Source organism: Cyanistes caeruleus, chromosome 2 (assembly GCF_971803275.1).
Source record: "Cyanistes caeruleus chromosome 2, bCyaCae1.hap1.1, whole genome shotgun sequence".
Lineage (NCBI taxonomy): Eukaryota > Metazoa > Chordata > Aves > Passeriformes > Paridae > Cyanistes > Cyanistes caeruleus.
The window spans coordinates 62,882,835-62,951,770 of NC_141702.1; the positions used below are offsets into that span (position 1 = coordinate 62,882,835).

The window sequence follows — 68,936 nt, forward strand, 5'->3', positions numbered from 1 at the left end:
CCTTTAGACTCTCAGATGTTTTTGAGTCCTGTTTAAATACCTAGATATTTTACTGACTTGGTTCCACATCGCAGTAAGTATACTCAGAACCCCAATTCAGAAAAATAACTGCTTCTAAACTAACAATGTTAACACCCACTCTATTACCCTCCCTAGACCATATTTCAAAATATAATTCTGTGCACTCCATTGAATAAATGTAATTCCCTGTTATTGAATCTAACTAGCTAAATATATTTTGTTTAAGAGTTATCTTATAGATAAACTCAGTAACCGCCTGCCTTGGACAATCAACAGAAAACTGTGGCTATGGTTTTAGCTCACTAACTAATCGGCATTACCTCTAACAGTTTCCTAGACACAGCGTTGTCCAATTTGACAGAGCTCGTTTGTTTTCAATTCTTGAGGAAAAAAAGTGTTGATATAAAAAAATTTCTTGAAAAGACAAAATAAAAATTCAGTTTGCGTGTACCTCTGCATACTGAAACTTCTAAGAAGACTTCTTGCCTTAAAGAAAAATGCCACATTTTAAGGATTATTTTAAAATACTGCATTTTAAAATGGATAGAAACAATATAGGAAATACATAGCACCACATAAAAATGATCAATTCTGACTGGTAATATTAAGCTCAGTTTTGGTTGACTCACTCTCAAGAAAGATAAAGCAGAGACTGATGAATTTCAGAGTAGAAATCAAGGTAAAGTGGGATTTATATTGAATGAGAGATTTACCCAGACAGAACAAGAGTAACAGGAGACTTGATGGAGGTATACAAAATTGCTACTAGTATAGTAATAAACTGATCAATCTCTCCTTTTATTAAACTTGTCCCATCATATAACAACATAGGATTGCAAATTAAAAGGCAATAAATTCTGATTAGAAAGAGAAGTATTTACTTACGAGAGACATAGCCCTGCACAAGGTCATTAAGTGAAATACTATGGATAGAGTTGAAAAAGAAGGCTAATGTTACAACCATTAATACCTTTTGTGGACATGAAAGTCATCATAAATTTGTATTAAACCTTATGTCATGAGCTTTATAGAAAATGCAATTTTTCCTTACATAGTTCTACTTGTCTACTGCCTTGGTTCTCTGACAAGGATTTTACCTCTCCGTAGCATCTACTGTCAGCTACTGCCAGCTTATTCTTTATAGATTTTAATTTTGTTTCACTGCCTACTGGTTGTAATTATCTCAGATGTATGAAAATAACATTTTATCAACTGCTTTTTATCCTTTTCCATTTGGCAAACACTGGTTTCTTGTGTGTGTTTTGAGCCAAACTGAAATCAACACATCTGTTTCAGTTTAATATCTACAGTTTATATAACAAGACCTATGCAGTAATATGCTGTCTTTACAGTGGTGTTTCCTAACCAGTGAAACCAGGCCAAAACACCTATGGCACTTTAGAATTTTCCTGATTATAGGAAATCAAGGCCTTTATGATATATCTCTGCTCAAAGATACCTTTAGTCATGCCAAACAACCTTTTTGTTCCTGCCAGCATTATCAATTGCTCAGGAAATAGTGTGCTTAGTTAATTATTGCTTTGGAGTCAGCAGATGGGGTACAAATAATCTCAGTTCAAGAGTTGCAGAAGTAATGGGAATTGTTTTCTTTTACAAATTCCCAGTGGTGAAGTATGCAATTTAAATAAGAAGGATTGGGTACTGCTTTTGGCACGCTGTGATATCATGAATAGTTGCCACTGAAACCAAGAATCCTTCAAGTGACATCCATTTGCAAACCTGCCTGAGGACACATGTGTTGAATTTGCTTTGAAGAGATGCAACAAAGCACAAAATTCCAGTCTGTTTTCAAATAATCAGCCCATAGTGATAAGAGTATTTGGATCCAAATACAAATTGTTATCAGTATTTAGATGTTTCATCACTGGCTTGAAGTTAAAGTAATACCACAATAAATAAACACAAAGCAAAACTTCAGATTATAGTACCCTTATGTCAGAAGCCCAGGGGTATCCACAGGTTTTGTCCTGGTGAAGCCTGCCACTATCACCAGCCTGATCTTGTTCAGACCTTGTGGGACAGTACCTACTGATGTCCAGCCTGCCTCTGTGAAGGTTACTTTTGACTCCTGACTTGTCCTCCCCCTTGAAGGGAACATGTTCTTGCTGCTCCCTTACATGTCTTTCTAAAAATTTAAACATAGGGTTTATTACAGCAGTGATTTTTACTTGAGTGAAAATTTCTCTAGCCTTCACTTCTGTGTTTTTACTTTGAGGCCAAACATCCACCTGACATCTTCCAGTGTGGTTTTAATCTTTGCACCAGTTTGTGCTGTTCTGAGTAGTGGTACCCACCAACAGAAAGCATTTATGACAATGGTGAGTTGAAAAATAGTCCCCGCAGTAAATTTCCAAAGACAATCCAAAAGTACAGATCTTTTTCTACAACCAACCCAAAATTACTCTTTCTGAAAACCCTTTTCAATTGGTTCCTGAGACCGTGACAGGCAGCACAGAAAACAAAGTGAGAACGCTTTAACTTTAAATAGGTTCTTCGCTCAAACTCTATATTCGCCCTTCCATGCAGCTCCAGAGGAGTTTAAATTGTTTTTGTATTAACTGGATAAAAATATAGCTTCTACTTTTTCTGCTGAACCTGTCTCGCTGTTGTGAAAAAAACTTCAAAACAAATAGTTTGGAAAGAAAATACAGAAGAAAAAGGTTTTATTCTACAGCTTAGCAACCAGAAATCTCAGTCAAACAGTTCTGGCTTTTGGACTATTCTTCAATAATAGTTTATGATGTCTATCAAGTAACTGTTTAACACAAAATATTCAAAAAATATTTGAAAATAAGACCGGTTTCCTTCTTATGTCTCTTAGAACAAAAAAAAAACATTCTAATGATACATTCAATGGATCAAAAACCAGTTGTTTAGTGGTTTCACCTCTTATTGGATTTCTTTGTCAGAGAAGTGTTAATCTCTCATTGTGGTCATACCACAAAGATGGTACAGCTATAACTTAAGGAGATACAAAGCAATGGTAAGGTATCTACATTCACTTCATGATAATTATATCCTCTGGGCCTGCTCAAGGCAAAAGGTTACCTCACTATAGCTAAAGGTCTTCAGATTCATCGGGCTCAGATCAAACTCTCAGTTGTCCACTTATGTGATCAAGAATAATTCAGATTTTAGTTGTGGAATTGTAAAGAGAAAACTTAAGACCACTACCTTTCTAAATTCCTAGAGCTGGATTGCTACACTTAGCTGTCAGAGGTCATTATTCACTCAGAAATTTTATGCTGTGTTCAGTCTGCATAACTTCAGCTGTACCTTTCCCAGTCCTATATTAGGAGTTGCAAGTTCAAAGGACTCTGAGTCAACAGCATGTTGCCTCCTATTTCACCACAACACTTTGAAAAACTTACCCTTTCAATTCAATATAAAGATGGCATTTTTCCACAATCAATTTCCAAAGTAATGGATTTCCAGAATTAATGCTATGAACTATAGCAAATTTTTGAGCTATTTAATATTGTCTCTGTACAGTACAGAAACCTACATCTCCCTGTTTTACCAAGTTTCTCATTCTCTACCGAGGCAGCAAGTACTGTTCTCATGTTTTAGAATTGTGAGAGGTAAAATTGGACAATAAATCCTCACATGCTGATATCTTATGTTTTAGCAGAGGAACAATTTATATTGAATAATAAGCAAAACAATTTTCAGTTGGATGACTGACAAAAGAAATCATTGTTCATTCTTGCACAATGAACCATGAAAACCAAGTCGAGGTAAGAATGAAAATAGAGTTGGTAATTTCATGCTGCAGGCAAAGCACTGGGGACTTGGAAACTATCTGAGCTCATTGTCACTAGATTTCATTGAAACTCAAGAGGTTGCTCTCATGGGGAGTTTATCTGTACGTTTTTTCTTTATTTGAGTCCACACAGTTTCAACTTTACCCTTTTCAGTCTCACTGAGAGCTTCAGATCCAAATTATTTCAAAATCTCAGAGCAAACTTCACTTGAAATCATTCTTCTTATGGAACTCACCTAGAATTAGGAGTTTTTTCCACCCAAGATCATGGAGAAAATCATACAGAAAACTGATCTTAAAAGGTACAATGTGTTAAAATGAGGCATGTCTCAACAATCATATATTAATCTAGTTTTACTTTTATAGAAGATAAATGTGGGAATTGGGCAAATAGCAAGAAGTCTTTTCTATTTCATACAGTTAGTACTCCTGACAAAGCAATTGTCATTTTAAACAGGATATGATTGAGAAGCTCTTACCACTTGCATAATGTCCTAGAGGTTGCTCATGGGAAATATGAAATTGTGATCGATTCTGTTTGAGGTTCTACATAAATCATTGATGCTTAAGGTCTTAGATACAGCTAGTTAAATAATGGCGAGGAAAAAGTGTCAATTTGCTAATCAGGAAGACTTGTAAAAGTACATTACTTGTTAGATCTACTAAAAAGGACAAGAAGAACAAAGTGCAAGTTGTGCTTATTCCATTATTAAATATAAACACCTGCTGACAGATAGCTTGAATGCTGTGTACCATGTTGGGCCCCTTGTCCAAATACAAGAACTGGAAAATTTCAAGGAAGAACAACATGGGAGATTAAATGTGTGGAATAGTTTTTTATGCAGAACAGATAATCAGACTGAGGTTTTCAGCTTGAAAAAAACCTATGCCCAAGGAAGGATGTGACAGAAGTCTATGAAATCAATAGCATAAAAGAGTGAATAGGAACAGATTGTATTTTGGTTTTCTCTCAATGCAAGAACTCTTGCTAGAAAAAAACAAGCCATATAAACAACACAAACAATTCCATGTAATCCCAGTTCAACTACCTACATTAATATTCTGCAGTACCGCTGTTTCTTTTCAAAAGTACACAATTATCTGAAAATCTATCCAGTCAGTTCAGCTACACAAATATTGTCAGGTCCTTTCTGAACCTTAGGACAGCTTGAATTAGGTGAACGCCCACACCATGGAAGTGGGAAATGCATACAATTCATTTGGAATGGGGTTCAGCTTCAGTTCTCAGTTATGGCTTTAATTGCATGCATTTCCTACTTCCATGATGTTTCTGTAGTGCGGAAGTCAAAACTGTTTTCCAGACCACCTTAAAACTGGGGTTTTTCCAGCATTTCTTTTGGCAGACCTCCTACCTATTATGACCTTCTGGTAAAATTGGGTACTAAATTAGAAATAAGCATTTTAGGAAGTTTTTTGTGTCCACTTGGGATCTGAAATTGACCCTTTAGAAATCTACCCTTGTCCTGTGCTGCTCATCAGTGGGATGCAGTCCTGTTGACACTGTCTGATGACAATTAATATGCATCCCTGTATATTTGACCAAAGACTCTACTCTGTTACCAGTACCATGAAAAATATTATGCTGACAAGCTTTGCAGTAGAGCTTGATAGTCAAGCCACAGCATAGTTGAAAACACATAACAAAGATACAACTGGAGGTGATACAACTGCAACGGATATGTCTGTTTAGAATTAGGGAACATCAAATGATAAGCTGTGGTGGTACATTGAAAATTAATGAAAGGAGATAATCTTCTCCAGAAGTACAGTTAAATCACTTATTGACACAGCCATGGATGCCAAAATGGTTTTCCAAAAGTATTTAATAGAGTAATCAAAGGACAAGATATCGATACCCATTAAGAACAGAGAAAATTTCCATCACCAGGGAAATACATGAACTGCAGATGCTAGAAATTCATTAACTATTACTTCTATGATTTAATTTACTATAGTATTGTCATTCACTTATCCAAAATTGTTACCCATTTTTGGCCACCTTCAGACAGCATCTTAGGTGGTTCTTTGGTTCAACCCACTGTGGCTATACTTATGCTCTGCCCTGATACCTTCAACATTAAATTGAGCTGTCACATGCAGACATGTCCTCAGCTTCTATCTTTTCCAATCAGTAATTTGTTGACAGAAAGACCAACAAATGTGTAGCTATTTGCTTGTTGAAACCTGTTATGTCCCACAGTGTCCCACTACTATTTCCAAATTAGAGCACTTCCAGAACACAGCTGGAATTCTGTGCTTTGCAATAACTCTGAAATCTCTTTGCACACTTGGTCAGGCAGTCGATTCATTACAGACAACTAATCCCTCTGAGTAGACTGGTTTGCCTATCTAAGTTTTTGTGATGCTGTGGTTTGTCTTAGCCAATATGTTAACAAGAATATTATTAATAATTTCTATTGTTATTACTATTGTCTAAAGTTTGTGTGGTCCTCTGGCCTCCATGTATATGCTCTGTCATCTGCTCTTTTATTCATCCCATGACACTTCTATGAATGGTCTGGCTCCCTGCCTGTAATCTTGTAATATTTAATGTATTAGCCAAATAGCTTTGTTTCATCATTTTCTGACAACCCATGACCCAGTGCAGGGACAGCAGGTACCTATTTCTCTTTCCATGGTTTAAGGGAGTGCTACTGCAACATCACTATTTTACCTGGACACAGGGAATCACTCGGATCACATCTTGCTGCAAGCCCATGCCAAGCTGAAAAGCAGAGGTTCGTGTAATCAAGGTTTTGAAGTTTTGAACACTATGTTGAAAATAACTTGCAGGTTTGGGTTACATTTACAATACTATGTGAAATATGCATACAATACAAACGTTGCTGGGATACAAAGAGGAAAATGGAGAGCAGAGGTGGGTAAGCAAACCAATAATACTAACACAAAGAAATATCATTCCAAGCAAATTCAGAAATTCTTGTAAAAAATGTGGCATCCTGCTTCCATGATAAACTTAAAGGCTAGCCTCCATATTGGTTTTGACAAACAATCTTCTCTGGTATCTGCCTTCCATTAATTCCTGTCAGGAAGAAGGTTAGTGGAATGACTTGTTTCAGCACATTATATTCATCTCCTAAGCTTCAGTTGCTATATCTTATTCTATGCAGTTTGTCAAAATGTGATGATTCATTACACTAGGTCTATATGTCAATATCTGTATTTGAATAATACAGAGATAAACTTTCAGGACAGTGCAGCTGGCTTACTATTATACATATTTATTATTTGCATTAGTCTAGCTCATCATATTTATGGACAAAAATAGATACGAGTTATTGTGCAATACAGAATAAAATTAAGATCCCACCAACAACAGTTTCAGGGTACAGGAGTTACTGAAAGTGGCAGTTAGCTAAAAAGTCAAAGTTCACCAGTGGTCCACCAGTGGATATTTAGGATGGGAGAGAAGAAGGATTTTAAAAAGCACTTTGAAGGGAAACCGGAGCATGTCGAGTAGCGAGACTGCAAATGTCTTGCAACCAGAGAGGACAGGAGAGGGTCATTGCTCTTGAACTGTAAAGCATGTAATTGCTACAAAATCCTAAGACCTTAATTAGAAAAAAAAAAAAAAAAAAAAGAAAGATCTGTGGTTTTCATTCCACTCATTTCATATTTCAGCTTGGAGAACTTTTCCTTCACCAATAACAGCCTGGCCAAACCACTTTACCATGTCACTGTTAGTGACTTCTGTGGGGAAAGGCCATTTATGTCCTCTGTGGCAATGAGTTAACAATGATCCACCACCTGATGCAATCAGTCTGCTCTCCACACATGGCAAACCAAGCTTGAACTGTGAAATTGCATCCTATAAAACTGTAGATGTCCCTGCAGAATAACACTTCATTGAAAGTTTGCAGGCGTTTTTTGCTGACTTGGAGCATGTTTGTATATTTTCCCCTCTGTAACAGTTTTCATACAGTTATTTTTTTCCCCCTCAAAGCCCACTTTAGAAGATATGAATGGTAATTATGTAAAACATGTGAGGTTGGTGCTGAATCCCTCATTTTGGTAACTTCCTGTAGAAAGTCACTGTAGCAGAGATCCAATTGAATCTTGAAAATAAAACAGAGCGCCTCTCCCCAAAATCAGTTTCACTAAAGACATCCCACATGCAAATTAAATGAGTTCATTAATTTCTCTTAGTACTTCCATTTGCTAGAAAGAATTAAGCCCTAAAAGATGAATAAGTAGATCTAACAGGTCCTTGTGCTAAAAGGGGAAGGTCCAGCCACTTCACAGAACCACACAAATGTGGAATGGGTCAGGATGCAAGGTACCACTGGAGATCATCTGGTCCAACCTCCTTGCTCAAGCAGAGGCATCCTAGAGCACATGGATTGGATGTCCAATTGGCACAGGATGGTCCAGATGGTTCCTGGATATCTCCAGTGAGGGAGACTCCTCAACCTCTCAGGGCAATCTGTTCCAATGCTCGGTCACCCACACCATAAAGTTCTTCATATTCAGGTGGAACTCCTTGTGTTCCTCTTCCTGCCTATTTCTTCTCCTCTTATTGCTCAGCAGTGCTGATAAAAGCCTATCTCCATCCTCTTGACTCCCACCCTTCAGATATACATCTCCCATACATTCATCCATTCACTTCATCCATACATTTCCACCCCAGCACCAGCTCTGCTGTTTGTCAGACTCCTGATGTAAAGCAGCTCTCAAATGTGGCAAAAACAAATAATCTAAAAAATTATATTTTTTTTCTTCTTGGTTAATAAATTGAATTGTCCCAAAAGAGGGTCTAGTGAGCGTCAGAGACAAATCAGAATAAAGTGATGTCCTGGGTTGCAGTATATTCTATCACCATCCTCATGTACTGTTGAAACCAGGTGAGGCAGTGCTCCCTGCCTCCCCCCCCCCCCCCCGGGCTACCTTCTGTTAATGGGCCCATCAATGCCCTGCCCCATGACTCATAGATAACTTCCCCCTGTATTGTCCCCTGTTAATGGGCCCACCACTGCCTTGCTGCATGACTCAGAGATAACTTCCTCCTGGACTGTTTTCTGTTAATGGCTCATCAAGGCCTTATCTCATGACTCACCATCCCATTGTGAGATGCTCCTCCCCGAGGGAGGAGCCAAGCATTCCATACTAGATATAAGCTGAGAATTCGAACACCACAACAGCCCTTACCTACGGGACTTCCAGAAGACAGGAGCTACTGCTGGACTTTCAACTGAAGACCAGACCCCCTTTCTTCCAGAGGATCACGCTTCAACAAGACCACCTCATCTGGACGACTACCATCACCCTAACAGGGTTCCAGGCTGTATTCTGACTCTGTCAGTGTTTTTGATATTATTGCATTTATTCTTTTTATCATTTTCCTATTAAATTATAATTCTGACTTGCGATCTCTCACTGGTTTGATTTCAAACTAGTACATATTTTGGCGCCCAACGTGGGGCATTAACCTGAGAGAAAGTCAGAATTGCAATTTCATATTAACAGAAACCTATCCACCATGGTGGTTGGCTTATCTATATGAGTACTGTATCTTGCTCTCTATATTTTCCCTCACATGAGGAACTACTTGCCTGTTGTATTGCTCCTGTTGAGACCAGGGAATGGTATGAGAATTGCTTTATTGGTTTATTATGCTTATGGCATGATAACCTGTGAGGCAATGAATACCATTCGGAATATATATTCAATTTTGTTTGCTTGTCCTAGTCTGGGCTGCTACATCTGGGACCTTCTCAACAATCGCACCCTGCCCTTGGTGGGAAGAGTGGAGAGTGGTTTCTTCCAGCCTTTCAGGTCAGGCACAGCAGTTTTTAAAAATATTGAGTTCTCTCTGGATGCCAAGGACAGCCTAGTCTTGCTGTTTTGTTTTCTCTGCATGGCCTGCACCATGTACACCATGCTTAGAAACAAAGCACTGTTTGGTGTGGTACAGCGTCTTCTTGAGGAGGAAGAGAAAAGAACCAAGAGCAGAGCAACAGCATCCATGACCACACAGACTGCCACAGAGGAGAAAGGAACCAAGAGCAAAGCCACAGCGTCCGTGTCTACGCAGACTGCCACAGAGGAGAAAGAAACCAAGAGCAAAGCAACAGCATCCGTGTCCACTCAGACTGCCACAGAGGAGAAAGGAACCAAGAGCAAAACAACAGCGTCCATGTCTACGCAGACTACCACAGAGGAGAAAGGAACCAAAAGGGCCATGAGCACCTCCACACAAACAGTCATCGAACCAGAGCAGCCTAAACCGGTAGAAGTTGCCCCCATTCAGAAAAAGAAATCAAAAAGCAAATCAGTCCGCATAGTGACTGATGAGGGTGAGGCAGGACCTTCACACGCAGCGGAGGAGACAGAACCAGAGATTATCACTCGCTCTCTATCCCTAGGTGAGCTGCGTGACCTGCGGAGGGAATTCACCCGCCAGACGAACGAGTCCATCCTAACCTGGCTGCTCCGCATCTGGGACGCTGCAGCAAACGACACCATCCTGGATGGAAGTGAGGCCAGGCAACTGGGATCGCTGTCCCGGGATGTGGTCATTGACCAGGGGATTGGGAGAACCCAAGAAACTCTCAGCCTCTGGAGGCGACTGCTGACAAGTGTAAGGAACAGATACCTCTGCAAAGAAGACCTCCAGATGCACCAGAGAAAATGGAGCACAATGGAACAGGGTATCCGATGCCTGAGGGAGTTGGCTGTGCTGGAGATCATTTTTGCAGAAGATGAGAGATTTCCTAAGAGCCCAGATGGTGTCCAGTGCACGTCACAGATGTGGCTGAGATTTGCACGGCTTGGACCAGAGATGTACTCCCGTTACCTGGCAACACTGCAATGGAGGGAAAGTGAGGACAGGGTGGGTGTCCTGGCCAATAAACTAAGAATCTACGAGGACACTGTCACTGCCCCGTTTCGCACCCATGTCTCATCTGTGGAAACAAGGCTGGCTGAGCAAGTCCGGAGCTTGATTGAAGAGGGCCATCAGAAACTAAAAAAAAGAACTTAAGGAAGAAATTTACCACGTCTCCCCAGAACCAACAAGAGTCTCTGCTATTAAGAGTAGGCATTCCCCAGCCAGGGAGAAAGGATACACTCCACGAGGTAACCTCTGGTTTTTTCTCCAGGAGCATGGAGAAGACATGAGGAAGTGGGATGGAAAACCCACCTCCTCCTTAGCAGCCCGGGTACGTAAACTAAAAAGAGGGACAACTACCACAAGGAGCTCATCTAGAGCCAGCGCCGCTCCGGTCTCTCGTGGCCAGAACATCAGAAGGTATAAAAATGATGATATGAGTGATCCTCTTGAAGGGACATCAAGAGCATATTCACCGGAGGAGAGCAACGTGCACCATGACCAGGATTAGAGGGTCCCTGCCTCTAGCCAGGTAGAGGAGAGGGACAACCGGATCTATTAGACAGTGTGGATCCGATGGCCTGGCACATCTGACCCACAAAGATATACGGCTTTGGTTGATACCGGCGCTCAATGCACTCTAATGCCATCAAGGTATGTGGGAGCGGAACCCATTTCTATTTCTGGGGTGACAGAGGGATCCCAGGAGCTCACGGTACTAGAAGCTGAAGTGAGTCTAACTGGGAATGAGTGGCAGAAACACCCCATCGTGACTGGTCCAGAGGCCCCATGCATCCTCGGCATAGATTACCTCAGGAACGGGTACTTCAAAGACCCAAAAGGTTATCGCTGGGCTTTTGGGATAGCTGCTCTAGAGACAGAAAGCATCAGACAACTGAGTACCTTGCCTGGTCTCTCAGACAACCCTTCTGCTGTGGGACTACTGAGAGTTGAAGAACAACAGGTACCAATTGCCAGAGCAACAGTGCACCGTCGGCAATACCGCACCGACAGAGACTCTGTGGTCCCCATCCATACGATGATTCGTGAGCTGGAGAGCCAAAGGGTGGTCAGCAAGGCTCGTTCACCCTTTAACAGCCCCATATGGCCAGTGCGTAAGTCCAGTGAAGAATGAAGACTGACGGTAGATTACCGTGGACTGAATGAAGTCACGCCACCACTGAGTGCAGCCGTACCAGACATGCTGGAGCTTCAGTATGAGCTGGAATCCAAGGCAGCAAAGTGGTACGCGACCATTGATATTGCAAATGCGTTTTTCTCCATTCCTCTGGCAGCAGAGTGCAAGCCTCAGTTTGCCTTCACCTGGAGGGGTGTGCAGTATACCTGGAACCGATTGCCCCAGGGGTGGAAGCACAGTCCTACTATCTGCCATAGACTGATCCAGACTGTGCTAGAAAAGGGTGAAGCTCCAGAACACCTGCAGTACATTGATGACATCATTGTGTGGGGGAACACGGCAGCAGAAGTATTTGAGAAGGGACAGAAGATCATCCAGATTCTCCTGAAGGCTGGTTTTGCCATCAAGAAGAGCAAAGTCAAGGGACCTGCCCGGGAGATCCAGTTCCTGAGAGTAAAGTAGCAAGATGGACGGCGTCAGATTCCCACTGAAGTCATCAATAAGATCACTGCGATGTCTCCACCGACCAACAAGAAAGAAACACAAGCTTTCCTAGGTGCCATAGGCTTTTGGAGAATGCACATTCCTGAATATAGCCAGATTGTGAGCCCTCTCTACCTGGTTACCCGCAAGAAGAACAATTTCCATTGGGGCCCTGAACAACAACAAGCTTTCGCCCAGATCAAGCAGGAAATCGCTCATGCGGTAGCCCTTGGTCCAGTCAGAACGGAGCCAGAAGTGAAAAACGTGCTCTACTCTGCAGCCGAGAACAATGGTCTGTCCTGGAGCCTTTGGCAGAAGGTGCCTGGTGAGACTCGGGGTCGACCACTGAGATTCTGGAGCCGAAGCTACAGAGGATCCGAGGCCAACTACACCCCAACAGAGAAGGAAATTTTGGCCGCCTATGAAGGAGTCCAAGCTGCCTCAGAGGTCACTGGTACTGAAGCGCAGCTGCTTCTGGCACCCCGACTGCCGGTGCTGGAGTAGATGTTCAAGAGAAAGATTCCTTCCACGCATCATGCCACCGATGCTACTTGGAGCAAATGGATTGCCCTCATTACACAGCGTGCCCGTATTAGAAACCTGAACCGCCCTGGGATTCTGGAAATTATAACAAACTAGCCTGAAAGTGAGACTTTTAGATTATCTTCTGAAGAAGAGGAGCAAGTGACACGTGCTGAGGAAGCCCCACCATATAATGAGCTACCGGAGAGTGAAAGACGATATGCCCTCTTCACCGATGGTTCCTGCCGAATTGTAAGCACTAACCGGAAATGGAAAGCTGCTGTATGGAGCCCCACACGACGAGTTGCACAAGCTACCGAGGGAGAGGGTGGATCGAGTCAGGTCGCAGAACTTAAAGCTGTCCAGCTGGCTTTAGATATTGCTGAAAGAGAGAAGTGGCCGAGGCTCTATCTCTACACTGACTCCTGGATGGTAGCTAATGCTCTGTGGGGATGGCTGGATCGATGGAGAAAAGCCAACTGGCAGCGCAGAGAGAAACCCATCTGGGCCGCTGAGATTTGGCAGGACATCGCCGCTCGGGTGGAGAAGCTGATCGTGAAGGTTCGACACGTAGATGCTCATGTACCCAAAAGTCGGGCTAATGAAGAGCACCGTAACAATGAGCAGGTGGATCAAGCTGCCAAAGTGAAAATATCACAGGTAGATCTGGACTGGCAGCACAAGGGAGAATTATTTTTAGCTCGTTGGGCCCATGATGCCTCTGGTCATCAGGGACGAGATGCAACGTACCGATGAGCTCGTGAGCGAGGAGTGGACCTTACTATAGACAGCATCTCACAGGTTATCCACAACTGCGAGACCTGCGCTGCAATCAAACAGACCAAGCGGGTGAAGCCTCTGTGGTACGGTGGAAGATGGTCCAAGTACAGGTATGGGGAAGCCTGGCAAATTGACTACATCACCCTTCCCCAAACCCGCCAAGGCAAGCGCTACGTGTTGACCATGGTGAAAGCAACCACTAGATGGCTGGAGACATACCCTGTGCCTCATGCTACTGCCCGGAACACCATCTTGGGCCTGGAAAAGCAAGTCCTTTAGAGACATGGCACCCCTGAGAGAATCGAGTCAGACAACGAGACGCATTTCAAGAACAGCCTCGTAAGTACTTGGACCAGAGAACATGGAATTGAATGGATCTATCATATCCCTTATCATGCACCAGCTGCTGGGAAAGTTGAACGGTGCAATAGACTACTCAAGACTACCCTAAAAACACTTAGTAGAAGAACCTTCAAAAATTAGGAAGTGAACTTAGCAAAGGCCACCTGGATGGTTAACACCAGAAGATCCATCAATCGAGCTGGTCCTGCCCAGTCTGAACCCTTGCACACGGTAGATAGAGATAAAGTCCCTGTAGTACACATGAGAGGTATATTAAGAAAGACTGTTTAGATTAATCCCACCTCAAGCAAGAGCAAACCTATCCGTGAGATTGTCTTCGCTCAAGGACCTGGTTGCACTTAGTGAGTAATGCAGAAAGATGAGGAAACCCGATGTGTGCCACAAGGAGACCTCATTTTAAGTAAGAACTGTGTGTAAAGTTCCATTGTATATATATATATATATATGTGTGTGTGTGTGTGTGGAGTTTAAGGAAGGTACTGATTTGGAATTATGTAGATGGTAATAGAATAAGGGGTGGATTATGTCCTGAGTTGCAGTATATTCTATCACCATCCTCATGTACTGTTGAAACCAGGTGAGGCAGTGCTCCCTGCCTCCCCCCCCCCCCCCGGGCTACCTTCTGTTAATGGGCCCATCAATGCCCTGCCCCATGACTCATAGATAACTTCCCCCTGTATTGTCCCCTGTTAATGGGCCCACCACTGCCTTGCTGCATGACTCAGAGATAACTTCCTCCTGGACTCTTTTCTGTTAATGGCTCATCAAGGCCTTATCTCATGACTCACCATCCCATTGTGAGATGCTCCTCCCCGAGGGAGGAGCCAAGCATTCCATACTAGATATAAGCTGAGAATTCGAACACCACAACAGCCCTTACCTACGGGACTTCCAGAAGACAGGAGCTACTGCTGGACTTTCAACTGAAGACCAGACCCCCTTTCTTCCAGAAGATCACGCTTCAACAAGACCACCTCATCTGGACGACTACCATCACCCTAACAGGGTTCCAGGCTGTATTCTGACTCTGTCAGTGTTTTTGATATTATTGCATTTATTCTTTTTATCATTTTCCTATTAAATTATAATTCTGACTTGCGATCTCTCACTGGTTTGATTTCAAACTAGTACAAGTGAGAAGTCCGGGAGTGGAAAAGATGAGACCTCCCCATTCCAGCAGAGTTGATTTGAAAGAAGGGGGTGAGTGACTTGAGTAGGAGAGCCTTTTTGGAGGACCTTTCCAGTGGGTTGTGAATTTTTTGAGCAGTTCATCTCATGCAATTTTACCTCAAGAGCAGCACATGCAGCATTCTTCCTGTCAAGGTACAGACAGTACTGTCTTCTTCAACTCAAATTTCTCTGCCTTTAACTTCTGCTTGGGAAAAAAAAAACAACAAAAAACCATAATTTTGTCATTTTTGATACTAAAGTTTGCCCGCTTTCAATAATACATCATGTTTTTAAAAGAAGAGATCATCAGGCCTACCAGGATACCTAGGAAAATTACACTCTTTTGGGTATGTTTTATGTTACTCTTGATAGATGTTGAACTTGAAGCTTTCATCTGGAATTATTATACAGAACAGTCCTGATCTTGTGGTTATTCCCTATTGTCCCTTCAGCTTTTAGCAATCCCAAATCAAAATGGAATACGATTAGCTCATCCTACTCTTCCAAACTTTTACAGAAGTAATGAGGATTCCAGCACTGAAGCATGTGGTTTTGAAGGCATTATGCAAAGCAGAAGCAGGAGCAGAAATAATGACAGTCAGAAATGTTGTAAACTGCTCTAACATTATGCCCATTTCTTTATTTTTGAGCCATAATCTGAGGCTTGGCTTATGTCTGCAGGGAAGCTTCAATTTCTGACAGCTTGCAGTGAGACTGAGAAATACGGTGAAGAAAGCCACTCATCCAGTGGCAAAGAATTCACACACACAAAAGTGGTGTTGAAGCTAATGAAGCTGCTATAGTTTTCAGCAAGAGGTTACATCTTGGGGGTCTCAGTCTGTAAGATCTCCATGACATACCCCTCTGGCACCTATCACAAAGATTTTGCCAGCAGATACCACAGTTCTGTGCAGCACTGGATCTCATCTCTGAAACAGCCTGGGCTGCAGGGAAAGACCTCTGTTCTTTGTATGTACTCCAATATCACCTATACAGATTTTGTCTATGCATTTGCAGAGGATGGGGAGCTAATAATGCTGTTTCAAATGTCCAAATAACCTGATTTGTTATCTTTGTTCTTATTGTCTCATTCCCCAAAGTAATTCAGTTACCAGAGAAGCAAAATTAAAATACTTACAAACACAGTTCTTCTCACAGTTGGAACAGATTCTACCTGTGTTAAAACTGAGATGGAATCAATGCTCTGACTGCCTAAAGGGGATGTTAAAAATCCTGTCCCTAATTCTAATTTTCTATTCTTATGCAAACCATCAGAGTACATCTCTGGGGTAAAAGGTAAAGCCATCTACTCTTCTCTGGAGGCTTGCTCATATTGTCTTGCTTATTAGCCCCCTTGGAGTGAGCTGACTATAATACCTATCCAACTTTGCACCAACTTTATTTAAATCTGAAAATTTCGCTGTAGCGACAGTGAAGAATAAACACGGAGCCCCAGAAATATTTACTCTACATAAATTTTGGAACTTAAAATGTCAGTAAATATCCAGGTATGAGGAAATACTCCCTGTAATGTTTGCCATAAACTAATTCTTTGAAATACAGGGGAGCAAGAGGAGAATTTCCTGGATTTTCTGGACTTAAGTCATAAACAAAACAGACTGCACGTATTTGGCAGGAAGCCTCCTTTATGAGGGTAAAATTAATCCCCTCACAGAGCATCAACATCAGCCTGAGCAACACTGATGTACCAGTTAAATCCTATTTCAAGAGTTTTGTTAGGACTTCAGAGGGTTTTGTTTTGGCCTCTTTGAGTTGGAGAGATTTTCATTCTCAGTGATTTCTTTTTTTGCTAAGGTTAATTAGATCCAAGCTCTGGTTTGTTTTGTTTTTCTGAGTTGAAAGGTAATTTTCACTTCTTTTCATCTCATTGTAATGTTAAGGTATTCATCTGAAATTTGAATTGTAAAGAAAACCATTAAAAATCATGGGACTTGTAACAGTTTTATGTATTTTGGCAATACTGAGAACAGATTGCTGCCAATAAACGGTTTGAGATAAATAGGAATTAATTGGAGTCATGTGGGTTTAAGCTGGTGTTGAGGGGAAAGAAAGGACAGATATTAAACACAATTCAGACAGATATTCTTTATAAAAAGGTGCTTCAAATGTGGAATTTGCCATATGTTCCATGTATGTCAACATGTTTCATCATGATCTACAGCACAAATAGCTAATGATGTGGACCAACAAATGAAAGATAGATTCTGCATGCTTGAGGAGGTCAGTGGCATTACAGTGAGCAAATTTGGTGAGAATAAAGCAGAAATTATGTTTATACAGTGTCACTACCTGAATGGGCTGACTGCTATACTACTCTACTATACTAACCAAGTAAAGTCACAATGCCTACCTACCACAGAGGTCAGAGTCTTGTTCAGACACTTGAGGTTTGAAAGGATTACTGTCCGACAGCTGAGGGTGAACAAGTGTCTTGGTGGCTTCTGTTTTTAGGTCCATACAGGCCTATAAAACCTACATAACCTCCAGCCACTGGACATACCTCTTATTGACACCAGCTAAAAAAGTTCTAAAAAATTATAATTGAAGCATAGATATACAATAAAGTTATTGCTGCCCAAGTTACCTCCCACCAGCTGAGCAGCAGTATGCATGGTCAACTCAAAGCAAGGAGCTAAGGAATTTATTACTTCACAGATGAGCAGACTCAGAGCAGGTGCCTAAATTCTACCAACAGTTAGCACAATTAAATTGACGCCTGACAAGTTGTTAAGCTACCATAGCAAATTCATATGTATGACCTTTGATTTTTACTAATGCTAGTGTAGAGAGCTGTGATTTTGTCAAAACACACTGATATGTTGGTATGACTGGGACCCAGCCTTAAAGAGAAAGACTTTCTTCCTAAAAGGCTTTCATCAAGTGGATGCACACTTGGGGCTTGTGAGTAAAATTTCATACTAAGACAAATTTCAGACTTTTCTAGAACTGGAAAAAAGGTCCCTATGTGGGGAAGAGATCACTGTTACTTAAACTAACATCTTATTTTATTAAAGTCAGGATTACAACCAGTTTGCAACTAAGCCTTCTTACCAAATGAATACCAGATTGCATTTGCAGGGCTTTATAAACAATGATTCATTCACATGCAGAAAGCATGCATTACTACCTCACCTACAGAAGCAGAGTTCATTCCCTAGGACAGTTAAATGAACAGCTTCCATCAACACATCGTTTTTAAAAGACAGGCAATGCAAGAAAACATCATTTGGAGATCAAGAGGAAAAACATGCAAGAGATATGCTACTGTATATTTCTTCATTGTCTTCTTGAATGTTTATTTTTAGATGTGATTGGTGTTGACTTGTCCTGGAACATTTTAACTGAATAAAGCTGCCTGGTCTCATAACAGAATTTCTTTTAGACAAGGACAACAATAATTAACAATTAGGACAGGAGATTTGACTCAACAACTTCTTCCCCACAGCAAAATCTATTACTAATAACATTAGGCAGCAATAATTTACAATCTTTTATTTATACCATAGTACCATAGTGTTCCAGCAGAGAAAACACTATTTCCAACACAAGTACCTTTCAAGTACTGGAAAGCCACATTTAAGGCAGTGTTCCAAAATGTTTTCATTCCACCTAAAACTCTGCATCTGATATTTTCCAAAGAGAAAACTGGTCCCATTTTTGGATAAGGGGGTGTGTGAATGGGTGGGTAGGTGTGGGTGTGTGGGTGTGTGTGTGTGTGGGTGGGTGGGTGTGTGTGTATGTGTGTAAAAGACAATTTAACCTTGTCTTCAAAGGAAAAAAATTTTAACAAAGTCTTCAGTTTTGCCTGCACCGGGTGCATTGCTAGAATATGCTAGGGTCTCTCTTTTTCTGGATGTATAGAAGGCAGCAACATAAAAGGTGATTAGCTAGTTAAGCTACACTGCTTAGAGTTTGTAGTTCAAACTTCCCACCCTGTATAAAAGACCCACTGTCATTTTCTTTGTGAAATTCTGGAAAGTGTATGCTAGGTTGAATTAATCAACATTGACTTTAACACTGCATAATGACAAAGCAATGGTGCCTTTAAAAGCCAGTGTGATTGTAAATGTAATAATGGCTTGGGAAAAGAAGAGTTCTGCACCGTGGACTAGTAATTGGTGAACCCACACAATAGTGATGGAGCTAGAATTGAAGATAAGGCAAACAGTTTTAAAGAAAGAAAAGGATAAATCTTTAAAACCATCTAACTCTCCACACAAAGCTAATCCTAAATCCTACTCAGCTGCTGCTTAACCTCTGAGATGCCTCATCCTGGAGACATGCTTTGCAGAAGTATCTAAACTAGTTCCTAATACCTAGGTGATAAGGAATTGTCTCAGGAGGGGAGCAATACGGCTATAAGCCTCGTCAGTGGAGGTCTCCTGCTAGTGCCTGGTGCTGATGACAGTATTCTAAGAGGGGAAACAGATTGACTCAAGTCTTCTTAAGGAAGAAACAAAGACAAGCCTGGACATCCTGCATCCTAGGGAAGTATTTGTATTCACTGGAGCATTAGACAAAGACAAAAGCTGTCCCATGCCTTACATTACAACAGTTTGGGCACACAGCTCTCAGCAAACCCATTCAGAAGAGCTGAGCACCACTTTTTCCAAAGGCACAGCAGGGAATGTAGCACACTCCTAAGCTTTTCCTCAGAGCTATACATAACAGCTATATTTCTGACCTCTAGCCTGTTTGAACCCTGCCCACAGCCAGGTCTAGAGGGACCAGGTCATTCATGGCATGAAGGCACAGCCTGGGCTGTAGCATCACAGGGAGGTCACAGTGTCTTCCACAAGATACCTAAGTCATTTTGTGAATCTAGCTTGAAGTCCACAAATTGGCTGAGGAAGAATGTGATGTAGAAATTAAATAAAAAGGTGTAAAATAGGAAAGGGAAACTGGGAAAAAGAAAGGCTGAATCAAGATCAAAGTATCAAAGTATCAAGGTCATTTTCCCATTTTAAAATTGTAGCTTGGACATGACTTGTGGCATGGAAGAGTTTACAGGCAGATAAGTTATATTATTTTTGCTGTGCTTTCTTAGATTAAAATTGGTACAATTGAAAAAGAAAGGAGGAATCACAGTAACAAGCTGAAGACCAAAAAAAAGTAACTCTTCATTTTGAATAGACAAAAATGAGTAAAAGGTAGGTGTCATTTTAAATAAAGGAGCATGGAACAGGCAATGTACAGGCAGAACACTCAGGTTTGCAAAACTCTAGGTGTTAACAAAGAACAGGAAAAGTCTTAGCCATAGAAAAACACAGTTCTGGGACAATTTATCTCATCCGTCCCACAGTCAGTGGCACTTTAAAATTCTCTATTTCAGTGAAACCTCACAACCTTCTTTTTCAGCAGGAAAGTGGCTTCTCCTCTACATGCAGCCACATAGCTTCTTAAAGTATTTCAAATACACCTCATTATGAACTTTTTCTTGGTGCATAGCCTCTCAGCAATATCTGTCCAATAGATATTGTATACCAGTTTGCTTCTCCCAGCTGGGGGGTGGTATGGAACCATGGATAGGCCACTTCCCCTCTCCATTTGTCATCTATAAAATGAAGATTATGACAGTCTTCCTGTTAAATAGACAAGGCAAGAGTAGCAATGTTATTATTCAAACTAATTATCACAGTGATTCCTTGACACACTGTTTGCTTTCTGAACCTTCCTTCAAATATTTAAACTCCTCTGGATTGCTCAGTTTGAAATCTTAAACAAACCATAGGAATAAATCTACTTGCACATACACTGTAAGAAGGACTTTCCGATTATCCTGAAGTTTTATTATTCCACCTCAAGGAGCAGCATCATTTCCTGCATTGGTGCATGGAAGTGATGGACTTCATTCAATGAGGGCACACATTTTTAACCTGGTTTTCTAGTCCAGTGAGATGATAGACAACAAAATAATGGAAATGGTTATAGATGTGATTGTATATGAGCATCCAAAACTGAGGGGAATGTATCACTTTGTCTCCTCTGGTATCATTAATGCAGAACAGCATTTTGCAGAGACAGGCCTAAGTGTATGATATTGTTTCCCAGAGGAAACTCAAAGCTTGTTAACTGAAATCCGGAGAAGTATGAAAAAAACCGTGTTAGATACTGACACATCAGCAATAGACTGGAGTAAATCTGTGTCAGTGACAGGTGCCTTACAGCTGTGGATGACAGTGCCATAGGGGCAGAGAGTGAGCTATTGTCACGTAAGCAATTTAGCAGAGCTAAACTGCAGAGCAGGACACAGGCTCAGATGAATCAGGGGACTGAAAAGTGCAAAGACTCTTCATATGAAATGGGAATAGGCGCCACACAAGCCAATGCTAGTAGGGGGTCTCTCTCTGGGGACAAGGTTTGAACTAGATAGATTAAATCAACTAAAAGCTATGACTACAATTTACATTCCCTATTTTGTATTGCACTGTGGTACTAGCAACAGTAGCACACAGAGACTTTAGACAAAAACAATCCTTTCTTTTGCTGAGGCTTGTCTACACAGAGAAATTCAGTAGCATCTTTATATCAGCATAAGTCCCCATGTGGACACTCTTCCTTCAGAATAATTCCAGGATAATTACAATTATGCTGTATAATTATGCTGCATAATTATAACAGTGAATTTCTCGGTGTAAACAAGCCCTTACTCTTTAGCTGAATCTACTTGAACCTTCAGAATTATGTTGCTGTCTTTGCTGTTTACAGCCTCCTCAAACTTGTCAGTTTTATGCTATGCATTCTCAACCCACTAGCTGCTGTTTATCCAAAGTAAACATATTTGATTGCTCTAATTTGTTCTCCTATCAGTCCCTCATACCCTTATCTGACATACAGAGCATCACAGTATTTGGTAGGTCTCTCTTAGCTTCAGAAGCAGGACTTTGAAGCATAGCACATGTGCCCAGATGCCTTTAAGTGGCTGTAAATCTGATTTGTAGGACCTATAGAAGGAATTTCCTTCTTATTGTTTAGGAAGAAGAACTCCAGCTTGCACAAACAAGTGACAGATAAATTCTCCTTACAATTTCTTAGGAGTCTAACCGTCTTCTTCATTCACCCAGCTCTGCTACAGCTAGGTGAGGAAACAGAGGCCACATCAAATGAGGTGTTTTAACCTTGTGAGCCACACTGAAGATAAAAGCATCCATCAGTGCTCCACATTAGCATTCTTGTCCTCATCAGCAAACATCAGCTTCAGTGAGAGAGAAAGATAGGCGATCTGGCTTGGGTGGCAGTGCAAAGTCACCAGCATTTTCTGTCTTGTTTTCTTAGAGGTCTGAGAAGCAAGGAATACTGTTAGCCAGGTCACCAGTCCAGCATTTAGGGAATGCTTCTCTACCACGCTGTTTGGAATTGTGGAATGACACTGAAGAACTCCTCACTTTTGCCTCTAAACAGTCTGCAAATTATTTACTGTACAGGACATTCACACCTAAAACAGATTGTCAATAATATCCCTAATACCAATAGTACGGACATTAATAATACCAGAGCTAATAAACTGTCATTTATCATTTGATTGGTCTTGTCATTTTAAAGCATTTCTGGAGCATTTATTGTGACCCTGGCACTCCAGTAGTTGCTCACCAACCAGGGAAACAGGTTCCCCCTGGACTCGAGTGCAAAAAGCTGGTAGGTGCACATCAAAGCTACTCCAGAATTTAAGCCAGGAAATATAGAAAATTATTCAGCTATGTTAATGGCAAAAGTTTAGGACCTTAATAAATGATAAGGAGTAGACTATAAAATTATTTGTATTTCATCTTCAAACTCTTGCTCAGTTTCATTTTGCATTCACAAATGTACTGCTGAATTACGTTTTTTTCCTCCCCTCCAGCCACTTTGTTTTCCATCCAAGTAGAAGAAAACTTATTTCTTCCCTTGATTACAAGGAGCATACTAAAGCTGCTCTTTGCTGGTGCAGTCAGAGGTTGAACTGTGTCAGTTGGGAAAGATCATGATAAGGCAAGTCACCAGGGAGTTCTGCTGTGTCCCTAATTAGCTGAGCTACCCAAATAATGTAGAAGGTCATCAGAAGCCAGTTTGGCTCTGTTTCTCAGATAGAGAGAGAGGCTGTGTTCATCTGAGTACTCTGATCTCATTTTAAAAAAAAAAAAACAAAAAAAAAACAGAAGGAAAGGAAAATTTTTATCCATTCTGATAATTTATCACAATGCAGTGCAGCTGTTTATATCAGAAGGAGGAAGTGGAAGGCCTTTGTTTCTCTTTGGCAAATTTTCCACGACACTCTCAGTAGAAGAGAACTATTTTATTCAGTGGGGTGCAACCCTGACATGGGAACACAACAGCAGCAAAAAAAGGTCAGCTTGGCAGCAGGTTAGTATTCTTGATTCAGTTATTTAACTTTAGTATTCCTCTAGCTTTTTCCAGTTGCAGGAATAAAACTTGGAAATTATAGAGACTCCTACTCTTCCTTTGCGCAAGTGTGAGCACAGGTCATATCGATGTTTTACCGTCTCAAGCATTTGAATTATATGTAAAAAATATTAGAATCCTGTTGTATTAAAATGCCTACTCCTGGAATTGACACGGCTGCAAAGACCATTTATATCACTATTGGTTAACTGAGCTATCGCTGTGCTTGGAGCTGTACAGGAGAAAAAAGGTAACACTGGATCAAGGACAGGGCAGGTGGATGATGCTCTGGTTCACAGGGTGCTTGGGCAGGTTCTGTCCCTCAGACAGGATTGCAGAGCACTCACTGCAGGCACAACACAGGGCACAAGCAGAAGTCACACAGGGGAACAAAAGAAAGATGGCTTTTTAGACATTGTAAAACAGAACAGAAACAAACAGAGGAAAAAAGTCCCTGTTTCCACCAAACATGCTTGTAGATTTCAATTGGTGAGAATATAGTTCAGGAAAAATCACACATATCTTTTATGTAAAAAAATACTGGAATTTTTCAAAGGTTCAGGTTAGGATAATACCACAAGTGTAGCCAGAAATTTTTGCCTTAACAAACATCTATGTACCACATTCAGAGGAGTTCACTAAGAATTGAACTCAGTAAAGGAGCTTTGTTCAATTAGTCTCAAGGGTCTGTTAACACAAAAATCCACACAAATTATATATATGAAAAGCTAGTTGTGATCATGGCACCAACTTCTTCATGAACTGAATTGTGTTGGGGAAATAAGATAATAAAAACTTGCCAAGTGGGACTAAATAATTAAATTTTAAATAAACTATAATTTGCAGTTGTGTTGTAACTCTAATAGTTGAAGGAAAACATTGAGAAGCAGGAAAGCACACGTTAATATAGGAATTTAAGGATAATAGCAGAAAGCACTAATACTGATTAGGATGATTATGATGATTATAACTTCCAGTATGTAACATCATAATGAAAATGATCCAGCCTAGTATGCTCTCAGAAGTTATATATTTAGTTAGGCACTAGGAAAAATCTTTTCATGCTCAGATGGTTTATGCAGTTACAGTAGAATTTATAAAGAAATAAGGAATGGAGTAAAGTAAGACGACAGGAATAATGATGCTCTATGCAGAGAAAAGGTTTCCTCATTCAAAAAGATCCTCCAACCCCATCAAATATGAACACGGGAAAGTAAAATATATACTGAGGAGAGCGGAAAATATATTGATATAAATCATTCAGAGGTAACACTGGGAAGCATGGTGACTTCAGTTGCAGTCAATATTGAGATTTATTGATCTGAGATATAAATATTGACCAAGGTGATGCCAAAGTCAATATTTAACTTCAGGGACCATAAATCTTAATAGCAACTGTAAAGAGTAGTCAGTATCATCTATGTTTGATATATATTTTTTATTGCCTTTTACAAGGATATAAAAGGTTTCTTTAAAGAGAAGCTGTTTCATTCATTTCAAAAAGTCTTTGCCTTGCCAGAGCAATCCAAATGTATATGCTTGTCTTTTCAAAGATCACCTAAGTATTGGTGTGGCCTAAAAATTGTGAGAATCATTTGCAGGATTAATAAATTGCCTATTAAACAAAAAACCCAAACAAAAAACAAACAAAAAAAACCCAATCCCAAATAGTTGTAGGCAGCATCTTTTGAGATTAAGTTACCTGTGAAATGCTATCAAACATCTTGCTAGATACAGCTATTTAACAACTTAGGGGAAAATCAGCTATAAATTATGTAAGCTATCTGCAATTCTCCTGAGGTTTCTTAATTTTTTACTGCTGCACCTCAGCACATCAACTGGATCCACAAAATGTTCATGTATGTAACAGTTCTTAATATATTTACACATATTATAGTATACATACTACTGTGTTCTCTTGTATGTTGTATTTTTCTGATTTTGGTATTAAAATTTCTATTAGATCTGTTTCTAATATGTGAAGCATTCTTTAACCCATTATCTAAGGCTCATAGTACTAAACAGATCTTTTTCTCATTTACTGTCTCATTCCTCTTTGCTTATGTTAAAGAGATGACACTGACAACCTATATAGCTAAGGTAAATGCAAGTTAAAAACTACCCATGAGGTACCAAATGGTGATTTAGTTAATAATGTCAGAACAATCCTAACTGTCTCAGTGTTCTCTCTGATGTCCAGAGAAGATTTCTCTCATTACATTAGAAGATATTGCTTTTCAAAAGCCACTGCATATTTGACATGCACTTTTCTGACACATGAAAAAACACGTATTAAAAGATTACTTGGATACTACTGCAGTGAGTGAGTCCAACTCTTCCTGATAAACCAGGTGGTTTAGACCAGTTTGTATGATCTAACACAGCACAAGGAAATGTTTTGACACAATTTTGTGCAATAAAGCTTTAATTCTGTGAAAAGAAGGCTTTATGACATTAAGGAGCAAGACAGTTAACCTCAAATGGTTTATTCATGTCAGCAGAGTCCAAAGATGTAATTAGTTGTAATGTCCTTACACTCAGTCAGGGGTTTAGAGAGGGAAGAGACACCACTGGCATTGCCCAGCTCCTGCTGCTCACTCCCCAGGGGACTGGGCTGTCTAATTTTACATCTCAGAGTCCTAACAGACAGTGGCCTTCCTTTCAAAAAGTGTCAGTACATTGCCAGGACAACTTACAGCGAGACTTTTCGTGCCTGAGAAACAGTGAACCTACACAGGTACATCCGAACCGATGCTGAGTTTGGTGCTTAGGCTGTAGCATTGCCACATTTTAGACACTTGTTAGCAGGCACTTGTTAGAGGTAATAGATATTTGGCAGTTTTAGTCTGATCACTTGCATGACTCATTAAAATTTTGACTGTCAGAAGAAAACAGAGTTGTCTGGAAAGGGATTCCCTTGTCAGGCTATTTCTCCTGACTTTCCCAGTCTTCAGAACTCTGCAATTAAGGGATTGCGTTTTATTGATATCATTTCTCTTGTTTTAGGAGGTGGCAAGGCTAGAAAATATGGTAATTAGGTAACACAGAAAAAAACCATACCCACTTCCCCCATTACCAGTGCTAGCGACTGAGCAAACACTGATACTGGAAGCACTCACAAAGTTTACACTTGCCTGAGGGAGTATCTTCCAAACCTTCCTATAAGGGTAAGTCAAGTATTTTGCTCATTTTAAGTATCTGCAATTGTAAACTGTGGTGATAATACTGGGAAAGAATGCAGTTTACAAAAGAGATGACTCTAGACATGATAACACTCCGAGATAACATTTTAAGAGAAGCAAACTGGGGGGGAGGGGGTCCTTTTATCTGTTACATCACAGCAATCTGGCTTTTGAAATGTTCTGTAGGTAGCTGTATTTGCAAACTGTAACTTGTGATGACTCCAGTGACAAAGGGAGGGAGAGTCATCCCAGTGTGTGTTGGGGAGGGGGGGAGGGAAATCATTCCATAGTTTGTTTCCACTCCGTGTAGTCATCATCTGGCGTTGGGCTTGGGTGTAATAACTCGGTGTCTCTTTGTTCCCCCATACGGGATGAAGGCTCTAATCAGTTTTGTCAGAACGTTTGCTCAGTTAATCTCCTAGCAATGTGTGATGAATAATCTGCTATTGACTGTCTCAGCAGTTGGTGGGTTCTCCACCCTCACCCCATGGTGAGACGCATCTCGTTTCTGCTGGCTGCTCATTTTCCTTGAAAAGAGGAGCACTGTCTCTCTTCCCAGCCCCCGGTAGGCACATCCCACCCCTTTTAGCCTCGCAGCCCTCTTCTCCCCTTCCCCTCTGGAATCTGGAAAATGCTGCCCGCCCACTCTGGGTTTTGTCCTTGGATAACTACCTTCCTGCCAGTCACCTTGAGGTCTCATACCACAGAGTGTTCCCTCTCTGCTGAGCTTAGGATCTTTATTTTCATACCAAGAAAAACAGATTTAGGGTGAACGGGAAAGTTTTGGCAACAACTGTCATCACATTATCAACACAGTGTTAGTGATGAATAGCTCTGGAGGAAAGAAAATACCACAGAAAGCTCTACTTCACTGGGACAAAAATACAAGGGAGGATCTGAGAGCTTCCTTCATCATTGACTCAGAAGAAGAAAAAATAAGGAAAAACTCTAATCAAAATACCAATTCTCAATTGCCTGCAACTGCGAATTGACTTGACAAGAAAAACCCAGGCCTCTATTCTGCATGTGACCGCACAAAACTGTGGGGTCTGCCTGTGCCAGCCCTTTGCAGAGCAAAGAACTGTAGGGAAGGTTTTTGCAGCAGCTGTGATTTTAACATGATTGATAAAAACAAGCATAACAGAACAGCTGTGTGAGGTGAAGGGTTTCGGCTCCTGTCTCAGGGCAATACTTCTGTAAGTTCCTAAATTAGGCCAGAAATAAAACCCAATATAAAAAAAGCAGTGTTGTAAGTTTTTGGGATAGCAATATACTTTTGGTTATAAAGGCTGACAGAGGTACATTGTGCACTGGGAAGAATACAGAAAACATTACATAGGACATGGGATTGAGGAAATATAAATTAAAAGCTTCATGACTGCCAGCTGTGGGGTCTTTTCATACCTATCTCAAATTCTCAACTGCACTAATTTTGAATAAATATAGATGTACTGATAATGTATTATTGCACTTGATACAGAACTTCCTTCATGGACAGGTAAATTTGCCTTAGACCAAGCTCCAGCTCTGACAGACAGATTTCACTGGAGTGACATACATGAAGGCACTATTCTTATAATTGTTACATACTTTGGACTCAGTGCCTCTCCTTTCAAGGATGCTCCGTTTTTCAAATTAATCATTCCCACCTAAATAGAAGTGGCTACAGCTCCTCTTTGTATGCTTCTGATTTATTGTCTGCATTGTCCCACAATGACACAGCCAGATAGTTTTAGATGATATAGATATAGATAAATATAGAAATAGATAATATAGATATAGATGATATAGATATAGGTACAGATATGGACATGTTTTTGTCTCAGGCAAGTTGTACCAAAAGCCACCTGCTTTCTGTGTGCTCTTGAACCGCTCTTGCTCCTGCAGGCAACCTAAACTAAGTCAGATGTAGTATTGTCTACGTTTCACAGCCATCCTTGCTGTTAGGTGGTCCCACCACTCCCACTTTGGTGATGGATCTCAGAGCCATCTAGGCTGCACAACCAGAAGCCAGGTATGGCATGACAGATCCAGCACTCAGGAGTTAGCCTGTCCCCAAAGGTGTCCTTTCACATTTACATGCAGGTCTTACCCCATGCCTTCCCCAAAGGCATAGCAACTGAATCATTTCAGAGCTCACAGGAAGCAAACAGATGGTCAGCAAGAATATGATACATGATTATATCTGTGCATAAAAGTATGCATATTTGAAAGCATGTTCAAGCCTCCTTGCAGTGAGTATGCAGAGTTTCACTGCTTTTTCTAGAGTTCTGGGAAGTTGTTTTCAGCTTGAACTTAGTGTCAAATAAATCTGGTTTATAGGTCACTTGTGATAGTTTGCAACCATGTTGCATAGCACTGTGAAGCAGATACCATCACATATTATATCATCAAGAATTCCTGATGTTAAAACAGGGAAAACATTTTAGATCTCTTGGTTTTGTGTTCTGAAGCTTCTCTTGCAACAGAGAAACTTGCTGAAATAAATTAAATAAATTAAATGCTGCACAAAGCACCTGACACAAGTGAATTATGCTAATAGAATGGGTGTGTGTAGTTCACCATAGATGTATATCTCATGGTCCCTGTTCACACCTCAGCATCTCATTCACACATTCTTGAGAGAAAAATCAATCAAAAGCGAGGTGCTAAATAGCATGCCTTTAGTTAACTAGATTTCAGAAGCTTCTAGGAGTTTCTATGAGTCCAAGAAACAGGGGAGATGCACATTGTATGGATTTTCCATTTAAACATGAAAAAGGTCCTGCCCTCCAAGTTTATATTCTCTTTCCTCAGACTTTGCCATGTATTTTTCAAATATCTCTCTTTCCCACTGTCTCCTTTCAATGAACACTATGCCTTCAAACTTCTTACTCACTGGGTGACTTGCCATTTCATCAGCTCCTCCACCACCAGCTCATCGTCTTCTCAGAGAAGTTTTGAAGAGCTCTGTACAATCTACTTGATGAATTTTCATGTCAAAAAGTATCACCTTGCTACCTAAACATGAACAGAAATGTTTTGGCATGGGAAAGTGTTGCAAGAGAATGGGGATAAGAGAAAAAGCAGCAAGCTCCTCCTTTCAGCAGAACACCTGTGACAATCTAACAGCCCCTGTCTCCAGAAGCATCCTGTCTTCACAGCCTAAGTCTTTTCCCTGTATTGCAGACCAGATATCACACTCAGGCTCACAGACCTCTCTCAGAGCTGCTCCCACCAGGCTGGGCCTGGCAAATAGATGCAGAGAAAAGGAAATTCTGGGGGGCTGCAAAGTCTATGCCTAAGACCCTACTCTTCACCTCAACTTCCCAATGCCTAAACCCGACCTTCCCTACTTCTTCACACTGTAGCTTGTTCACTAAAGCCTGGTGAAAAGAGCCAGAGTTTTTGCTGAAGTCTTTATGTGGGTAGTCAGGACTCATTTTCATGGACATGTGACAACCTTTTCCAAACAGACCATAATGTAACATTTTAGGATCTGACACCTGAATTTGAAAAGCAAATCTTCTGTACTTTTCTGACCAAACTCTTCCACCGTACTCTACATCAGAGACTTCAGTGGCAGTTCTGCATTTGTTCTCCCCCTGTACTTGGCACTGGTGAAGCCACACCCTGAATACTGTATCCAGCTCTGAACCACTCACTTCAAGGAGGACATTGAAGCGCTGGAGAGAGTCTTTTCCAGCCTAATTGATTCTGTGATTCATATCTCCTGCCAATTTTTGTAAGTCAACAACATTAATGACTAGTCATCGGTTACCCTTGTATCCCAAAGTAATACCCTCTTAAAGCAACCGTTTCACAGGAATCGTTCAATGCTGACTCCAGTGTTAACAACTGACCCTGATTTCAATCCCTGATTTCAAGTAGAAAACTTGCTCCTCCAGTCTTAAAAGTTCACTGTTCTATAGCATATAAGCTATATTGTCATATAGGAAAAAAATTAAAAAGCAGAAATGTTCTCCGTATTTTCTGCAGATTCTCTGGACTCATCTCCTCCCTTTTCTGTTTTCATTCTACAGGCTTCTCTAGACTTTTTATCTGAGGTAAGTGGTTTTCAGTTTATTCAAAGCACTTACCATATTTGCAAGAACTAGCACAGACCTCTCACATTTTTGGTCTAGGTGTGATAAGAACATTTGCTCTTTATACATTAGCCCCACTTAAAACCTGTCAAAGACACCAAGTGGTCCTGCAGTATATCATCTATTCTGCACTGCAAGTGAAGCTAGCTGATTTGCTTCATCAGCCCTTTAAGACCAGATTATTATAGAATATATTTAAGACTATTGCTGCCTCAAAACAGCCACAGTTCAGAGGGACTGGCAAGATGCACATGCTTGTGACGTGATCTGTGACATGATCTGTAGGAAAGCAGATTTGTACTCTTCCATCAGTGGAAGGTGCCCTGAACACAACAAAGGGTAGTGCTCTAATTGAGGCTACAGCCCCTCAAGCTACATCTGCACTGGTGGAATAAACAGGGTTGGGCTGGCTTTGGCACTGAGCCTCAACCATTTCCACTGTTAAATTTCTAGAATGATTTTGACTTGGAGCTGACTTGCACTAACCCAAGCAATCTGCAGGAAGACTTCTTGACCCAGCACAGACCAGGGATTCTCCCCACAAGAGCACCTGGCTGCAACCACCTTGCTTTCAAAGGGTAAAGGTGTTTAATTGTGTGGATGCGGGCAATCCAGTGCCAGGTGACTTCAACAGCAAAGAGACAGACATGTTTGATTTTCTAATAGACATGTAGCCTCACTGACTAACAACTTCCTGTGAAATTGAAAGTGGAAGCTTCTGAAAGGGCCCACTGCGTTCCCATGCCCTGGATTGCCCCTCTGCTAGCTCCGAAAAGCCAGATCCCAAATTCTCTGCTAAAGTCTTCAACAGTATAGAATGAAAAAGGGGATGAGAAGCTATAAAGCAGGCACAATTCTCCAGCCTCCAGATAATCATCCCCGGGTCCATATGCAGAAGGAAAAATGTATATGCCTGGGTTTTTTTAATAGATTATGCAGTCTACTCACTCACATTTATCACATGGGCTAATGTAAGATTTACTGTCCATAATTAATCAACCTTAGGCAAGAATATTTAGCACTTCTACTCCATTTTTCATTTTCAAAGTGCTTTTCAAACACTACCTAATTAAACATCAGGACCAATTATTTCTGTGGTACTTTACAGACACTTTTAAAAAATGAAATAAGTACATTTTAGCATGTACATGAGGAATCTTTTTAAGTCAAAACAGCTCTATTTTCAACCTGCTGAAGGAATGAAAGCAGTAATAGGACTGAGATTTCCAAACAGACCACAGCAGCAGCCAGTTATGTCTGCTCCTATGCACACAAAAGCCTGTAATCCAGCCTCCTTCTTAAAACTTCTATCTCACACTCTCATTTTGCTTGTGAGAGGACACTTTATTACTGAAGAACTGGAGAACTGGATGAGAAAGAATTACTTCTTTGCAAGGGACATATGCCACCACTGGGCTGGGGCTCTGATTCATGTGCCCAGCAGGAACTTCACCTGTAAGTCTCACCTCATTTCTTTCACAGGGGTAGCGGAACAAGCTGTATGTTCACACAACAGTGGTGTCTTCACCAGCAAGGTCAATCCAAGGCATGGTATTTACTCACTGAAAACTGCTCCAATATCCTTCCCTCATGACCAGAAATAGCATTGACAATGTTTTGACCACCTCTAAGGCAAAAACTGAGTGTGGTGGGCCATGCCTGTCATCCCAGCTTCTCCAGAGGTGGGTGGGTGCCCATGAGCCTGGGGCTTCAGTGTGCTCAGCCAGGTTTCCACATCACATTTGGCATCAGTCTGATGATCCCTGAACTCAGGCCAGCAGGTTGCCTAAGGAAGGGAGAACCCACCTGGTCCAGAAACAGAACATCTCAGTTTCTGGCAGCACAGTCCAGTTTACCCAGGGACATGTACTGAGACTGTGGTGGTTCAAATCCACAGGCCAGCTGACAGTAGATTTTGATTGTACACACAGCCCCTCCAGTGGTCTCTGCTACAGAGACAATGCAGAGGTAAGGCACAGACTGCAGTGAGCCAGGGCTGTTAGGGCTTCACAGCAAGTTCTTATTCGTGCCAGAATCCTTCTCACCTCAATAGTGAAGAAAGGATTAACACTGCATAAATCGGCAAACAAGGGCAGGAAGTGTGACATTTCCCTGACAAGATAAATAAAATCAAGAAGTAAAATATTCTTCATGAAACATTAAAAGTTTATGGATCTGCCAACATGGCCTGGTGCAGCTCTGGTCAGAGAGCACTACATAAGCCAGCTGCCTTATTGGAAGCAGCCTAGCCAGGCAAACGTGGCATTCTGTACCACGTCATTAAGCCCCGCTGCAAAGTCAGCTGTATTGACTCAGCACGTCACACTAATGTTGCTTCACTTCTTCTGGGGCCTGGACAGGTTTATGTAGCACAAATAAGTCAGTGCAGCACTTAGATGAGCTCTCCAGGTACACATCAAGGAGGGGGACAGCAAACTTTCAAGGATGGTGTGTACCAGATGGTATTTTTCTTTCCCAGATTAGAGGTTAAACATGCTGGTAAGAACGCTGTGGGATCCATGAGAGACTGCCTCTTACAGAAACAATATGCTACCATTTTCTATCATCATTAAATTGCATCTGTACAAGGCAGAAGCTCCTGCTGCTCTCAGAATGAGCCAGAAGGTGGGAGCCACCAACGTCTCTCTCCAGATGGCACAGCCCCAAAACCAGCTCTGTGCTAGCCCTACTGGTGTTTTTAGAAATTGACCTCCATGATGCTACTGGTTTCAGCACCCCACACTGTGAATAGGCTGGAAGAGTCCCAGGGGTGCTACAAAAAAGTTCTGCAAAACTGAAATTCATGGCTAAGGTTTTCCTGCCTTATCCTTAAGTGCTATGCTTGGGCACAGCTGCATTACGAACAAATTACAGAATTATATTCTGGCTTAGATGTGAGAAAACTTACCTTCAGTTCACAATTAAATAAGCCAAGTGTCTTTCATAAGAGTGCTAAAAATTGGGCTTCGGGTTAGGTTGTTGACCTACATGCCTCAGCTCCCTGGCTGTGAAATGGGAACAGTCTTTCCAGCAGGGACATTGCTGAATTTAATTCCTGCTTATAAAACACTACCATAGTGAAGTGATAATAAGATATTTAGATGTGTTAGCTTTACTAAACTATTTAAAATATCCAGAGTATAAAAATGGTCCCAGCCTTTCTTTTGCTTGTACAAGTGTAAATGGAAGCAACTGTATTGAACACAGCTCACTGTATATGAAACTTAATTGAAATCAGTCCTTACATCTTTCTGTGTAATTAAAATGGATAACGGGAACTTTTCTGATCCCACTCTCAGCTAAGTTACATCAGCTTTTTATCCCAGGACCCATTTATGGAGCTTTTTTGTTCTAAATGTTAGTCAGTTTCAAGGCTTACACAAAGACCATGGATGTTTTAATTTATTTATTTCAGTATTGTCCCTTGGGAAGAGCAACTTGGAGGATGCAGAAGCCTGAGTTTGAAAATAAGGCCATAAAATAATTTTTGAAACTGTATGAGAAGCCAAAGCAGAAGCTCTTTAATACTTAGTCATAATAATGCAAAACTAGGGAAAAATGAATTGCATCTACCTGTGTGCAGGAAATGTTTTTGATTTAAGTTTTGCTGTGTATCCCCAAATGCATTTTTACCCTCCTTACTAACCTAACTGTTCCAGGAACACTGCATGCTGTAGACACAGCTAAAGGCTACACTTCATTGATCACAGCTGATTCTGTTATGAAGCCCTTCCCTCTAAGGTGGAAGCTGCTCAGTTCAGCTCCACCTGGATGGGACATGATGACTGACAGTCTGTTCCCAGTCCACTGCAAACATCAGGTTAAGCATCAGTTAAGCCACCAGACTACATCAGGCTTCAGTGATGACTGAATCCCAGCTTTGAAAGCAGTATTATTTCAGACAGAAATAAAAAGAAAAAAATAAAATTGAAAGGACAAACAATTCTAACTTTTCCATTCCTAATACCTTCTTTTCCAAGAATATTTGGCAAAATAATTTTCCTGGATTTGTTTATAAATGAGCCTGAGGAAATGAAGGGGCTCATTTCATACCACCTTGTGAAAGCTGGATGAAGAGGGCCCCAGCACGAATGCTGCAGTATCAGCCCAGTGGCTATGCCTCTAATCACTCCAGAAATGTGCTTTCCCACAAGTAAACCTGTCAGCATCCCTCCACCTACGGGTCTATGTCAAAAAACATACAATAGTATGAGGAGATCAGGCTAGATCCATATGGCAACTGTTATGTCCTCATTGCAAGTGGTCAGAAAGGTCAAATTCCCCTTTTCTTCTGATTTGATGAGTTAGATGATACCTGAGGCACAAAACAAAACTGAACTGACCATTTTTCCTACATTCACTTCCATTGCAGGATGGGTTTTACAGGCAATATTCTCACAGGTAAGCCAGTCAGACGTAATCACTTTGTACAGTGTCACTTTCCAAACAAGCTTCAGATCTAATACTGTGTAATCCTGATCCTCACCTGATATCTCCCACTCACAGTGTGACTGAAAGAGGCTACCATAAGCAGATGTGAGAGCAAATGGAAAAAAGGTATCTGTGATGGTACCATTCCCTGTTAGATGCCTGATGAAGCACCGAAGGCAGTGGGCCAAGCAAAGACATGCTTTACTAACCAAGCCCCCCATTCTTACCCATGAATCATAGCACAGGTTTTTATTTCTGGTAATTTACAAGCTATGATAATATAGATGGCCACCAGTCAAATACACAATTCAAAAATGCAACACCCACATCAAGGAGACTAGGGTACATTTCATCTACCACAAATTGTGGACTAGTCAGTATTTGCTTTGAAGCTAGTTAATAGCTGTCCATTATTGCATGCCACATTTTGTTACTCCCCACCTAAAGAATTAATGATACTCTGATTGAGAAAGATAGGAAAATAAGTTGTTACTACAAGATCCAAAGGAACCTCGGTTTTTCATTTTTTATTTTTATTTTTATTTTAAACAACTCTCTGTTTATTTCTTTTCCAAAGACAAAGTCTCAGGAAAATTATACATACTAAACCACTAACACTTACAGAAATGCAGCCAACTTCCCAAATTCACACAAGTTTCTTGGTCTACAGCTTTGAATAGGTTCCTGTAGGCCAGTTGTTGGGAAGGGGTGGTGGGAAGGGGGAGAGAGGGGAAAAAAAGGGGGAGGTGGAAAGAAAAAATGGGGAAAAAAAAAAAGGAGAGATACATAAACTTAAAAAAAAAACCCTCTAGTAGAGGCTGCTGCAGCAGTATGGCATAGAAAAACTAATGGGGACAGCTGAACCAGTGCATAAGATTGTTCTGAAATTAAAAACAATGTGTATTTTGTTTAACACATTCTATGTTATTTAAAGAAAAGTAAGAAGAAGAATTCCAGCTGGGATGGAACCTACAGAGCCCCTTGAGCAATTTGAATAATTATAGACTTGTATAAATTGCAGTTAAACCATTTTTTCAAATGTGCTACAACCAATAACTAAACCAGCAACAGCTTTTCAGTGTAAGAGATCTGTTGCTGGCTTCAGATAAAGTAGAGTGAGCTGCAGATAGTTACTGGCCAGCCATATTCTATGTAGCAAAAAAACCCCAACTTTTCTTCCATAAAGCCTGTGATTTCTGAACTTCAAATATCAGCAAAAATAGCTGTATGCATTTGCTTGCCACAAGGACTCAGAAAACAGTAAAGGTATTTTTCTGGAGTAACAAAGTCAGATTTGGGGTTTCGCTGTTACATTCCATAATTTCCAGAATAAGAGATTCTCAGTAATAAACTAATCCTCATTCTTGACAGACCATAAAAACAGAGGCAGAAACAAAGTTTATTTTCATGTTTACAATGGCCAGAACACACTTCACATTCTTTTAAAATATTTGCCTCCCACCCTGTTCTTACTGAATTTGCACCAGTTGGTGATGGCAGGTACCAGCTACCATTCCAATGTTAGAGCCCTGCCCTATTTCACAGATGTAAGTAAGGGGCAGATTCATGTTGAGAGTAGCACGGGAATTACTCTGAAACTTGTTTTATCATTCTTACATGAACATAAGTCCTGTATAAATTCATGATTTTATGGATATCCTCAGTGCCATGAGACTTTTCTGTCCAGCTGGGCCCTACAGGGCTCAGTGCAGCTTGGTTTTACCACAGGGTCTGCCAAATATGCCCCTCAAGGAAATATGGGGAAAGAAGACATGAGGATTTGATGCACCTGAGGACAGGAAAGGGGCTTGCATTTGCCAAACGTGCTAAGAACACCAAATTGCTTAAATCTACTGAGTTTAAGGAGCCTGGGGCAAAAGAGTGGTGCTTCAGTCAAGCTCGTACAACATGTAATGGCTCCGTGTGGTACAAACACAGGCACGTTGTAGAAATCACATTGCCACAGCTGCAAGATGAGCCAGAAGCTCTCCTCCTCCAGTAGTCCCACTTACCCTTGCCACTCAGAAGGACAGCCATTCATTTTCTTTCTGCAACTCCTCTGCATACACAAACAGAAATATGGAGACATCGAAAGCACCTCACCAGCACGTTCAACCCTTTCTCCCTGCACATGGAGTTGATTCAGTGTTTGCTTGTGGCTGCCAGGATCATCACTGAAGTTTGGCTGCCCTCCCTGAAGTCCTGCTGCTTTGGACGCCTCCACCCGTAGCATTTAAGACAGTTGGGGCAAGAGAACAGATGCTTCTGCAAGGTCCTTTTATCTAGTGAAATGGAAGTGCTGCACGAGGAAATAGGTACCTGTGAGAGCACACTGAAATGGGCATGAAGGTAAATGCAATTATTTTGCATTTCACAGTGAAATCTCTTCCTCTTAGGGAATTTAAATAACAACAACAACAACAACAACAACAACAACAACAACAATAATAATAATAATAATAATAAATGGTTACAAACTAAAAAATAAAATTTAGCAACTGGGAAGCATGATGGAGGATCTAGTCCAACAGAAATAGAGTGTGCCAGTGCAGGAAAAATATGAACTCAGTGCATATGTTGATGGCTTTTACTGTCACCTCAAATTGGGTATTTTTTTAACCAACTCAGTGAAGAAGTCTGATGTGTTTTCAGCAGTGACCAGAACAGCAAAATCAACTGCATGGACTTCTTGACTGTGAAAGGTGGCTGCTGGAGAAGTCTTGTGAGACTACAGAAGAGCAGCATGGCCCCAATTCAGGGTCTAGGGAGAGGGAGCCTGGCCAATCATCCTGACATTCCTGAGCATTCCTATTAGGTGCACCAGACAGGATAAAGCAAAATAATACCGACAAAAATCATGTACCGTAGAGACCTTAGAAATCTCTTTGGGAAGGGAGAAAAAAGTAATAACTGAGACACAACTGATTATTAACTCCATTTTAGGCATCAAACCAATGCACATTTCTCAGCACAAAATGGACAGTAGAGGCAGAAAGGGAAATAGAAAATAAAGTTAGTGAAATAAGAAAAAGATGGACCACTACCGCATTTCTGTGTAAGTGAAATTGTGTTCTGTAAAAGGAGCATCATCATAGTGATGAATGAGACATTAAGATAGAGATTTGATAGTTTTCCAATGTTTTGTCCAGTACACTTTTAATTATTGACCTACTTTTATTTTTGTGAGCCTGTTCTTCTGTATCATTATAGATCACTTCTACTCATACCCAGTCAGTATCATCTACTGCTTACTTTCATCCTGATTTTTCCAGTGTCTCTAAAAACCCCTGAATAATGTGTCTGTCCTTGCTGTTCACAGTCTCAGTGTTTATTCATCGTGATTTGATATTTAATTGGACAAGCTAGATAAATATGATTATTTTAATCTTTTGTCATAAACCAATTCTTCTTGTCTTTTCATGATGTTCCACCTATGATTTATCTGCATGTTCACTGATGTTATGAGGTTTCCAGAAAATAATGCATGATGCTATGTATGCCCTTTTCCATGCCAAAATTTTTACAGGATATCTGAATAAAGCTCAACACCAAAGAACACTGCTTTTCAACAGCGCACTACTTCTCCTCCAAAAGTCAAAATTTCAACTATTTCACATGTTTCCATAGTATAAAAAATATTTCAATCCAATCTAATCATTTCTGAGACTTTTGAGCTTCACTGATGGCACCAACTGGTTTCCCAAGTGTTGGATTTGATATCTGCTATCCAGACACCACCAACCATCCTGCAGGGAGCTGCTGTATAAGGACAGCTTAGTGATGAGGGGTAAATCTTTGTAAAATCCCCAGAGTCTTGCTAGAAACTGAGCCACTTCCCCACTGAGCACATTGAGTTTTTGGGCAGACCCTTTTTTGAAAATCTTTCTCTGTATCATCTACCTAGAAATAATTCTATAACACCTGCTTGGCTTTAAATATGTGAGTAGAATAGTGACTTTGATGGGAAAACCCAGATGCTTATATTTGAGTATGCTTTAAAGTGGTTAGCTAAATAAAAGCCTAAGGACAAAGGAAGCAGTTTAGAAAGTGCATCAGCAATAGAAAGTCATTGCCTATAACCTGAAATGAACTCAAAACTTTTTAGCTTGGCATTTATTTACTTTAATATTCACACATAACTGCAAGTCCTGTAGTGAGAATTACTGCAATGATATGATATGCAAGAACAGTCTTGTGATATTTTCTGCACTTATAAAAGTGGAAATCTCACAAGGGAATTTGATCTTGAAAGATTTTTACTCTGATTTCTGAAAGAAAATACATTGTTGTGATTTTGGATTAGCTACAAAAGATTTTGATACCTCCTTCTGAGGTTCAGAAACCAGTGCTAATGCAATGATCACAGTTTAATTTTTAAGCATTTACTAAAAAAAAAAAAAGAAGACTTTCCTTGGCGGGAGAGGGAACAAATCCACTGATTCACCAGGATCCATTTGTTTACATCAAAAAGCCCAAATATTTTTCATGGTACCCTTAATTTCATAGCCACCACTGCCATTTCCCTAACAACCCCCCATCAGTTTCACACTGAGGATGTGTTATGAGACTGAGTGGGGACATGCAAATCATGCACACATCCCTGGAAAAATGCTTGGCAAATCTGGCTTTTCAGTTTTGCATTCACTTGCCAAAAAATATTCCCTCATCCCCCAAGCCCTCCCTCTGCCATGTCTAATTTAATTTCAAAAGTCAGAAGCTTAACAGGGACATAAGCTTCCTAAACATTCTGTCATCTAACAAGGAATGTGAATTCAAAGCTTATCATTACGATTTTCTTTAAGTGCATAAAAGACAGTGCAATCCTGTGGATGTTCTTGTCCACAAGTGCTAATACAACAGAGTTCACATGGCTGCTGGAGACTTTAGCCCCCCCTCCTCGCTCCTAAAAAAATAAATCAAAACACCAGATATAAGAGGTTTTTTTGTCAATCCTGCCTTGCCAACAAGACATGAGGCTTTTGTTGCTGATGCCAGAGGTTCTGAGTTGTATATTCTGCATTTCACTGTAACAAGAAGCTGAATGAGTCTGTAGAGAGCTCAGGGCAAATGAGACTTACTGACCTGCTATTTCTATAACTCTGTTATTTTATCTCTTCAAAGGGACTTTGCGTACACTGAATTTTCAGTTTCTAAGTAAAAATAAGTCGCTCATTTTCAAAGACTTCCCCTCTGCACCTTCCTTTTCTTCAAGTCCCTAGGACCTTGAGGACACACATTTTACGAGTGTGAATACATCTGTGTATGTTTGGGAGTGAAAAAGGGAAATCATAGAGATATCATTCATTTTAATCACTAATTTTGAAACAGCTGGTGAGCCTGGACTCTCTTGTTCAGGCACAATCATTTTGTGCCTTCTTTTTATCTCCGGTGAGGAATTACTGCTTAAAGTGAGACTTAAGTATTTGCCAATAACCCACAGTAAATACTTTTTTTTGTCTTTTTGTAGTCCTATGATGACTGGCCTTCTTTCCCCTTCAGTAATCACTGTCTAAAAAAAGAAAACCTCCAGGCGCACTTCACTTTTGTCCCTTCCCCCTGGCAGAATGCCCAGCCTCAGTATGATGCTTTTAAACCCTTCCCCCCACAGACACAAGGTTTCCAGCACATTATTATCCTGTACAGCAGAGGGGGGGAGGCACGGCTGTGGGATATGATACCATTCAGTCAGAGATACAGGGAGATAGAGCTCTTTAGAGCTTTAGTTTTGCATTCTGTGTGTGCGCACGGATCCCCACACACAGGAGAAACCTTTCGGTGTCAGGCATTTCAGAGTCGTCTTGGTGAAGAAGATCTGCCACAAGGAAAACACGATGAATATACAATGAGTTCAGATTGCCAGGCAGCCTAAAGTGCATGTGTGTGTGTGTGTCATGTGTGTGCTGGTTTAATGAAAATCCAGCAGTAGTTTCACCAGGCGGTGAATAGCAGCCAAAAAAGGAAACAATGAAGAGCCTCCCTATTGTTGTGCAATGGACAAGTTCTCAGATAATCACTCTAGATGTGATGCAACACTCTTCTAACAAGGAAGCTCCTGGGAATTGTGATAGTGCAGGACAATTCAGGATCCTATCCTGGATAAACAGTGCTATCATCCTCTTCAACAGCACTGCAGACAGGTGACCAGCAGATGAAGGCTGCATTATTCAAGGCATTTGAATGGAAAAATTAAACTCGGATTTACTGCAAAGAATCCTTTCAGTGCTGCAGCTTTATCAGTCATCCAGAGAATCAATATGTTTTTTCTGTATCACTTTTGCTGCTGCAGTAAGGCAAAGATCTTTTGTGATAAACTCTGGTTTATTTTTTTCATTCTTGTTCCCAAGTGAGCAGTCCACCCAGGTCATTCAAAGCTAAGTGTCTTGCTTGCTTCCTTGCAGTTCTAGTTTTCTGGGTATTAACTCAAAGAAATTGCCCAGAAAAGCTAAAAAATACTGTTCTCCTTGAGCTGATGGCAATACCATAAAACAATTGAGTCTCATATCTTTATTTTAACTTGCTCATAGCACAGTTTCAATAGAGAAAAAAAATATAGAGGCAAGTGTATCTAACCAGAACCAAGATAACCTGTGAAATGTCATTAGATGAGAAGATACCATTCTACTGTTTATCCAGGGAAATGCTGTGGCTGTGGTCAATGACACCAAATGTCAGTTTAAGCTGTCCCTCCTCCCTGCTCCCAGCTGCTCGTTCCTGTTTCCACCACCACAACCATTTGCAGGGTTCCACCAAATCAGGAAACGGATACAATTAAAAAAAGAACAAAAACCACCAAAACACACAAACCAGAAATCTAAAAATGAAACAATAGAGAACAGGGAGACTGAGGTCAGAACTGACACTACTTATTTTTTATCATCAAAGCATGGTCTTATGCTACATTTTCAGATTTTGTGATGCTGTTTAAGATACTGTCATGCTACACAATATGCTTCCTTCCATAAACATCTACAACTCTTTATTTTTGTGCCACCTTATTTGTTTTGTACCATAAGCTGCATCCAAGAAAAGACTGAAAGTTTGTTTTGTTTTGTTTTGCTTTCCTGGAAAGAAGGCAAGGAGTTTTTTAAAGTAGATTATTTGGGAGGGCTGGTTGAATGCAGCTACACCAATGCAAAGAGTATCTGCTAACAGTGGAGAAGGAAAGTAAGCAGGACACTGGGGCCAGGGTGGGAGGAAGAGCTGCCACCAGTGGAAGCTTCTTGAGCAGCTTTAGGCCCAACATGTGGTTTTGCACACACAAATTCAGCTGCAGGCATCATGCTCACCCAGAAGTTCAACACACACTACCATGTGACTGCTCAGGCAAGATAAGCCTGTATACAGGCAAATCTGCTGCTGAGTTCAATTCCTATCTATATTAAGACAAGATCAATAGCAAAACTAAGGCTTGAACCTCAGCAGAGCTGGGACACCGTTTGACAGAGAATATGGACAGTGCTTCCCAAACCATCCACCACAGCCTTGAGCTGAGCCAATTCACAAACCAAGTGAAAAACCTGACCACACCTTTTACATTTGGAGCCACCTGTATTCAGATGATTAGCTTGTGTGATGTGGGGATAGAAAGCTAAATGTTGACACTGCACTCAGTCAATCAAATCTTGCTGCTAAATAAAAAGGATGCCTTGAGCAAGACCCAGCCGACCCAGATTTCAAGACTGTGTAAATACTCTAATCCTGTTTATCTGCTATCTCTCAGGGAAAAGCAAATTCTCAGTGGATTCTCAAAGCCCTCTCCTGTATGTTAGCTGTGTTTGGCCATTGAAGCAATAGACAGGGAGTCAATCCTGTGGCTGGTTACCAACAGCTTGAGTTCCAAATATCAAGCCCTCGAAGCAAGCTGCTTGCTAAAGGGGAATGAGAGGAGGCTGTGGTAGGTGATTTTAATAATGAATGCATTTGTGGGACCAAAGTAACTAAACAGGAGAGTCTGCTCTCACACATCCTGGGCACAAAGATAAAAAACAAGTTCCCTGTGTTAGTAACCAAAGACCATCTCAAAAAGCATTTAACATGAGTTGGGGAAATCCCATTCCCTTTAAAGCAGACTACAAATGACGATTACAGGGACTCAAGGAGCACAAGCAGCATCCATGACCCTAACTGTAAATCTAGTGTTATTTATTTATTTAAATGTGAAGGGTTTCATTGTAATTACTAGTGCTATTGCAGATCTTAAGGAACTGTGTGGAGCAGCATTTACTTCAGAGAGAAAGGGAAGTACAACCAGCAACAAAAAGACCGATATATTATTAAAATGCAAAAGGCTGGGTCCTTTAGTAAGAAAATTGCATTTAGAATGTGAAATACAGGTCGTCTCTCATCTGCAATAAAATGTCCCTCTTGCAGCCTGCCTGTCGTAGAGTATCCACTCCCTTCCAGTGGGAAGCAGGGCAGGCTTAGTGCCCTTCAGGCAAGGAAGGAAGGGACACAGGAGGCCCAAAAATCCAGGCTAGCTCCTTTTAGTACAAAATCCTGAGCCTTGTCTCTCTCCCTCTCTTCCATAACAGACAGTGCTTGTAGCTACTCCTGTAAATTGCAGAGGTCAACTAGCTTTTTATATTTTTTTTCCCCTTTCAGGGCTCTCAAAAGGTCCAGCAAAGTAGTGTAACACTACCCTGGTTTAGATTGTGCAATGTTTACCAAGGGTGAAAGGAATTTAGTACATACTCCCTCTGCCAGGATCTGCAGGACTTGAGAAGGACTGAATGAGGCAGGGAAAGATCTGAAGAGTTAAAAAAAAAAAGAACTACAAAGCAGGCAATTTTGTTCAACACACATCCTTTTAGTTTATTCTTTAATGCCTGGACGAAAGCACATAAGACACAGCAAAAGCACATTTTTTATTTAAATTAGTTCCCTGGATAGATTGCCTTTGCTGTTTTAAAAACACTTGATTTTCATAAAATTCTACACCAACACACAGTAAGGTAGAGGCAGGGAATAGACTTCCTTTTAGCTGGTAGTATGGGGACAAGTGCTTGGAGTTTTGTTTTTGTTTTTTTTAACCCAAACAATTTAAGCTACTTGATGAATGCCACAAACAAAAAGAGAGGCATCAGTGCAACTGCAAGGTGCCACAAAGTGAGTCGGGGTGCCAAGAAATAACCCCGGGCAAGAGGTAGGCAACGTGATTCACAATCTCCATAGAACAGCTGAATCTCCCCTCAGAGGTGCTTGTCTCCATCAATTATAGATCGAGCTTGGCCAATCAGCCACACTTAGACACCTGACTCATTCTGTCTGGCATCTGGAAGCAGTAGTGGAGGGTAAGTGATAGTTTTGCAGGGCATTTCAAAATGTTACACATCTAAGGAGCACTGCAGTTCAGATACAGGCATTCTGCATGGTGTGAGGACTGGATCTCATGAGGCACCCTGTCCTCCTCTTCCAAGTATTCAGGGGAATTTGCATACAGATAATGCCCTGCATCTTTGCAAAATCAAATCCAAATCCAACTCAATTATTCAGGGAAATAAAAAAGAAATCTGAATTTATAGCCACACCAGAATTGTTCTTCCTTAATACAAACTTCAAAAATGCAAACTGAAACTTTTCTGCATGGTGGGGGTTAATTCCTGATAGATTAGAATGCCATGTTTTGTGTTGTGTAAATTTGACTATACATTAAAGCACAACTGACTGATTCATCAGATATTTCTGCTGCAGCTGAAAATGAATTTGTTGTACAGACAGGCACTATCTCTTTGTATCTGACCATACTGGTGGCAGGGTGCTGAGACAGGATCTCTGTCTGCAGGTGGTCATATTCTTTATGCAGTGGGCCTGCTTGTTAGAATGCAATTCAGACTAAAAGTTCATCTGTGGAGAGAGATAGACTGTTCCATCTGCCTTATTTTAGATGTCTAAAACTGAGATGAATCACTTCCTTAAAGTGTCTGTATCTCTCCATGGAGTGTACAGAGTGTCTTGGACAACGGTTACATACATAAGTGAGATGGAAAAAAACACTTCCTCTACCACTGCTTTTTCCTGTTGTGGCAAACTACTGTGAACACTCCATCTAAATATTTGCATTTATGCAATAACTACAAATTGATATAACTCATATTACAAACTCCTCACAATTCCCCTAAGTGAATCATCATCATCATCACAAGATTAACTTCTGCACCTAAGTCTACTGGTAATTTGTGCTTCAGCCAAGCAAGACCTTTATCATATTCTCACCAGATTTCTTTCTGCAGGTGCACATTTCCCTGCCATAGCTGATGAGCATCATATATTTAACTATGGAGGAATAACTAATGCATAAAAAGCCTTTTTGTGAATACTCATGCCACATTCTCAACAGATTTACATAAAGTCACATTCATCCTGTCCTTCTTTCTTCAGTTTCAATGTAACCCATATGAAATACTCATGGGAAGCAGAATTGGAGGTGATATATTTAAATTCCCTCGGATCTTAATTTTGCTGCCTGCTGCAGTTACAGGAATAACATTGTTGTGAGTTCCCTCCATCCAACCTAGAAAACAGAGACGATACCACATATACGAGGAAGTACAGCTGACAGACCCAAATGAAACACAACACAATTCACAGGCCTCAAAATATTATTATAAATTATCAAATTATTACAATATATTATTAAAATATTATTATATTAAAACATAGTTTGATTTCTTTCAGGCCAGCAGACCCATAAAGTACAAAAAGTTCTTAGTGCAGCAGAACAATGATGTTAGTTGGAATCCTAAGGTCGTCTAACCATCTACAAAATACAAACATTGACAGCCAGAAGGATGAAAAATATTGCTCTCAGGTATTCTGTTAATGAAAACCGAAGTATATTATCCATGCAAATTATTTTCTCAGTGGAATTTATAGAGTAACACTTTGAAGACTTCCAAAGCTCTCTCATTTTTTGAAAATAAAATTCCATTCAGGTGAGTGAGTGTTTTCTAGCTCTTTACCTTGACTTTTAATCTGAAAACTTATTTTGCCCCAGCCATCACAACCCAAATGTGCAAAGACAGAAAATAAGTGACTCTTTTGCACTCCTCTTAGAACAACAAACAAAAAAAGTGAACCAGGGGAGGTTGGCACCTCAGTAATAACCACGTGCAACCTTTTGTTCTGCTAATAATAGTCATACATGCAAAACCTGTCAGAAAGACCTAAAGATCCCTTCTCTGACACACTCTGAGGTCTTGCAGGTTTGTATTCTATCTGTTTCAGCATGACATGCGTTGTCTTTTTAGCACTGTGATTGTCTTTACCTCATTCTCTGCCTCAGAAAAAAATACTATTCATGGTGCCACCTTTGTGACTCTTTTAGGTTTCAGATAACCTACTTTATGCTGGCTATCCATATGTTGAGAAATTTGGACTTCACTGCCATGTGGGACTTTCGTGGCAATTCATCCTCTGTCAGAAAGGATTTTTGTTTTCCCTTGCCCTCTCATAGTACATAAGCTTTGTGGAAAAACATGACAGTAAGACACGAGGCAAGCAAAAGTAGCACAACCCCTCTTGCACTGTTGCTGTTCTTTTTTCCTCTCCCTGTCTCCAGAGTTCCCCTGCCTTAGTTTTTCTCCATCATTGCACTAGATTTATTGCTTCAGTAAATTTCTGCAAGAGGAGAAAAAGAAGGCACTCGAAGACCCTAGGGACTACCAGCATGGATCCCCTGACCACTCAGTTCTGTGTAGCAACAAAAGCATTCCAGAGGGCTCGGTTTTTTCACCAGTGCTAAACCAGAGCAACTGGAATGAGCAGGGAAGGGGGTGGGGTCAGATGGGAAGGAAGAGGATGCCTGTTTGGAAGATGAAGAAGGAAGGAATGTCTGGAAAGAGAGGGGAAGCAGGGCTGGGCATATTCATGGCCCCAAGGGACATGGGTAACAGGAGGAGCAAAGGAGGAGTGGACAAAGGCTCACCATTCACTGCAAAGAACAGTGTGCTCATCAGGGGCCTGGTTATCTTTGGGGAATGAAGTGATGCTGCCCTGTCTGTTACACCTTTTATCTGACTTTGAATTCACAAGAAACATTTTCTCTTTTCAGATAATATTTTACTTGGCAGTTTGCTGTTCTAGAATTCAGTATATGACTGTTTTACCTCTTTCTCTACAATAATTTGCACAATGAAAGAAGAGGTGAAGAGAGCCTGTAAGACGGTCCATGGAATTGTCATACCATGCTTAAAGCTTTAGTTAGCACCACTGTGTGCTTCATTTAAAATCTGACAATCCACATTCTCGCATCGCACTTCATTTAAATCTGACATTCCAGTTACCTGCAGCAAGCGCTTTGATGAAGAGGAACTTGGAGGGTAATCCACCAGGACACATTAAACTGTTACAAGTCATAAAACATCTGCACCCAATGGCAAGCTATAAAGCTGAATGGATAAAGCTATTAAATGCATAGCATTGCTGGGCTGAATTCTTCCCCCTGTGAGCACACTCAGCTGGTTCACACACAGACGGTTTTCTCATGATTGTACCATGAGCAGCTCACATGATTATGGTTTCCAGTACGGAAGTTTGCTAGCAAGAGCTGAGTTAGGACAAATTTGCATGCTTCTAGTGAGCACAAAACAGGGAGCATATAAGATTCCTCCAGTATTTACTCAGCATATGATTTGAGATGTCTTTTCTCATCACATCTGCTGTACAACTTTATATAATGATGAAAACACCAAGAATTAGCTAAAATGAAATAATACTCAAGTAGGATGGAAAAAGCCACCAATGCAAGAAAATTGTATATTTTAGAAAGCTGCGGTACGTCTGCCTATCAACCATGTTTATTCCATTTCTTCTTCTGGGTAGGGAAATTAACAGGGGACAAGTGGTGATTCCCAGTTCCAGTTCTGCTCTGAAGTTCAGCAGAGCTACCAGAAACCCACGTGGACTCAAGAAAGGCTCCTACACACACCCTGCTTAGCAAAGAACAGGTAGAACCCAGAATGAAAGGGTTCTGATTTCTTTCTATCCAAACACTGCCTTCGCTGGCTGAGATTAAATAGAGATCAACATAGGTTTCATGAAGTCACCCACCCAAATAGGATTCCAAGGGACCATATTTAATTTTTTAAGGGGCAGCTGAAAGCAGTACTCAAAGGGATTGAAGCAGCAACATTGTCTGTATGGTCTCACAGAGTCCTACTGATCTTATCTGAGAGAGATGCCCTTGTTTTCAATCCACTCATCTCTTTCTAGCACTGACATGCAACAGAGAATCCATTCAGTGGAAATCACTCAGTAAAATCTGCAATAATCTCTTCCTTGTCCAACAGCCACTTCTTCTTATTTTCCATGTATGGAGTGACATTTTCAATATAGGATACAGTTTAATGCCACCACAGGGTCCACAGAGTCCAGCCTAGATAAGAATCAAGATTTTTGCTTTCCTGAGATTTTTTTCACTCAGAAGTAGAATAGCAAAAAGTATATTTCTTGCCAGATATTCTCTAAATACAATCCTGGTAAATCAACCGAAATTCTGTTTTCATAAGTCAAAATTCCTGTAATCTTTACCAGTCAGATTCTTGACACTGAAGAATAATTTCCCCTACAAAATGTTTCACTTCATAGAGGGTAGCATTTTCCAAAATTAAAATGTTAAACTGGAAAATGGCCATCCCACTACACCTACCATATTTCGGGGCAATCTCCTCTGCAAACATTAACTCAGCTACCACCTATAGCCTGGGTAATCACTTAAGCAAACATTCTTTCAGTTGCTATTTCTGAGCAAGCACCTCACAAAGCTGTCCTTTTGCTGTATGTCTATCTTCTTTAGATCAAACAGAAGTCCCAGGCTGATTCTCTGCTCATGCAAGCACAGTTTCCTTCAAGCATTCTGCCTGTGTAAGGTATCTGTAACTCATATCACTCCCTAGGTCTTCATTTGCAGGGTATATTTAAATTTTTCAGATTGCAGCATCTCCAGGGCCAGTCTCACATTGCAGATATCTGCTTACACAGATAAAGCAAGTGCATGAGATTGCATGATGGTAGTTCTGTAATGAAAGCAGCATAGGAATTTAGACAGTATAACACTGTCTAAAGACAGTATTCCTATATCAATATCTTTTACTCTTTCTCATTCTAATTACACTGCCCTTATAAATTCACTAAAATCTTCGTGTTTGCTCCTATGGTTTTCTTTATGAGAAGTTTTGAGCTAAAAAATACATTTCATTATACAGTTTTAATTCTTTCTTAGTAATCACTCTTGCCAATCAGTTTCCAGAAAGAATTGTAAAGTGTTTAGGCACCAGTAAGATGAAGCTGTTGTATGGTCTGCCTTACTGCTTCTGTAGATTCCTATATCACTAGCAATTGTCTTTCACTTACTTACAGTGCAGGCTCTTCACAGACTTTCCCTTGGAGTCTTAGGCACATTGTAAGGCTACTGCTACTGCTTCTGAAAAATTATTATTATTATTACTATTATTATTATTATTATTATTATTATTATTATTATTATTATTATTATTATTATTATTATTATTATTATTTTCTGAATAAAGATAATTATTTGAATCACAGCCATTGTTTTTGTATATTCCAACACAGAATCACTCTTTTAATAAAGACCTGTGAACCTAAGCAGTATTTCGTACACTCCTGTAGTTCCATGCAAGCATGATGAAACATTTGTCCTTTGAGCATGGCACAAACCAACTATTCACTTATGAAAGCCCACTCTTTTGGAATAAACATGTTTTGGAGAGACACAGATAATGTCATTCACTGTTAACTCGCCAAGAAAGGAATGCATAGTATGTGTTGCAATGAAAACATGCACTTCAGTTACTCTGGGAGCCACAGCAAGAAAATTCTTCATATAAAAATAACTTCAATATGCAAACCATAAATCTAAGCAACAGCATGTCTGCGAAAAATACCTGCATTTTTACTAAGGGAAAAAGAACAACATATTATTAAAAGTATAAGAACTTTTGTTATTGCCATGTCCATGTGAATTCTAGACTAGACAGATATAATTTCATGTGTTACAAACAGTTACCCAGGCCTAAAGGAGAACAGTGCACATGAATCACCCATCAAAAATCTAAAGCTAAGGAACCTGCAGCAAAAAAAATTGCTGGCTTTTGGAATACTTCCTTAATGATAACATTGTTTTCCTGAGACTTCCCTGTTTTATGTACCCCTGTCAGACATTTGGTGTATGGTTTATTCTTTTTCACAAACAGGGTGGCATCTCTGCAAGAGATCTCACTGTAACTTCTAGTTTAAACTTTCTCAGCTGGTTGCAATAATGTATCCTTTATAGCATCATGCCTAAAAATTGCCTATGTATATAGTTATATCATTTTAAGGAATAAAATGATTCTGGCAATCTGGAAATAACTTCCAAAATTCCTATTTGAATGTCTGCCAGCCAGGGCTACTTTTGGTATAGCGCAATCTAGAAAGATGCATTAGACTCTATTTTACCTGACCACTGTGTGCTGTCTCAATATGTCTCCTTCATATTGGTTGGATTCAGTGACAGTGGATAGAAGTCACAGTTGTTAAATTTACTCTTTTCTTCTGGTTGGACACAGGACAGAGCTTCGTATCCATTGACACCTAGAACCCTGAAACCCAACACCTAGAGCCCCCAGACATGATACTTAGAACCCCGAAATCCAATACCTAGAACCCCGAAACCCGACACCTGGAACCCCCCAACCCGACACCTAGAACCCCCAGATGTGACACCCCGAAACCCGACACCTAGAACCCTGATACTCGACACCTGGAACCCCGAAACCCGGCATATAGAACACCGGAACCTGACACCTAGAACCCCCAGACAAGACACCTGGAACCCCCCAATACCCCGAGACACAACACCTGGAACCCCAAGACACAACACCTAGAACCCCCAGACACGATAACTAGAACCCCGAAACCCAATACCTAGAACCCCAGGACAGTGTTCCTAGAGCCCCAAGTCATGAAACCTAGAACCCTGATACTTGACACCTGGAACCGCCAGACACGATACCTAGAACCCCAAGTCACGACACCTAGAACCCCGAAACCCAACACCTAGAACCCCAAGTCACGACACCTAGAACCCCAAGTCGGGTTACCTAGAACCCCAAGTCAGGTTACCTAGAACCCCGAAACCCGACACCTAGAACCCCAAGTCAGGTTACCTAGAACCCCAAGTCAAATTACCTAGAACCCCAAGTCGGGTTACCTAGAACCCCAAAACCCGACACCTAGAACCCCAAGTCACGACACCTAGAACCCCGAAACCCGACACCTAGAACCCCAAGTCAGGTTACCTAGAACCCCAAGTCACGACACCTAGAACCCCAAGTCAGGTTACCTAGAACCCTAAGTCACGACACCTAGAACCCCAAGTCAGGTTACCTAGAACCCCGAAACCCGACACCTAGAACCCCAAAGTCAGGTTACCTAGAACCCCAAGTCACGACACCTAGAACCCCAAGTCAGGTTACCTAGAACCCTAAGTCACGACACCTAGAACCCCAAGTCAGGTTACCTAGAACCCCGAAACCCGACACCTAGAACCCCAAGTCAGGTTACCTAGAACCCAAAGTCACGACACCTAGAACCCCGAAACCCGACACCTAGAACCCCAAGTCAGGTTACCTAGAACCCCAAGTCACGACACCTAGAACCCCAAGTCAGGTTACCTAGAACCCAAAGTCACGACACCTAGAACCCCAAGTCACGACACCTAGAACCCCAAGTCAGGTTACCTAGAACCCTAAGTCACGACACCTAGAACCCCAAGTCAGGTTACCTAGAACCCTAAGTCACGACACCTAGAACCCCAAGTCAGGTTACCTAGAACCCAAAGTCACGACACCTAGAACCCCGAAACCCGACACCTAGAACCCCAAGTCAGGTTACCTAGAACCCCAAAACCCGACACCTAGAACCCCAAGTCAGGTTACCTAGAACCCCAAGTCAGGTTACCTAGAACCCCAAGTCACGACACCTAGAACCCCAAGTCAGGTTACCTAGAACCCAAAGTCACGACACCTAGAACCCCAAGTCACGACACCTAGAACCCCAAGTCAGGTTACCTAGAACCCTAAGTCACGGCACCTAGAACCCCAAGTCACGACACCTAGAACCCCGAAACCCGACACCTAGAACCCCAAGTCAGGTTACCTAGAACCCCAAAACCCGACACCTAGAACCCCAAGTCAGGTTACCTAGAACCCCAAGTCAGGTTACCTAGAACCCCAAGTCACGACACCTAGAACCCCAAGTCAGGTTACCTAGAACCCTAAGTCACGACACCTAGAACCCTGAAACCCGACACCTAGAACCCCAAGTCACGACACCTATAACCCCAAGTCAGGTTACCTAGAACCCCAAAACCCGACACCTAGAACCCCAAGTCAGGTTACCTAGAACCCAAAGTCACGACACCTAGAACCTCGAAACCCGACACCTAGAACCCCAAGTCGGGTTACCTAGAACCCCAAGTCACGACACCTAGAACCCCAAGTCACGACACCTAGAACCCCAAGTCACGACACCTAGAACCCTGAAACCCGACACCTAGAACCCCAAGTCACGACACCTAGAACCCCAAGTCAGGTTACCTAGAACCCCAAAACCCGACACCTAGAACCCCAAGTCAGGTTACCTAGCACCCAAAGTCACGACACCTAGAACCCCGAAACCCGACACCTAGAACCCCAAGTCGGGTTACCTAGAACCCCAGGTTACCTAGAACCCCAAGTCACGACACCTAGAACCCCAAGTCAGGTTACCTAGAACCCCAAGTCACGACACCTAGAACCCTGAAACCCGACACCTAGAACCCCAAGTCACGACACCTATAACCCCAAGTCAGGTTACCTAGAACCCCAAGTCAGGTTACCTAGAACCCAAAGTCACGACACCTAGAACCCCGAAACCCGACACCTAGAACCCCAAGTCGGGTTACCTAGAACCCCAAGTCACGACACCTAGAACCCCCAAGTCACGACACCTAGAACCCCGAAACCCAACACCTAGAACCCCAAGTCGGGTTACCTAGAACCCCAAGTCAGGTTACCTAGAACCCCAAAACCCGACACCTAGAACCCCAAGTCAGGTTACCTAGAACCCAAAGTCATGACACCTAGAACCCCGAAACCCGACACCTAGAATCCCAAGTCAGGTTACCTAGAACCCCGAAACCCGACACCTAGAACCCCAAGTCGGGTTACCTAGAACCCCGAAACCCGACACCTAGAACCCCAAGTCAGATTACCTAGAACCCAAAGTCACGACACCTAGAACCCCAAGTCAAGTTACCTAGAACCCCAAGTCACGACACCTAGAACCCCAAGTCAGGTTACCTAGAACCCCAAAACCCGACACCTAGGACCCCAAGTCAGGTTACCTAGAACCCCGAAACCCGACACCAGAACCCCAAGTCAGGTTACCTAGAACCCCAAGTCAGGTTACCTAGAACCCCAAGTCACGACACCTAGAACCCCAAGTCACGACACCTAGAACCCCAAGTCAGGTTACTTAGAACCCCAAGTCACGACACCTAGAACCCCAAAACCCGACACCTAGAACCCCAAAACCCGACACCTAGAACCCCAAGTCAGGTTACCTAGAACCCCGAAACCCGACACCTAGAACCCCATGTCACGACACCTAGAACCCCATGTCACAGCACCTAGAACCCCAAGTCACAGCACCTAGAACCCCATGTCACGACACCTAGAACCCCAAGTCACAGCACCTAGAACCCCAAGTCACAGCCCCTAGAACCCCGAAAGCTGACACCTAGAACCCCCAATCATGACACCTGGAACCCCCAGACACGCTCCCTAGAACCTCCAGACACGGTCCCTAGAACCCCGAAACCCGACACCTAGATCCCCCAGACATGACACCAATAACCCCAAAACCTGACACTTAGAACCCCAAGACAGGGTACCTAGAACCCCCAGACACGACACCTAGAACCCCTAGACACGACACCTAGAACCCCGAAACCCGATTCCTAGAACCCCGAAACCCAGCACCTAGAACCCCCAGACAACCTCTACACAAACCTTACAGTAAGGACCTGCTGCTTTATTTGTGGCAGCCCCTCTTGTGGCCCTTCACATTGCCTGCCAGATTCAGCTTCAGATGGCCTTTGGTTTCCCTAAGCATTCCCCTCTGAATTTACCTTGAGTGTCTGTATTTCTCCTGGGTAACCTGCCCTGCTCCCTCCTCGAGGACCCTTCCTTTCTATGGCTGAGTTTGGCCAGAAGTAACTTGTTCTTTCTTTAATTTTCTTGCCACCCACTGCAGGAAACCAGGGTCAGACAGTGCTTCAGAAGTAAAAATTCTTCACTTTAACACTTTTTTCTACTTCTTTTTCAGACAAAGTAACTTTACACACTTAGCAAACCATGTGAATTTTGTCAGCCATATCTGTATTATATGCCAAAAAATTTGCCCATCTATACGAATTTTTTTTATCTATTACCTGTTTGAAACTAACTTGATGTATCTTACCCTTTTCAACCCTGATTCTGATACTGCCAAAATAAATTTGCCTGTTCCAGAGTGGAAATTTACTCTATTTTGAATTCTAAATTGTAATGTACTTTTTAAAAAAATCAAAGGTATTAATAACAATACTTTGATATGGATTTTTTTAAAATATATGATCCTGGCAAAGCCCATAGAAACCCTTTTAAATAAGCTCAAATACTAATCAGTGTATACAGTCTGTAAATCTCATGAACTTGCACTTTAAATTGTTGTAAATCTTTTTGTTTTCCAACATACATTCTACAAAAAGGTAATACATCAAGAACCAACTCTTTTTTTTTAAAAAAAATGGCTAAATACATACCTCAAACTGAGTCTAACCTGGATTGCTTCAATTCTGTCAAAGCCATGGATTTCAGAGAGGCTTTGTCAGAAATAAAATGGGGATTGAGAATGTGGATAAAGCAGCTTTCAGATGAAGAGCCATACACTTAGCTTCATTTTTAGCTTTACTTTAACTTAGCTTTATATGTATCTCTGATCTCTCCCTCTGAGAAAAAAAAGGTCCTGTGTGCATTTCATCACACAATCAGTAACAGAATTATTACTTCTGTTAAAATATAGGTACATCTGAATGGTAATTGCAATGCTTATGAGGATTTCCTATTCAAATTAATACAATGGAGTTAGCCTGAAAGTTCTGTGGAGAGGACCAGTTGCACATTCTGGATTACATATGGAAGAATGGGACAAAATAGAAATTACCCAAATGATCTCATCTTGACATCAAATCTTTGTGTAGGTTATCTTTTTTACCTAGCCCCATTTTCCATGCCATAGTCCAGAATACAGAGTGAAAAAACTAAAAGCTCATATAGATAATTGGAAGACCCAGTGAAAAGGCTATTACTCAGATTTGAGGGCTTATATTTCCAGACCAGAGGTGAAAATGGTGGACTTTGTTTTCCCATTTAGCACAATGGAGTTGGTGATAGAAACTGTGGGACCATGCCTTCCCCCCAACTTTTTAGCTTACATTTAGGTCACACCTGGCACATAGTTTGTCCAGATGTTTAATAGACATTTAAAAGAAACAAATCAGTTTTTCTTGCTGCAATAACCCACAGAAAAAATTAGGTCCCTAGGGAGTAATCTCCTGGTTTTCCAATTTATATTATCCTTTGGCCACTTCATTGTATAGTGCTATATATTTTCCTTGGTGGTAATGAGAGATGTGTTCCTTTTTCTCTTAATCTAACTTCAAAAAATAATGCAAATTAGGTCATGACCCTGAAGTCAGGAAATTTCTCCAGTCAGTGATTGAGCAGGCTGATTATTCAGTATGGTTTCTTTAAAGCCTTTGCAATGGAATAAGATTTTGCTTAGACCACAATTCACTGCCATGGATATTTGTGTCAAGGCCTTCTGTAGGACATCTAAGCTTCCCAGTTTTACATGCAAGACGGACCAGAGCTGTTTCAGTACACAGCAGCTCACTGCAAATTGTTACTGGAAAACTCAGAGCTGTGCACTTGCTAGTTTACACCAGTTATCAGTCTTAACTTAAGCAACTCAGCAGAGTTGGTTTTTTTTCTCCCAACCATTTAAGCTTTAGAACTTCATTACTCTGGAAGTGTCATAACATCACTGAAAGCAGAGGCCTTCCAAAAAGACTGTAAAGCCTACACTGGATAAGTAACTCAGCATGAATCCCAGAGCTCCTGCAAAGAAGTTAATTTAGCTGTTGCATGTATAACCAGAAGACTAATGCAGAAAAGCAGAGCAGAAATGAGTGGCTAAGCTCAGTACAGGATACCAGTAGAAATAATACCTAATTTTCAATTCTGGTGTTCACATTTTGCAGCATTGATGAACTGGCAAAGGTAAGAGTCACAGAAACTGAATAGTGAAGGAAATGTTTTACAGCGAGAGTTAAAGAGCTCATTCTATTTAGTTCATCAAAAAGCATGCCAAGAGATTAATTAATTAATCATAGTGTATAAGTACTTTCACAAGAAGGACTCAGCAGTTACTGAAGGCCTTTAAATGTAGTAAAGAAAGAATAAAAACATCAGAAGCCAAAAACTGTTCTTGAGAAAAATCAGGTGACAGATTAAACACAGATATTTGCTAGTGAAGGTGATTAACCATATGAATAACCTGCCAAGGGAAGGAAAAGACTCAGTCTCCTGATGTCTTCATATCAGGATACCTTCTGGAAAAAGTTGCTATCTCTTTGGAAGATACAAACAAAAAAACTAAAAAAACCCAAAAAAAACAAACACATACAAAAAAAGAGATAAATTATTAGAACAAATATGCTAACTCTTTCTTAGATAGTTTTTTGTTGGCTTAATGACATCTGTGAATTATTATGTGTCTGAAATGTAGGTGGAAAAAAAAATGGACTAAAAGAGCAGCAGCCAAAGCCAGAACACAAACTGGGAACACAGCCCACTGCCAAGCCAAGAGAGAGCTGTATGGGATAAGTGCTGATTAGAAAAGAGCTCAGAGCTTCAAGGAAAGATAGCATCTCACCACATTTGATATTTGTTGTACAGAAGAAAAGAAAGAAGCTTTTGTAATTTTTTTTTTTTTTTTTTTTTTTTTTTTTTATAAATAGGATTTTAGCATCAACTTCTCTTTCTTTCAGACTTAAACTACTCAATGGAATCTGGATTTCTGGCTAACTGCTCAGGTCAGAGAAAGATAACATTGAGTTTTATAGGCTCAGTACAAGGAGTAAGAGGTGCAATTCAGAGGCCTGTGATCTGACTAGAAACTTCCATGATCTCAGTCTTTTAGTCCTTTAGTCAGTCTATGGGTTCTCTGAGTATTTATTGATATGTCTTTCCTGTTTAATATAACATATTTGAGTTAGCGGCTCTTAGCATACACCTTTTGCATTCCTAGTGCTCTTCAGTGCAACTTAGCATTGAGGGTATATTAAAAGTAATTGGAAGGTGTCCATGCAGTTAAAGCTCATACAATGAAAGGTCTCCAAAGTTCCTTTATTTTCCCTTAATCTTTAATTATGCATCTTCGTTTCTCAGGCTACTGAATATTTTTTTTTCTTTTTACCATATTGATGGCTCCAGAGAGTTTTGCGTTACATTTGACTGGGATTGTATTGGTTATAGGATTCTTGTTCTTCTATTGGAACTGGTCCCAGTTGAGATGTACTCTCAGACTGGGCAGATAACCATTCTGTGTTCCCACTGAACTCATCTCACTTCTAGTCTCTTTAAATAGTTAGTGAAGCTTGGCTGTTTTGAAACATAACAGAATGACACTAATTCATACAGGCAGAGTTCATTGGATAATATTTCTGTGATTTATTTGATTATTTGTTTGGGTTTGTGCCCTAAAGTATTTGACAAATCACTCATGACAAGATTTGACAAACTCTGTAAAGCTCACCAAACTTTGGTGTTTGCTTTGCAAAACATTGGTTTAGGTATTAATTTAGTACCTGTATTAAAATGCACAGCCAGGGATTTCCATGGACCAAGCAGTGCACATCAAAATATTCCTGTTACTACTTCTCACCCACGATGACGATACAGGAAAAATTTGACTGACATGCCAGTGCTAGTTTTCTAAACTTAGAAGAGGATTTTTGCAGCACTTTCCAGTACTTATGGTAACAGCTGCACAGGACAGGATCAGTCTTTTTCCTGTATTTCACATTCAGCTTCCATAAAAATAAGGTATATTAGTCAATTCTGCATGCTGCTCTAGCCAGATGACTGTACATATTCTGCTGCTGTGTCACCAAAGCCTCTGAACTTCCAAGTCACATTTATTCGCTCACATTCCAAAAAGACACATTTTTAAACAGGCAGCTCTTCCAACTTAACCTTGGTTCTGACTGTCAGGTGTCTCTTTTGGGACTCCTGGCTCACAGTCCACTGTAAGAGTTTACAGCCAAATGTTAGTGTCTTACAGCTGTGAAGAGCCAAAAGCCAAAATAATCCATGTCAGCTATTCTGTTCATGGGATTAACAGGAAAAGTTTGGGTCTCTCAGTAACAGTTGTAGTGGCTCTTCAAGGCTAGAGAGAGGAGATAGAGATACAGATTTATTTCTATGCCAATAATGTGAATAAATAGAATGGGCTAAATTCAAGGCTGAAACGGATTGAATAAGAAAATACCATTTAAATTGTAAAACAGCTCTTGAAATTCTCCAGAATGGAATGTTCCCATGATTTTTAACCAAAAATACAGAAGTAATGAGCGTGATAATAATATGGTTTCCCACTTCTATCCTTCTGCCGTGATGACTTTCACATCAATGATAGGGATGCTAGTAAAGGAGTTGCATGACTGAAGCCTGCAATTACATCATTTAAGCAGCGTTAACTTTTATAATATTTTCCTCCCATAATCTTTAATGGAATATAGATTATAGTTAACTCATGCAAATCTATGACTATCAAGAGGTAGTCTGGCACAGTAGATATCTATTTCAGTTATGCTTTACACTGCATTGCATAACAGTATCTGCAGTCTTTTGTTACTTGTATCATCCTTGCTGTTACGTGACATCTCTCACACTATTCATATTCACATCTTGTACAATCTGAAATGCATCAGAGTCCTGTATATCTTCCACAGCCAACATGCAGCTTAGCATTATTAAACTGATTTGCTGGGGTGTTTTATTCATGCATATAGAAAGCAGTCTGCAAGCTCTCTGGAGATGGGGATTTCCAGTCCTTAGAGAATTTTGAATTTGTTTTCAATGAATTCAGATAATTCACTGGGATTATCTAAATATTCTGTAGCTTTCAGACAAATCAGAACTTAAACTACTGAAAATAAAATAATTTAACGATTTAATTCAATAATTTCAATTTGGTTTAATAATATAAAAAATGCACATGTAAAGTGTTTTAGAGTGAAGACATTGGTCTACATTTTGACACTATCAAAAACAAGACAGTTTGAGTCCATCACAACTTTGCTGTTTCCCTTTTCTTCAAAATGGAAATTCAAAATTTTCAAGAAAATTGACTTACGACTGAATTGTGGTAAGTGGTTGACATTTTCTGGTTATTCAACGAGAGCTCTTCCAGCCATCCCTAGTTAATATCCTCAGAGAGCAGCCAAAAGAACAGGAAGACAGTTACTGATTTATCATGAGGCATAACATACTAAATGGATTTATCACAAGCAGAAACAAATATTCCTGAGTACCATATCATATTGATTTAAAGACTGATTGAAAGGTGATTGATCTATCAGTATGTTAGGGCCTGCAAATATAGACAGATATCTCTTGATGGTACCATATTGGTCTAGTTTGCTTAAGAGAATTGCATAGCAGCTGCTGCAGTTCAAGGGGGGATTTTTGGTTTGGTGGGGGGGGTGTTTTGTTTTGTTTTTTGTTAATTTTGGGCTAAGCACTTGAAGTTCTGCTTTGAACACTCAATAGGTAAACAGGAACCTCCTGAGGCTGTATGCATCCAACCCCTCTTCTCAAGCAGGGTGACTCAGAGCAGGTTGCCTGGGATCATGCAGTTGAATTTTGAGTATCTCCACAGATGGAAACTCCACAACCTCTCTGCACAGCCTGCTCCTGCACTTTCACAGTAACAGCATTGTGTTCAGTTGTGCTCAGATGGAATTCCGTGCTTTCATTTCTGCACATTGCCTCTTGCCATGAGCACTGATGTAAAGGGCCTAGATCCCTCATCTTCAGTGTCTCCCTTGAGGCATTTATACACCTTGGTAAGACCCCTTCAGCCTCCCCTTCTCCTGAGAGGAGAGAGTCCCAGCTCTTTCAGATGTTTGTTATTGAACTGATGCTCCAGGCCCATAGTCATCTTTGTGGCTCTTCACTGCTTCTACAACTGGTAAAACTGCACTTTGGTTTTACATGTTAGTGCTACAGCAATCAGTTAAGTTTTGACTGCATGTGTTACGTTCTAATGTGTTATAAGTACTTTTTTTAGTGACTTCTTGGAAGCAAATTACCAGTTAAAGGTAATCTGTGGGAAAAGCACTCTGCTGACTCATGTTACTTTAGTTTTTTTAAGTGCCTAATAGGTCTGCAATTGTGAACATGGTACATGTAAAAAATTTCAAGGATTTTCACTGGGGTCTTACTGATTTCAAACTACAGCTACTCATCGATCAAGTGAAAGGCTGCGTAGTGGCATATGTTATTTGAAGGTGAGAATGATCCACATTATTCTAAGGGGCTCTTCCTTTGTGCTTTTTGTGTGTTTGTTTTGCTTTCATCATTATTACCCAGCATTATCCAAGAATCAGTAGATACATTTCCTGAACACGGGGTTTGTTTTTGTTTTTTTTTAGTCTATTACCATGTAACATTCTTAAAAATTAAGTAAACAGGAGACTGGCCAATAACCATAGTGTATGAAGTTATCATAAGTAACAGCACATGATATATCACATTTGTGACTAACATGCACATTGGTTAAACACTACCTAAACTGACCAGAGAAATACTGTCGGTGGCATCTTTCAAAAAAGAAATACATACAAGTCTGAATGGTTTTCAGAGGAAAAAAACCCAAAAATCTCTCCCTGAAGATGAACAATCTTCAGTAAACAACCAGCCTGTATTTACATTATTCACCATTTTCACCCAAGCATTTTTTCATGTAAGATATACAAGATCTGACACTGGATAAATAACTGTGGGGAACAGAAACCCCATTTACAGTGAGATTTGGAGCCATTTGATGATCTCAGTAAAAGATAATTTTTGGACATGCCTTGCATAGGAAACTAGCACCACTGTTTCCATGGCTTGATACAAATTCTGCCTGCATTTCATTTAGGAAATAAACATGTGTTTCTTTACCACCCAAACTTTAATACGTTTCAGGGGAGAATGGCTCTTTTTTTAACTGTGACTCATTCTTTGCTAATTCAATCAAGATGGAGCTGACAAAATAATGAAGATTTTGGAGGTATTTTTACCATGTTTCTCACTCCACCAAATGACAGTGCAAAGTTCCCTTGTCTGAATTTTGATCAAATACTTACCAGGAATGCTAAGCCTTTCAGAATCCCATAGTACCTGTTTCATGGCATGTGAGTTATTTGCTTTCATCTCCCCTTTACTGTATAAAAGAGGATCTGAGGCTGTAAAAACTTCAATCCAGAGATTCATGCAGCTGTACATAACAGATCCTTCCTCTCTCGTCATTGCAGCACAACATCAAACCAAACAAAATGTCTCAGAAAGCTACAGTATTTGCAATGAGGCTGTCACAGATCTCCCTTTCTGCTTTTGAAAGAAGTGGCTGAATGCCCAGCACCTGCCTCCATACTGACATTTTCTGAAACACCAAGGTAAAAGAATCAACCTTTGTCAATATCATCTCAGTGATTTTTTAGAAACAATGAAATGAAAAGCCTCAGTCTCTATCCTTGGTTCTTGAATACAGGATTAAAATAAAGGACACATGATTTTATTGATTTAATGAGGGATGGAGGCTTCAGTGGAGCATTCCTTATGATTAGAGAACAAGCCATGTTTGCAGGTCTCACAACCAGTTCTTCCCCATTTGCTTGGCTTTCCCCATTTCTTGAGAACTTGTTTATGTATTTGGCTGTTAAAATGACCCGCAGAGTTCACTCCTGTGCTCCACGAAGCATTCAAATGCCTGCAGTGATTTCAGTCTGTCTCTCTCAACAGGGAAAGGAAGAAAGACTGAAGGGATTGCAGCACAGTTCTGTAAACTAAAGAGATGAAGAAGAGCAGATAGGCAGAGAAAGAGAAAAAAACCCCAACTTTTAAAATGTTAGATAAAACACAGCAACAGCAACAGGAATAACACCTCCTACCTATGAAGTAGGCTGTGTGCAGAATGCATTAATCTTTGAGTATATTTTATCAGATAGGAATCCCTCCCCCCAGCTATGAAATGAGATGTAAGCTAAAGGAGTTCACTCATAGTGTTTTGTGGTAGATTGATTCATGAACAGTGAATTTATCTTCTTCCTTAGACCTTTTACCTTTGGGTTGCAGGGTTGTTTTTTTCTTTCAGTATTCATATGATACAAAATGACATTTTCATATGGTAATCTCTCTTCCTTGTAGCATTGCTCTTCAAGATTAGCCAGAGGGATGAAACACAAAAAACAGTGACTTCCCAGGAAATCAAAAAAAAAACAAAACCAAAAACCAACAAAAGGCAAAACCAAACTGAAAACTAAAATTCATTCCTTATTGTTGATTTGGCTGTGTGATAGCAGTAACAATGTTACTGAGGCTTGGTGTATGTAAATTTAACACAAAGGATGTAGGGTTCTGCCATAAACACCTACAATTATACTTCTATGCACATAAATACATATAAATAAACCAGACATACAGCATTTACTTTGCCTGCACACAAACATTCTCCATTCCCTTTAGTGTTACTGACTCTGGACTTGAAAAGTTAGAAAGAGCCAGTGCCTGAGCACACAGTTTCCAAATCCAACCCTTCCCCTCTCGCCATTCTGGTTTCCCCAAACTGAGCTACTGTCCCTCTGCCCATCTCTATTACTCTCAGTAGGCAAGTGAGCCTGAAACCAGGGGGCAAAACAATTTCTTCCCAATTATCTTAAGCCATGCAAGATAACCTCTCGCTCAAGGGCGGATGCTAAAATATGCACAGAGTTCTGATGTCTAGACAGTTATGAAATATAGGTGTAGGGCTCTGCACAAGCAGAAGAGAAATGCATCCCAAATGAAGTGCTTTTATTAAAGAAGTATAATCACTAGGATAACTAATTACGTCAATACCACATAGTTAATTAAACCCATTATAGTTACTATTCCCATGGAGAGGAGGTCAGACAAAGCAGCCGTCCCCCTGACTCTCCTGTGCTAACAAAAGAGAGAGAAACTAAATACATTAAACAATGCTTCTCGTTCAGGAGTTAGCAGGACTCATGGAAAGGGCTTGAAACTAGATTTGAAGGGGGAAAAGGATAAAACCAGGGTCACTAGAGATAAGCCTGGGGTCAGCACACCAGTGTTTGAGGGACACTGTGCTATCAAGGTCCTACAGTCTGACCTCAGTGGAGGTAAGAGATGGAGGCACATGTACTGCAAAGACACAAGAGTTATTGATGTGTTAAGAACCAGAGAAGTCCCTGAGAATGGTCATGTGGAAGTGAGGTTCAATAACATGAAGTGCCAAGTTCTGCACTTGGGCCACAACTCCATGCAACACTGAGAGTTTGGAGTGGCTGGAAAGCTGCCACACCTTCAATGCTGTGCTCAGTTTTGGGCCCCCCACTAAAAGAAAAAGCATTGAGGGTGTCAAATGAGGGCAACAAAGGTGGTGAAAGGACTGGAGCAGAAGTCTTATGAAAAGCTGGGGCTGTTTAGCCTGATAAAAGGAATGCTCAGGGTAGACCTTATCACCCTCTACAACTAGCCCTACACCTATATTCATATTGGAGGTTGTAGCCAGGTGGGGTCTCTTCTCCCAAATAACAAGAGAAAGGACAAGAGGAAATTACTTCATTTGTTGTTGTGACAGGTGAGGTTCAGGTTGTACATTAGGTAAAATTTCCTCACAGAAAAGGTTGATAAGCATTGGAACAGGATCCCAAGAGAAGTAGTTGAGTCCCCATCCCTGGAGTTATTTAAAAGATACATTGATCTGGTCTTTACAGATACAGTGTACAGTAGTGGACTTGGAGTGTTGGGTTAATAGTTAGACCCAAAGGTCTTAGACGTCTTTTCCAACCTAGACAATTCCATGATTCTATGAAGAAAAGAAAGGTTTAACAACTACAGAGTCACTCAGAGAAGAAATTCCACTCCACTCAGAGAAGAATACCTCCAGAGGTATTTATGTCACACATTTGTATGGGACTTCTTCAAATGGAATGCACTGTAGTTCCATTAGATTTGTGCTAAAAAAACAGATGAGGAAAAAACACAAGTCTGGCAGAATTGTTCCAGACTTTTTTCCAATGACATTTGAATACATTTCTTCAGCAGTGGATGTATTTCTTAAGTGACCAGAAAAACATGACATAATTTTGGAAGATAATGAGGTTAGCGCTGACACTCAGTCAAATCTCATCCCATCCCTCCCACCTAAAGGCTGAATAGATAAAGATTACATCACTGGATGTCCAGAACTGCTAGTAAGGAAAGAGTTTTTATTTCTGTTCCCATTCATCCCTCGGAAAAATTTTCATAGATTATTATCACTTGTCTTTTAATGACAGTAATTTTGCTTTGAATCCAGGGACTAGGGTTAAAACTCTGAGCCATAAGGAAGTCTTGAATAAGAACTTTCAACTTCTTATTTATTACCAAGAGGCACTAAGCAATAATATCAAGAGGTATAACATACTCCAACAACACCATAAAGATCCTGCAATTTTTGTGAAGGAAAAGTATGAGTTCATAAGTCTCAGAAATACACTTATACATACATGTACACAGACAAACCTTCACAAAGTTTGAGTGGTGTTTTCATCAAAAAAATAGACATTCCAATCATCAGTGTTTGTGATAATTGTCTAAGTGAATGTTTTTCAACTTTTCAGCCATGGATTCCAAAGAGGTCCATGAGTGGTGCCCAAGAAGTATATTTTCACATTTGCCATATAGCAACCCCAATACAAGAAGGTTCCTCAGGAGTCCTCATCTCCCTGGAGATTTTGGAAATCCACAAATCAAAAAAAAATAGCCTAATCCCACCCTGGAAGGAAAGAGGGAAGGATGAGAAAAGGAGGCAAGAGGGGAGGGAGGAAGGAAGGGATTAGGGAAGAAAAGATGAGGGACAGTAAACACTTAAAACTTTAATTTTTGCCTGAAAGAAAGATAGAATAACCTAATATTTGCAGGGAGTGAAATTTTGCTGCAAAATAATTTACCTATCTGAGACAATTACAACTTCCTAATAATGATTTACCATCCCTCATAATCAGTCAGTCATCATAATGGTATAAATAATTGTATGATTTTATATTATTGGCTTATGTAGTGCTAGAAACTGAATGTCTGTACAGATTTTTTTAAAAAGGGCCACATTTTCTTGAAAAGCTTAATACCCAAATAGATAATACAATCAATGAATAAAAGAAATTAAGTATTATTAATCCTATTTTAAAACAGGCAAATGAGACACAACAATCAAAGATTTGCTAATATTGTACATAACAATGTACAATAAAAATTCCAGACTAGTTCCAGGTGACCTGGTTTGCCCAGAAAGCCCAGAAAGAACAGCTCCCTGAAGAAACTCACCTCAGAAATGATACTACTTCATCATTATGACACAGCACCCAGGTCAGGATGAGTGCAGATGTACCACATGTGACAAACTCGGTGTCACACAGAAAACTTGTGGCAGACACGGTGATGCATGAGCTGGGAACGTGCTGGAAGGGAGGCTCACCTGTCTCATGATGTTTCCCCAGAGAGGGAGTGCATTGTGTTAGTGGGGTACAAGACACCATGGGCACCTGGTCATTCTCCAGTATTCAAGCTTTTATCAGGGTCTTTACTTTGTTGTGTTTGCTGAGTCAGCCTCAGTCATGAGGTTCATCCTGAGACCAACTCAAGCCATGATTCATTAGGGACTGGCCACACTTCCGATACTAGAAAGATCCCCAAAAGGAAAAACCATCCTGTTTATTTTGTGGGTGCCATTTTATATGCCCAAAGATAGTGTGATTTTTGTCAGTTCAAGCGAGGTGAGACAGGACACTGCTTCTGATTGTCCATGCAACCAAGTCTCAGTGAGAGCTCTTCACACCCGCACTGTTATGCTGTAATAGGGAAGACATGGAGAAAACATGAGTCCAAAAACTATTCTGTCATCTCTGAAACATTCTGACAATGCCTTACCTTTGATAAAACCTTGATAATACCTCTCCTCTACCTTAGCACACCCATTGCACTCCACCATACCACTCTAGCAAGTAACCACATCAAATATCGAGTCTGCTGGGGAAAGTGAAGCCCAGGAGGGCCCACAGTCAAGTAGCTGCTGGACTGAGAATAACCACACAGAGAGAATAACCAGAACTGGAGTGAATAGCTACCTGATCATTTAGGTGGCTGGAACCTCTTTTCCCCACTGTTTCCCCACTGAACTTAGCTTAGAGCAATCCAAATCTTGAGCTGTCTTTACAGCAGGAAATACTTTTCAAAGTTCAGATTCTCTGAGCTCACTCCCTATTCCAAGTGATGAAAAGAGTCCCTGGCATGCTTTTTGCTCAGATCAACCAAAACTCTCCCAATCAATTCCCAGGTGTGAATCAGAAATTAACTCATAATCTTTTCCAGTTACACAGTTAGACTACCCAAATTATTTCCTAATCTTTTTTGTAAATCAGCAAAATTAAATCATATGGGGAGAGCTGGACCATGGCAACAAGACAAAAGTCAAAGAAATTGTAATGATACTATTTATTTTACTGTGGAGAAGTAATTTGGTTTCAATATGACCATTGATCCCTAGACAGTCAGACATCATGTCTTCCTACTTTACTAATTCAGCACTTAAATTGCTGAAGTTCTGCTATTAATACTTGCAAATAAACCATTTCTAAACTGTCAAAATGTTTCAGAGATATCAGAACAGTTTTTGAACTCACATTTCATCCAATTTCTTCGTGTTTTTGCTTAAGGTTTGCTGCCATAAATTCATACCTGTCAGCAAGAATACTGTGTGATCAAGGAAATAATATGCAAGTCCTATATGGTTTGCTTGAGTTTTTAATTGGCAGTCAGTCAGAACGGGCATTTAAGAAGTAAGCTCTTCACTGAAGTGAATAGGCTAACTTTAAGGATCAAGATATTGTTTTTATTCTTCTATGAAGTCTAATCATACACTGTCAGAAAATAAAAAAAGACTCTCTGAATGATATTTTTACTGTTGTCACATAACAGTTTTCTAATCCCAAATAGGACAGCTGTACTTGTCAAATGTTTTCACTGATACAAATGTTCAGTTCCAATTCAAATCAAAGGCAGACCTGTGTGCTCTCCCTGTCAGAGTGCTAAGACCAATTAGAGAAAGCACCAGACACCTATCGAAATAAGAACTCATTCTGGAATTAGTGGCAGTTACTGGTGTTTTTAAAATGCTCTTTTGACAACCCAAGTACACTAAAATTAAGAAATCTGACATAAAGACCCTTATTATAAAATTGTGAGGCATCAGAGAGTAGCCTTTGCTAAAAAAAAACCTCATCCCACTGTGTACACTCACAATGCTGAGTATCTTCTTCTAGCTTCCTGCCTTGAGGCACCAAGTAAAAACCTGCCAAGTCTGTCTCTTTGGAAAAAACTGACTATCTGACTCATTTGCCCCAGAAGGACTTTACTTGTCGCAGAGAAGACTTCTGGCATATGAAGCAGGAAGGCACTAGCACTGAATCCTGTCTGCCTGTTGCAGAAGCTAGGAGAGTGAAATGATATATACACAAAGGCTGTGTTAATTATTATAGGCCCTGGGGTTTTTGCTGTTTAGGAATGATCACTCAGCCCTCCACTTGATCACCCTTCAAGAGTAAGAGGAAATTATGTGCTGCTATTCTCTCTGGAATGTTCACCTATACACGTCAAGGAAAGGTGTGGATCAGTGCTTTTCATTTGCTGGGAATTATTTATGTGAAGAAAACACTACTAACTTTCTAAGCAGTTGGTTGAAATCATTGTCATCACCACTGAGCATAAAAAATAGCCCAAAAGTCCAGTTATTCCTATAGCTCCTTTCAGTTAACAAGACAAAAGAATGCAGGCAGAGCAGAAGGCATCTTCACACCTTGCTATAAAGAAACACTAAAGGGGGTCTGTCTGAAGCAGTAGCACAAAGAGCCAAGCCTTCTTTCTTCAGCTTGTGGGTTTTATTCAGACTGCATTTTCTCACTGCTGGAAAACACTAGTGAGGAAGCCCCAATGCTACAAGTATAAAACAAACTGACATCCCTAAAGGTGGACGTGGAGACAACCTGTCCAGAGTCTTCCATGTGCACCATCCTTCCTCCTTCAGACACAGACGATAGTTCTGACAGCTTAAGTGGTGAATGGGCTGGATCTTGACAGCTGAAGATGAGGGGCTCAGACAGAAGGAGAAATCACTGAGACTGATCAAGTCCTGTGACACTGGCTTTACACTGGGAATAGGCAAAAGACTAAAATGCAGCTAAACACATTGTCTGTGGCTTTAAAATTCATTCAAAGTAGTCATTCAATTTTCCAAGAGGTTGATGGTCAACTTG

General features: G+C 40.7%; 2 long non-coding RNA genes across 2 annotated transcripts in view; one reads left to right on the forward strand and one right to left on the reverse strand.

The window, feature by feature from the left end:
• LOC111926776 (uncharacterized) overlaps nucleotides 1-4,474 on the forward strand; it is a 16,337-nt gene extending 11,863 nt beyond the window's left edge. Inside the window, exon 4 of the long non-coding RNA XR_002863168.2 lies at nucleotides 1-4,474. This exon is cut by the window's left edge and continues 2,310 nt beyond it. This is a non-coding gene — a long non-coding RNA (uncharacterized LOC111926776).
• A 44,607-nt stretch (nucleotides 4,475-49,081) lies between these two features.
• LOC147654861 (uncharacterized) lies at nucleotides 49,082-51,569 on the reverse strand. The gene is made up of 3 exons (XR_015283288.1): nucleotides 50,684-51,569; nucleotides 49,577-49,646; nucleotides 49,082-49,239 (listed from the first exon to the last, which is right to left on the reverse strand). It is a non-coding gene; the product is annotated as an uncharacterized LOC147654861 (long non-coding RNA).
• Between the last annotated feature and the right edge of the window lie 17,367 nt (nucleotides 51,570-68,936).